At 39.7% G+C, this 60,948-nt stretch overlaps 1 protein-coding gene across 2 annotated transcripts; it reads right to left on the reverse strand.

The window, feature by feature from the left end:
* Positions 1–15,772: 15,772 nt before the first annotated feature.
* Positions 15,773–60,472, reverse strand: LOC117403606 (PHD finger protein 24). 2 transcript variants are annotated; one of them, XM_059028959.1, is made up of 9 exons: positions 60,050–60,472; positions 48,303–48,691; positions 40,926–41,111; positions 29,760–29,838; positions 27,963–28,165; positions 27,356–27,522; positions 19,372–19,407; positions 16,868–16,948; positions 15,773–16,533 (listed from the first exon to the last, which is right to left on the reverse strand). In XM_059028959.1, the coding sequence occupies exons 2-9, from the start codon at positions 48,687–48,689 to the stop codon at positions 16,437–16,439; spliced, it is 1,236 nt and encodes a 411-aa protein (XP_058884942.1). In that variant the 5' UTR covers positions 48,690–48,691; positions 60,050–60,472; the 3' UTR covers positions 15,773–16,436. The 2 variants fall into 2 exon arrangements, with proteins under 2 accessions (XP_058884942.1, XP_058884994.1); XM_059029011.1 differs by lacking the exon at positions 19,372–19,407 and having other exon boundaries at positions 60,050–60,471.
* Between the last annotated feature and the right edge of the window lie 476 nt (positions 60,473–60,948).

Raw genomic sequence — 60,948 nt, forward strand, 5'->3', positions numbered from 1 at the left:
TTTCAGAGCCAGCTTCCACTGGAGAGGCTCTTGTTTAACAGGGCACCCAGTGCTTTATTGAGGGTTCAGAGGGAAGGAAGAAATGCATGCCTCTCTTCAGCTATGCATATGTTTATGCAATGTGGGCACCCTCCCAGATGCTGTCTTTATCCCCCTGTCATGGGGTTTAACAGAGCTGCACCATTGCCCTAGTGACAGTCTGCAGAGGGAGTCTGGGGCTGGCTGACACAGAAACACTTACAAGATTACAAACACTACCACAGTGCCACTGTGCCAAAAAACATGTTTCTACAGTAATATTTTACTTGGCTTTTACTGGGCGAGATTTAATAAGTGATGATATCCCTATAAAAGTTTCCCACAGTAAATTTTCATGCTAATTTTGCAGTATTCCCTGCTTTTCACAGTTATACTATGCAATGCCATACCACAGCCTGCTGGATTCTCACAGCTATTTACTCCAGATTGTCATTAGCGTTATTTTTGTCTGAAAGGAAAAATCTGAATAAGAAAATAATCAGTGCATTCAATAATAATGATAATGATAATGATAATGATAATACTAATAATACATCAGCTTACGTGTGCTTCTCCCGAGTGATCAAGCTGATAATGACACAATCGAATTGGTGTGTGTTATGCTGAGCTTTATGTGGACTGTACACCGTTTGTTTACATGTTATTCTTTTTTTATTGTTACTGTGTCAAAGCTACCATAGATGATTTGTGTGTTATTTATTAAAAAATGAATTAAAAAAAGAAAAGAAGGGAAATGATACTGTTACTAATGCTCATGGAATTCACCTTTAAGCATCAAGACAAGTCTTAAAAAAAAAAAACTATATTAAAAAGACCAAGAATTGATTTTTTTCTTCAGTTGATGTAATGACAGCTAAAAAAAGAAAAAGAAAACAATTTCATTTGTTTTTCAAACATTTGCGGAGCACAGTGAAATAAATAAATAAATAAATAAACTTAATACTGCTGCTCAGAGTCCTGTTTATTTTTAAACTGGAGAGGCATCAGGTGAAAAGAGGCTTGTCGTCTTTCATCAGACTCACATCGTGCTTTTCTCCAGCCTTTTCGCAGAAGGGGGTGACTCCTGTACAGGCTTCACCAGGCACAGATTTTCCACTGTCACTGGCAATTTCACTTGGCAGAACCTTCCCTTGAATTTGCAGATGCACTTGTATTGTTTGAGCTGTACAAATTGTTGCAATGGCAGAGTGATCTTGTCTTTGTTGTTGGGAAGAAATCGTTTCCAGGGCACAACTTATTCAAGATGATCTCATGATTGCCTGTCCAAAAAACATGTTGTATTGCAGCAAATATTGGCACATAACAGAGTTAACCTATTGTCAGGAATTCTATTACAACAGCTCCCAGCTGATAGATCATTCCCTGAGATTATTATGTCAATGGCAGTAAAAACAGCAATCCCTGATCACCTGTCTGAGAGTCATCACTAGCAGACACGAGCAGAATACAAACCTAAAATGCATGATAAATAAAACAAAAGCTGAATTTGCATTCCGTGGGCTCTTTTCACAAAACCTTAAGGACCGTTTAGAAGTGGCTGCTGCTTGCAAAACGATTGCTAGCTGCACTCTTCTATTTGCTACATACTGTAGGTCTGGGATGTGCAGTTTTGAAAGAAACACAGGTTGTAGCAAACACGTATTTTCATTTCAATTCCTAATGTCTGGTACTACACTAGGCTAGAGAAAGTCCCCATGTTTCCATGCTTCTCTTCCGTACATGTAACCTTTATAGTTAAAGAGTTAGAGCCACAAACCTGTCTTTAAGAAGCTGATGAAAGGGTGAGGACAATGTCACTCTTCAGGTGAAATTACCATGGAAGTGCAACACTGGCTTTCAGAGTTCTTGAACCTAGTGTAGAAGTACCAGACGTGGTGGTTTAAAATGAAAACACATGTGTACTACATTTCTTCAGAAATTCATATTTGAGGTCAAGCTAGCTAACAACATGCAAGATTGACTATTTCTTTAATAAAGTATGTTTGGAAGTCTGTTTAGAAACATTCTCCTAACTTAAATAGCTGAAAAGGTTTTGTTCACTTTTCAGTGTTTGCCAGGCTCACATTGCTTCTTCTCATTAATCTAATCTGCTTTGAATTTCCATGCTGTTCGATGACGCCGTCTCTGATTCATTATCAATGTGTTTGCTGCACACGTCTTCTGAATGTTATTGATTCCATCATCTACAGTACTGCTGGATGTTTACACTGGAATCCAGGTAGGGCTGTTACGTTGCAATCAGGTCAGATAGCGGATTGATTTGAGTGCCTGTTGGTAATTACTGTAGTTATGTTATAAAATCATCATGTTTCCCGTACAGCTATGGCCAAACGTTTTGCATCACCTAGAATTTTAAGACTGATTAAAAAAAACAAAAAAAAAACGATATCAACATAATCGAGAGAGGCTGAGGGAACTGAATGGATTTGGCCTTGAGTAAAGAAGGCTTAGAGGAGGCTTGATTGAAGTTCTTAGATTCCTAAAATGAGTTGACAAAGTTAGCCCGAGTGAAAGCCAGTGTTGAGACCAGCACAAGAGGACAGGTTCTTGATAGCAACGTGGTAGAGCAAGTGCATGGAATGGATTATCATGCCACGGTGTAGCTCAGGGGTGGCTAAAGTTGGCCCCATCACTCCAGGTCTTTGTTCCAACCCTGTTCCAAATTGTTTATTTGAACCAATTAAACCTCCATCCAGACCCTGAAGTAGTTCATTATATCAGTTTACCTGATAAACCTGGAGTGGAATGGCCCTCCTGTGACTGCTGAGTCATTGGGATCCCTTAGATCGACTAGATGAAACTCTGGGATCAATCAGCTGCTAGGTCCGGCTGAGGACTGAAGGCCGACTGTACTGCTCTCGTTCACACATGCTTGTTTATGGAATTGCAAATCTTTTTCTTGGTTTGTGTTGAAAATAGTAAATGATAGTGGAATTTGTGTGGTGGACCCCATTATTGTGGCTGACCATTTTTTTAAACCCCTATCTCCTCTTGGAGCTGCAACTTATTAAAAAGTTATTACAAAGTTTTTTCAAAACATATCCCTTAGGAACTGCAACACAAAAGATGTTAACTATAATAACAAAATAAATAAATAAAAGTCCAGTTTTTCTGTCCTTGCTTTCTTTGTCCTTCCCCTCTCCCTCTTGGTGTCATTATGTTTTGTACTCAAAAGTGCAGGCTTTTAATATAATTACTCCTTTAGGTGACAGACATCTTTATCTCTGATCCATTTGCTTTGAGAGCACCCTTGAATAGCTCTTTGCAGTGTTTCTCTCCCTCTACTCTATCTCGTTGCAACTGTAACTGTCCAAAGTGCATTAAATTGAAGTGAGCTCCTGTAATGCTGTTGATCTGTGCTGTGATCAAGACACTGTACTGTACTCCTGGCTCGGAGCCCTGCCCTGGAAGAGTACAGCGTTGATCTGTGCTGTGATCAAGAGACTGTACTGTACTCCCGGCTTGGAGCCCTGCCCTGGAAGAGTACAGCGTTGATCTGTGCTGTGATCAAGAGACTGTACTTTACTCCCGGCTTGGAGCCCTGCCCTGGAAGAGTACAGCGTTGATCTGTGCTGTGATCAAGACACTGTACTGTATTCCCGGCTCGGAGCCCTGCCCTGGAAGAGTGTAGCGTTGATCTGTGCTGTGATCAAGACACTGTACTGTACTCCCGGCTCGGAGCCCTGCCCTGGAAGAGTGTAGCGTTGATCTGTGCTGTGATCAAGACACTGTACTGTACTCCCGGCTCAGAGCCCTGCCCTGGAAGAGTACAATGCAGGGGTGCATCCTGCCATCAATATCAATTGCTATATTGATGCAAAAGCCTTCTGACACCCCAAGTGCCCTCGGCAAGAGGTATTTGATTTCCAGCTGTGTGGTTTAGAATACTATCGGCCAAGCTCCTTGTTTTTTGCAAATATGAAATACAGTGAGATTTACTCCAGCTAGCCGGAGAGGTTTAGGGAAACCATCACAGCAGTTTAGGTTGGTGAGCATTTATTTTTTAATAAGTATAATTATTTTACATAATGCATGAAATACGCCGTCAAAAGGCACCACCACAAGGTGCTTCAGTACAGTGTTTTATTCAAGCTTATTCACATATCCTGTTTGTTTGTAAATGTCCCTCAGTAAAGGTTAACTCCATACAAAAGCAGCAGTCAGGCAAGCATTATTTATTTGCTGACATTTCATACAAATACAGTTGTCAGCAGAAGAAGCATTTGGAAGCAGTATAACAGTCGAGGAAATGTCAGAAACATGTGGCACTAAGCGTCCCTAACTACTCTGTAATAACACAGTAAGCACTCATATGGTTGGGCAGATACAAAGCAACAGCATGTTTAATTACAAAAAGAACAATGTTGGCAGGTGCTATCATCTTTTTAAATAACACTGCATGGAGTTGTGTGTTTACTATGAATTACAGAATCATTACAGTGTAGGTATAGGCACCGACAGTCTTCTTTTCTTTTTAGCCTCTGGAAGAAGGTAATCGAGTTAGAGCCTGGAAGATACCTTACATCCAAAGTCTGGTTAATATGTGTCCCAGGGTACAATGATAGTATATACAATACATATTTAATCAACCCAGAGCAGCTCATGAACAGATTCCCCAAGAGATTCAGTCGGGTGCTAACAAGCACAGCAATGATCAACACAGATCAGAGCGAGATTCTGGATTTGAACACTTGAGTGGGATCAGATTCCTCTATTATTCCAGCTGTTTTATAGAAAGGCAAACCTGATAATAAAATACTGGACTCTGTGTGTACAGGCTCTGCTGACCCCTGGAGGTTCAAATCTCTAACCCCTCCTGCAGAGGAACATTGAAGTGGTTAAGATGCTCGCTCGTTTTTCTTTCTCATGGGACCCATTTGAAAGCAAAGGCCTAGGACAAGTGACACGAATATACATTTTCTTAACAGTATGAAGCTAGCAAAAAAAACGTGTCCTGTAACTCGGTTGTTTCATGCTAGTTTCATACAATTGCGATTATTTTATCTGTTGCCTTTGCACTGTTTGTTTCTGTGCCTCCAGATCTCTTTCTTGCTTGCTCTATCCATCTATTCCAGGATTTTGAAATATTTCAATCCAATCTTGCCGAAGAGAAAAGTTTAGTATAATTTTAGTATAGTAACTGGTCCATATATAGGGGTCTGTGGGAGAATCTATATGACATGGTTGAAAATCTATGCAAGCCTTTAGCAATATTCCTGGTACAGTACATAACCTCTGTACATTTGCTTCATTGAAATCAATAAAGCTTAAAGGAATGATCTTTGAAGACAGACTGAAGGAACTGAATATATTTACCATACAGCAAAGAAGAATCAACTACATGTTTTCAAAAAGAGGACAAACACAAGAATTGTTCCAAAGCTCTCTGCAGTTGTCTTGTGACAGCAGGACCAGTGTTTTCTTAGTGAACAGGTTTGATTGTTTTTTTTCCATTCAATTACTGAAGCAGAACCAGCTGCCTTGTTTTCTCCTAATCAAGGTGACGAGCAAAGGCTTCTGAGTGCTGAGCCTTGTTCGTTGATTCCAGGCCACACATCACTCACCTTCATTCTCTGTATCCTGGTGTCGCTGTCCTTCCTGACAGCAGCAGCAACGTGAGCTTGTGTAATGCCTTGTCATGCTGAGACATCTCAAGGTGCTTTACAGATAAGCACAGAGGGCTCAACAGAGACAGACTCATGACAACAATGATACAAATATCTGGAATAGGTAGGCTATGGAGAGAAAGCACGCTCCCTGCTCTGTGTAAAGAAGTGTCCTACCTTTTCCACTTAACTTCCACTTGGTCCTGGTCTCTGTCCTGTGCTTAGGGTATTGGTTAGGGGTAACCTTGTCAACTCCTTTAGAGTTTTTAAGGACTTCAATTCTTCTTTGCATTGGGCTAAACCTTAGGATCATTAGAGCTTGTTTGACTGTATGACAGCAATACATTTATTAGACCATAAGAAATTAAGGAAAGTCTCGAAGAAGAAGAGGCCAGTCAGCCACTTCTTCCTTATCTGTTTTCTAGTAGCTGTTTGAACCTAGAACTTTGTACAGTGCCAAGGTGCTTTCTGGAATAAGGGTCATTGTTTTAGTTACCTGTTAAAAAACTAGCTTACTAACATGTTAATAGCTGTTACGTGTTTGTTAAGAGTATGTTAATATATTTGAATCTTTTATTAAACTAATAAAAACTGGTTACCAAGGGAATATTTACGCCAGTTAATACTGGTCAGGTGTAATTATTTCCTGAGGTTACCAGGTGATCCTGCTTGATTTTTAATTGTATGTGAATATTATCAGGTCAAGGAGAAGCTGATGCTTTTACGTCGGCCTATCCCAAACCCTTTCTCTGGACTCACAAAGGACTGCAGCTGCAGTGAAGTCAGCCAGCCAGGCATCTTTTCTGTGCTTTGCTTTGTTCTGAACACACTGAAGGTTTTCTGTGCTGTGTGTGAGTGTGGCAAGTGGAGGTAGAGGCAAAGCCTGGTGAATGTTAACAGCATGTTCTCACATCCTATTCTTCTCTTTCCATGCCCTTCAGAGGTGAGAGCACATGCCAAACAATAGCAGACAGACACTATTCATCTCAGCACTCTGTACTGAAGAAATATTATATTTACTGCTGTCTGAAACATTGATCAAGGGAATCAATACTGTCTAGAGCAGTGGTTTTCAGTTTCCACCGTTTATATCATTTATAATTTAGGTCACAACAATTTGGGCTGACAAACTACTGGTTTAGGAAAGAATACCAAACAGCAATTCTTAAAAGTTTTAATTACAAATCTTTTGATGCACAGAATAAAAAGACAGTATTTGGGAATCTCTTCAGAAACACACGTATTCGCTTTCTATTTGGCACAGTTATTATAAATAATCCAAAATAGTCTGTACTGTAAATGTTACCATTGTGTTACCATTTACTTCCCATCTCAGCATAATTCTGTGTGCCATTTAAAATGTTTACAACATCAAAAACATTAACCTCAAGAAAAAAACTATAATAACTAACAATGATAAACTTTTTTTATTTAAGCCAACATAACAATGATCCAAAGGGTCATTTTTAGTGGCTTTTGTGAATAACGGTTTTGCTCATGGAACAAAGCTTTAGGAAGGTTTTCATCCCACGAAAAGTCATCTGTGCACCGTGCTGCTGCTCAGAGTGTATTCACACCTGAAAAGGGAGAACATGTATGTAGTCTTCTGTCAGCAAGCAAGGAACGTGATATTCAGCATGCAAGGATTTGATTGCTGAAGATGATACTGCACAGGGAATGCCTTTTCGAGGACACACAGATGAAAATTCAGTGCTACGTATGCATGCTGAAGATATACCTGAGCTTAAAAATGGCTGCAGCAAACATCTTACAAATGGACGTGTCATGAAATTGACGTCTACTTGTCCGGATGAGCCGCCTAAAATAGTTATTTCAAAAAGGAAAGAAAAAAAGCTTTTACAGTGCTCGTATGCTCCAGTGAATAGTATTCAAAATGCTCATTTTCTTCCAGTAAAATAGCAGCAATTTCCACAATTCATTACGAATATAAGTCAAGTAAAACATTCTCTGAGGGCATTCTGTTTCCGTGGACACCGTGAAATCGTGACGGACCAATCAGTTTCTTACAAGTGATGTTGGTGCTGAAGGCCGAACGATGAAGCGGTTATCAAATCAATCACTGATTTACACTTTTTACCAAAGAAAACAGAGGACAGTGGAGGCGAGTAATGCACATCTTACTGTGACTGATCATTTTTATTGAAAACAGAGGGCAGTGGAGGCGAGTAATTCCACAACTCATTGCTATTCATCATTTTTATTGCAAACTTTCAGTAGCTGTAAGCTTATATGTTGACTCTTTTTTTTTTTTTTTGGAGTGCACAGGCTCTCATTGCCATCAAAACTAGGGTTACCAGATTTCCATAGTTGAAAAACTGGAACCTTTTTTTTCCCCAGTTCTGCTATTTTTTGTTGAGAACCAGTTTGTCGACCATCGTTTTGTTGAAAAGACTTAGATTCTTTACTGATTAACTGTGCATATTTTTATATTTTACAACATAATGTATGTCCTAACCCATTAATGCATATCAGTTGCTAAAGCTACCAAAGCACACAATAAAATTAGCTAACATAATTAAAATAAAGACCTTATTATAGCACTAGATGTAAATTAGATTGCTGACTGTTTCATCCAGACAGCTATAGTGAGACGTAATGTCTTTAAGCTGCGACATCAGTGAAAACACTGTTTGTAGGTGAGTGCATTTATTATAATTTAATGCATTATAATATAATTAGACTTTAATTAATAATAATGTAATAGAACCCCCCCCCCCCCCCCCCCACACACACACACACTCCCACTCCCACACTCTACACAGCTATGGCCAAAAGTTTAGCATCACCTAGAATTTTAGATCTTTTATTTAACATTATGTAATCAAAAAAATTACAAAAGTTATCACAAATGTCTACCGGAAGCCGTACTTGTAGTACAGTATTTCATGTTAGATTTTGAAATGTCACATTTTGCAATTCTTGTCATTTTTTTCTACAAAGCGGTATGTAATTCAGTATGTTAACGTAACATTATTCAGCTGGTTTAATTCGACTTTATGAAGCAAAATTAATTAATTCTATAGGATGATGCAAAACTCAAATTAACAGAGATTTGAAATCATGACATCTAGAGCTTCCGTTATACACGATTTCAGCGAGGTAGGAAAGACTAATTATTAAACACACAGGACTACATAAACTCCACATCAGTGACTTCTTGCGCATCATCAGGGGTCAACGTGTATTACAACTATTTACTAATACATGATGTAACACAGGTTTTGCAAAACTAATAATGTGTATGACTGTGGAAAGTCTAAAGCAGGGCTATGGATCCTGGTGAACTACCTTTCTCAGCTCAACAAATCATTCTTCATTACAGCTGCTGCAAGATACAGGAAAGCAGTGAACTGCAAAACAGTCCAGCAAACATTGTGTCTTGGAAATCAGAATATTCAGTCAATAATTGCTAGAAGTTGGAAGGACAAATCTTTAGATTAGAAGCTCACAAAATGCAAAAGAGAAAACAGACATTAGTCTATAGCAGTGGTCTGTTTTTTAATGGGGTGGGGGGGGGGGCACTTTAAAAAAAAAAAAATCAAGCAAGGGCTGCACCAAATATTAAAAACAATGCTCACCTGCTTAACAGGAGGAAGAGCGGAAGTGTGCCAGTTGCTCCTTGACCTTCTGCCTGCAGTGTTTGTATTCAGTTACTGCATTCCTTGTAAGACTGTCCAAATGTTCTTGTGTCAGTTTATTCCTGTGTTTGTTTTTTACAGTGTTCATTGTGGGGAAAGTAGATTCACAGGTGTATGTACTAACAAAAAAAGACAGCACCTTTTGAGCACTTTGCCTCAGAATTGGATAGACCAAATCAGAGACAAAAATGATAAACTCCGTGCCTCAGCTCTGCTTTCAAAATGTCATCTGACTGGAGCTCCACTATTTCATTTTCCACTGCTGCTTGGTCTGCTCCTAGGTCTGTGAGAGCAGGTAGTTTGTCCAAAAGTACAAAGGAATCAGCTTTATAATGATTCAGTAGGCCTGTATTGTCTGATGTGAGTGGCTTCAATTCTGGAAAATGCGGAAAGGTAGCACTTTGTAAGTCAGGAACAATGTTCTTATTTTGCTCTGAAATGCCGTTATAACACACAGCATGTCACTTGGCATTTTTTGCTTGCCTCGTAATTGTAGGTTGAGAACACTGAGTGAGCTTGTAATGTCAGTAAGAAAGCCAGCTTTATTAGCCAGTCTGGATCATCAAGGTCCTTTTCTTCTTTTCCCTTACTTTCAAGGAAGTTGCAAATTACAGGGAGCAGGCTGAGAAATCGTTCAAGCTCGAGCTTGCAGTTTTTCGCACTTTCTGTTGTTTTTTTTCAATGAGCTGACGAGCTAGTTGAGTTTGAGTTCCCCATGCACAATCAAATAATGTCGCTCCAGATTGCTGGTTTTTAATCCCGAGACGGTTTTCTGGCTCACCAAGCAAACTGGTTTTTCAGATTACTCATTAAAAATAAAGAAAACGTCATTTGTCCATCTCTGCTGAAACTTACGGTGCTCATCCAGACCTGCCCGAACTTTTCTCCTTTTTACAGTAGTTCCAGCTTCAGTTTTGTTCACAGACCCCTCATTTTCAGCAGCTAGTGCACTCGTATTGGGTTCATTATGCAGGTCATGGTCGTTTTCACAGTTTTTATCCTTTTTTTTTTCGTCAATGGGACAAGATACCGATCCATTCAACTGAATTAGTTAATCGCCTCATAGCAGCTTCAACTCACTACATTAGAACCTGCTGGAGTAAAAACCTGGACTGGATTGTACCTCGAGGGCTAGAGTTGAGTACCACTGGTCAGTAGTTTAGTGTGGGGTTCTGGGGTCTAAAGAGCCCCGCAGTAACAATTTAAACTCCACCATGAATTTGGTCAAATGTGATGCTCAAATAAATAATATTACTTTTTAACATAATAAGGCTTTGAACCCCGTTTTGTTTCCTGCTTATTTGCATTTATAATCAGGTGCACTTTTTCTTACTCTGAATATCTTTGTTAATTTATTTTAATGCAGACATGCACACTATTATTATTTTTTTAATTGCCACAATGTAACTGATTAAACAGTTGTAGTTGCTCACTGTTGCTTACTGTTACATAATAACATACTGTGTTTTGGGTGATTTACTCTGATCAGCTAAATGCAATCCGCCCATGTGGCTAACAGCACAGGAAGTCATTAGGTGTGAGGACTCCACATCACTGCCTGTCCTTTAAAAAGCAAGAGAACAACCTTCAACTGGACAGTGGGTGGGGGTGGGGGTGGGGGTGGGATTGCCGATTCATTCTAAAGCCTAAGTTATCATTTTAAATATATAGTTACAGCATTTCAAATCATTTGGGTAGCACTTCAGTTTACAATGCATACATAACAATGTAATAGCATGGTTATAGCATAGCAATGCTGGAAAGAGTTTATGAAAATGGCCTATGCCATAGGGTTACCATGTAATTCACCCACGGCCATTACCCGTAAGAGAAACCATTGGTTGTAATTACCCAGTTATTGCAATGTAATTAGAACATAAGAACATAAGAAAGTTTACAAACGAGAGGAGGCCATTCAGCCCATCTTGCTCGTTTGGTTGTTAGTAGCTTATTGATCCCAGAATCTCATCAAGCAGCTTCTTGAAGGATCCCAGGGTGTCAGCTTCAACAACATTACTGGGGAGTTGGTTCCAGACTCCTATAATTCTCTGTATAAAAAAGTGCCTCCTATTTTCTGTTCTGAATGCCCCTTTATCTAATCTCCATTTATGACCCCTGGTTCTTGTTTCTTTTTTCAGGTAAAAAAAGTCCCCTGGTTCGACATTGTCAATACCTTTTAGGATTTTGAATGTTTGAATCAGATCGCTGTGTAGTCTTCTTTGTTCAAGACTGAATAGATTCAATTCTTTTAGCCTGTCTGTATACGACATGCCTTTTAAACCCGGGATAATTCTGGTTGCTCTTCTTTGCACTCTTTCTATAGCAGCAATATCCTTTTTGTAACGAGGTGACCAGAACTGAACACAATATTCTAGATGAGGTCTTACTAATGCACTGTAAAGTTTTGACATCTTGTTGGTCTTTTTTCATAGCTTCCCCACATTGTCTAGATGAAGACATTTCTGAGTCAACATAACTTCTAGATCTTTTTCATCGATTCCTTCTTCAATTTCAGCATCTCCCATCTGATATTTATAATGGACATTTTTATTGCCTGCGTGCAGTACCTTACACTTTTCTGTATTAAATGTCATTTGCCATGTGTCTGCCCAGTTCTGAATACTGTCTAGATCATTTTGAATGACCTTTGCTGCTGCAACATTGTTTGCCAGTCCTCCTATTTTTGTGTCGTCTGCAAATTTAACGAGTTTGCTTACTATACCAGAATCTAAATCATTAATGTAGATTAGGAATAGCAGAGGACCTAATACTGATCCCTGTGGTACACCACTGGTTACCTCACTCCATTTTGAGGTTTCTCCTCTAATCAGTACTTTCTGTTTTCTACATGTTAACCACTCCCTAATCCATGTGCATACATTTCCTTGAATCCCTACTGTGTTCAGTTTGAGAATTAATCTTTTATGCGGGACTTTGTCAAAAGCTTTCTGAAAATCTAAATATACCATGTCGTATGCTTTGCAATTATCCATTTTCAATGTTGCATCCTCAAAAAAGTCAAGCAGGTTAGTTAGACACGATCTCTCTTTCCTAAAACCATGCTGACTGTCTCCCAGGATATTGTTACCATATTGGTAATTTTTCATTTTGGATCTTATTATAGTTTCCATAAGTTTACATATAATAGAAGTCAGGCTTATTGGTCTGTAGTTACCTGGTTCGGTTTTGTCTCCCTTTTTGTGGAACGGTATTACGTTTGCTATTTTCCAGTCTGTTGGTACAACCCCTGTGTCAAGAGACTGTTGCATGATCTTGGTTAGCGGTTTGTAAATAACTTCTTTCATTTTTTTGAGTACTATTTTGAGGATCTCATCCGGCCCAGGGGATTTGTTTATTTTAAGAGCTCCTAGTCCCTTTAACACTTCTGCCTCTGTTATGCTAAAGTTATTTAAAATTGGGTAGGAACAGGTCGACATGTCGGGCACGTTGTCCGTGTCCTCCTTTGTAAAAACCTGCTATACACTGCTATACATGCATTACATTGCTACAGATGACATGTTTGCCACCAGCATTTGTCACTACAATTTTCCCATATCATTTATTTAAGATTTAAATATTCTATACAACATCTTTAAAGCGTAAAGTTAGTATTTTATTATTACTACAATTGGACAACAGTTAGAGGATGACTTTCTGTCAAATGATGCAAATTTAAAGCAGTAGATTGCACTGCTACAGGGGTGAGCTTTACAGTCATAAGATTTGAAATGAATTAGCATATTTTCAGCACGTTGGCAGCAGCAGCAGCAGCATCAGGCACCTCGTTAAGTCAGGAAGTTAGTAGGAGATGGACGTCACTGAACAAGGCATTGGCTCTAAATGATGCAGATGCTGTTTTTGCAACTCAGAAACACAATTTTAAAGATGCCTGGCACCATGTATACTGACAGATTAGCAGTGATTGAGAACATTATCTGAAAGAGCAGGATGCAGATCAGTAACAGTGTGAGACGCATCAACCCGCAGGGGACCTACACAGCAGAAACCATTTTAACCCTTCCTCTCGTCCTCTATTTCCATAACAACTACGGTTAAAGCAAGCACTACACTTTGGGTTTTTCCAAAAAGAAACACCAGCATGTCTGTTTGCCCAACCCTGCAGAACTGTCCTTTTCATGCTTGTTTGCCCGGCTGCACCTGGTTGTACTCATACTGTTCCATCAAGCCAGTAGAAGGTAGGTTATATAATAATATAATAACACCATTGCTTATCACTGATTTGCATTGTTGCAGACAATCTACTGTGTGCAATTGTTTTTATAATCATTAAAACTGGGCTCTTTGTGCAGTTTTGTACAGTATTTTTGCAGTTTCCCAGTGCTTTTCCTATGGTTATACCATGGATTACCATACCTCTCTGGGCTTACCAACATTTTACTGTGCCTTTACTGTCCTTTATTACACTTTGCTGTGCTTTTACTATGGGTATCTTTAATAAGGGTATTTTGACCCTCAATCTAAAACCCAAAGGCAAGCTGTAGACAGTTTGCAGTTATGTAATTCACATCGTCTTTATTGGCTTTGTAAATGCTTTCTTTACATACAGAGTTATTTTGCAGCAACATGAATATTTTTATACATGGTGTCACAGGGCTGCTTCTTGTTGCTTTAAGGGTTCGGTGGAGTGCAGCAGTCAAAGCGTTTAGGAGCGTGGGAAAGGGGTTGATTGAAGAATCAGCTGTGATCTTGAGACGTAGAGTGTAGATTGGACATGTTCTGTTCTGCAGAATGTGTTCCTTTAGCAGAGGTTAAACATTTATAATCTGCTGTACATGTAACTTATTGATTCAGCAATCATACATGTATGTATCATCACATCAATGTATTATTATATTCTTCACTTCAAGGACTGATCTGTATGCCTGGGTCTAAAAACAACAAATGGCATAATTTACAGTTACATAACTTTGCAGTTACATAACTCTTGTTTATAGATGGATCTTTGTGACCTGGGCTTTGAATCCATCAACTTTGATGATCATCAAACTCATAAAAAAAACCCATCTAGTTAAACTACAGCTGGGTCCCTCTAAGAAAACCATCACATAATAAAAAGGGTTGCCCTTTAAAACACAGTCACTCCCAGCACTTTTAAGCCCTGTTACCACTGCCCAATGTATCTGTTCTCAGGTGTCTGCTACAATGCATTCTTTGTGAGCACCATGTAATTCAACCTGCCGATAAAGGGGGTTCGATTATAATCCAGAATAGTGATGATTATATTGCTGAAACTCTAAGACAGCTAAATAACGTTGAGTTTTATAGAGCACTCAGCAATGATCCACTAATTGAATTCAGAGAAAATAGAGATTGTCTGTTAAATATAGTGATAGAAAGTAATGTGATTACTCAGACCCAATGGGAATTTTTAAATTGGAATACCCTATCACTCCAGTGTTTTATACTCTACCAAAAATTCACTGAAATGTGAGAGTGCCCTAGTCTATGTTGGACAAACTAAAAGACAATTACAAATACGTATAAGGCAGCTATACATAACTCCAACATGGACTATGCGATTGCGAGACATTATATTAAATGTAATCATGGCTCTGTTTCTAGCCTTAGATTGATTGGAATTGAAAAAGTATGCCTTTCGGAGAGAGGTGGCAATATCGTTAATAAATTGTTACAAAGAGAAGCTTATTAGATTTATACACTTAAATCCATGGAACCTTATGGTCTAAACGAGACACTTAATTATTTTCTGTAAATCACAATATACTATTTGAAAAAATGAGAGTTTCTAAAGCATGTATAACCAATGCATTATTACTGTAACAATCTATGCTAATCCACTGTAATTGATGTTTCATATGTATTGAATTTGAGATATAGACTATATGTAATACAGGTTTAAATGTAGATATATATTCTGAGTCACCTTTGAGTATGTATTGATGATCTGTCACGAATGTATGTGTTCCTTCACCTTTATGTAGTTGCACTCCTATTGAATGAATCTTGATATTTACATCTATCATATTCATTGAAGTATATGTCAGAACCAATTAACTTGAATTGTGTGCTTTTCATTAATGATTCAATTACCTATTCAATCTGAATGGCTTCATTTACTGACTTATATATTGGATTCACCTCATGTTATTCTTAATTCTCAACACCTGATGAAGACATGTATTGTCGAAACGCGTTGTGTGTTTCGTGCTTTTCAACAATAAGGAATAGTTTTTTAGATGGCCATTTTTTTGCCGCTTGCTTTTTACTTTTTCAACATCAAGTCTAAAATGATTTTAAGGATATAATTGAGCTACCCTGAGTGTGCTACCCACCCAGTGTCTGTGAACAACAAATAAGTGGACTATGATTGGTCTTAGACTCAACATTGTTGATGACTAAACAGAGACTACGTTGTCACATATATATATATATATATATAAATATATATATATATATATATATATATATATATATATATATATATATATATATATTCTACAGGGGTCTGTTTTAAATTGGGTTTCATAAGCAGTCACATTTCATTTTTTCACAAACAGCGAGGTTCTGAGAAAGATATACATGTATATATAAATATGTATATATGACACAAGCAGTGTGAAGGTTAATGTTATTTTATATGTGTCTTCACTCACGTCTACAGTAAACCCCCTTTATCTGAATCACTACAGCAATCGTTTTCTCCCAACCTTCAACAGTATCAAATCAAACAGGCATTTACATGACAATTTACCAGTTTTTCATATAAAATGGGTTCTAATGGATGTTCTGTTTCTCTTGGATTTAGCGTCTGTGCTAATGAGATACAACTGTGCTAGACTTGGGTGGCACAGACAAATCGACCCATGTCAGAATAAATAAATGAACACATAAATAAAAGATACATACAGTAATGTTTCCGTTAGCTTTTGTACCTGTGCTGGCCCCGGCCAGCACACTCATTAAAGCAATCAGTCAATATTTAACTTGAATCTCAAATTAATATGCAGGTTGCAGCCTCCTTGCAGTGAACAGAAATGCCTGTGTAAGTTGTGCCTTTTTTCTTCGCTTGTTTGTTTGTGTTCCTTGCATTTTCCTGTGCTGGAGCATGTGGAGTTATCTCTTCCTCAGGTCTTGAGCAGCCTCCTCTGGGTTACAGTGGCGGCCGCAGGTGCACAGCCCCGCTGTTTGGACGAGCTGCCAAGATGTAGATGGCATTTTCCTTCAGAAACTCCAGCCAGTCCACTTGTCTGTGGAGCACAACAAACATATTAACTTCCCTGACAGAAACAGGCAACAGCTTCCCCATGTGACAAATCAATACAAATTATGTTGCATATTATCTCTCAAATGCACACATGTCATATTTCTGTAAGTGCAGTCAGAACGGCAGAAATGGGGTAAAATATGGAATACATGGTTCTAAAAGTTCCAATCCGTGCTGGTATGATTAGCCAATGAAATTGCTCCCTCCACATAGTGCATTCTATAGCATTGCACTGCAGTTTTGTGTAATACTGTACTGAATTAATACTGCAGTATAGTTTTGCAAGGCCTCCTTTCCATCCCACAAACAGCACCTACCTGTTTTCATCCTGATCTCGGCTCTTCCCGCTGCCAGAGCTTGCCGGGCTGCTCTCAGATATCGGACCCACATGGCTGATGCTGTGAATGAGAGATGAAGGGTTTCACAAGACTGAGCTCCACTCACATCACAACACATTGGCATGGATGACACCTGCTTGTAAGCACTTTCATTTTTTTGTTACTCAGTTTGATCATTTGTATCAAAAGTAACCATCTGTAAAGCAACATTATCGAATAATGGGAGTGATCTGCTATTGAAGACCAAAAGGTGTTGCTCCCAGTGCACTGCCTGTGTCTTGTCCAGTGTTCTGGGGTCACTGTAGCACTGTTAATGACACTATGTTGCCACTGTACAGTTTCTTTGAGTAGTTCTAAATTGTGCAAACATAGCCATTTCAGAAACATGTGGGAGGCATACGCTCTTGATGGGCATGTACAGTAGTTCAGATGCAGCCACTGTGTTGAGGAATCAGTCATTGGCATTGGTACCCACGATGCCCACTCGTAAAGCCTTCTACTTTCCTGTGATTGTTTCTGAATAGTTGCACACAACTCTTCACATGATACATTTGTAGACTAGGAGATTTTCTCTCTGTAGTGTAGGAAACTGAAACAAACAACTTCAGACTTGGTTATTATTATTATTATTATTATTATTATTATTATTATTTATTTCTTAGCAGACGCCCTTATCCAGGGCGACTTACAATTGTTACAAGATATCACATTATTTTTTTACACATTAATTTTACATACAATTACCCATTTATACAGTTGGGTTTTTACTGGAGCAATCTAGGCAAAATACCTTGCTCAAGGGTACAGCAGCAGTGTTCCCCACCTGGGATTGAACCCACGACCCTCTGGTCAAGAGTCCAGAGCCCTAACCACTACTCCACACTGCTGCCTATTTTAGCCTATACTTGGTTTATACTTGGTTTAAACTGCATTTCAGTGTGTTGGGTATTTCACATTGCACTCACAATGTTGTTTGTGAAACTGTAGTGGCAAGACATCACCAGTTAACTGCACGTTTTGGGGTGGTAAATTTGCTGTCACTGTTAATATACGGTAAGGCTGGGTACTGGTAGCTAAATGTGTACAGGGCTACATTCTTCAAAACAAAACACATTCATCATTTTCGGGAATTTATTCATATTAAGTGACCAGCTTTGTCTTTAGACATTTTTGTCTGAAAGATATATACCTGCAAAAGTAAAATGTAAGACCCAAACCAGCAACCAGGGAAATTTAGTTTAAATATGTGGTGCCGCTCTCTTATTTGGCCAATTCAACCAGCAGTTTATATTGCAACCCAACCTGTTATTCTGTGCATGTTTATGTATACTGAAATGCATACTGTAGCTAGGGCCCAGATAGTGTAATAAATACTGAAACCCCAGACAGAAAGAGATGATACAATGGTTTTATGATGAAATCATGACAGCAATGCTTCTTGCTTCCTACTACACAGCAATGAAACGGCTGGGGATTTGTACAGATTGTTGATAACACTTAATTGGAGCTAAACATTTGCACTGTAACTTGAAATAATTATAATTTAGAGGCATTAGCAAAGGACAATGGGTTAAGAATGTCTGCTAATTTCCCAGCAGTCCCTTTACTTGGGGGGGGGGGGGGGGGGGGGACACGGGACATGCCAACTCTCATTAATTTCCTATGATGCACATGCATTTAAAAGTACCTTCTTGCAAAGACATTTAAAATGTTCAATCTTTTTGTTCTAGCACGCAGCTGGATGTTTAAGAAAGCTTCAGTTGAAGAAACAAGACCTATAATAACCTCAGAACCTGTCAGTCAGTAAGGACCAGCTTATTCAAATACAACCAGGGCTGGGTAAATCCTCCTCCCTTTACCTGGTCCAGGTGTTCATTGATTCTTTCTGAAGCCAGGATTCACAAGGAAACATGTTTCTTTAATTTATTTTTTCAGGAAACATTTTCAAGAAACACAGAACTCGCTATGAAAATGGAGGAAAGAGTTAATGCTGCATTGAGCTGTGCCGCTGTCATATTATATTACTGAACTCATTTTAACTCTGACCTGTCACACTGACAGAGCTTCTCAAAGACACTGTCATTTCAGGGGATACAAGACACATACAGTAGGAGAGCAGCTGCCCTCACTGGTGTAGATGTGTACCTTATTGTTCAGGAGACGATAACTGGACTGCTAAGTCTGGTGGGTAGCCTATTCAACAATGTGGATAACATAGAAAGAATAAGTACTCAAATCAAATTTAAAACTTGTACAGCCACTGATATTCAAAGCAATAAAGCAGGTAAAAGGGGACTTCAAAATAAAGTGCATTCTAGTTTCAGGCAACAAGGCTTATGAAGAATACATCCAGGGTGAAGTTTGAAAACAAGGACAGCTGTGCCTGTCAGCTTTGCAAGGAATCTTCCCAGGGAGTCACCAGGGGGAAATTGAACCTCAAACCAGCGTAACTGCATGCGATTTTCAGCAGATAAATGGCTTACCTGAAATTCAACACAGGTGAACACAGTCCAACAAGTCTGTTGAGAAATGGCAAATGTGTGGTACAGGTGAGCTGTTCTGAGTGAATGATAATGGTCCTAATTTTAAAATAGCACACCTTCTGTATAAAATTCAGTCACCCGCAGCACTGCATGGAGTTAACTGGCACTCCATATAAACATATACTGCAGTATACAGTACCATGGGAAAAGCATAGCAAAGTGAAACTTCAATTTATATCTTGGTCAGGCATAGGAAGTCTCGGTAAAGCACGTAGAAGTATGATCAAGCACAATAAAGCAAAGATTGATGATGCTCTACAATTATTATCAATGCCAATCACCCCTGTGCCATGTGTCTTTGTAGCTTTGACTGCTTCATTTATAAACAAAACACACTCTACATGGTGAACACGATGACTGCCTTCAGCCTTCACCAAACTTTTATCAAACACTCCTTCCCTCCTATAGACAGCTTGTTTCCAAAATAGTACAGCATAGCCAGCCCCTGCAGAAACAAGCAGGACTGCAATCTGTTCCTCAGAGAAGAAATCAAAAGAACACCTCATATTGCAAAATGTTTCTAACAATATATATTTATTTATTAGTATTTATTCTTTGTGCTGGAGTTTCTCAGATTGGAACTTCAAAGAGAAGTTGTCAGCAGTTTTCAAACAGATAGATTCCAACAACATGTACACTTGCCAAGAGCATGTTAAAAAAAAACAATAAAAAAAACCCTGGACAAAAGATTCTGTGAGATAGAAAAAGCTTCTGTAAGGACGAGGTAAGCACATACCGTAGACTCTATATACCAGTGGAGGCTCCTCAGAGGAAGCAAGGGAGGTAACATTTGAAAAATAATAATATCTATCTATCTATCTATCTATCTATCTATCTATCTATCTATCTTTTGTATCAAGTCAGGGTGAGGGTTAAAATACTTCCTGCCAAACACACATGCAAATGCGTGTGTTAATTGTTTAATTTCATTGGTAATTGTTAAATGATCACCTGCACCTGGCAGTTATTGTTAATCAAAGCCAGGTGCCGCGTTTGGAAGAGAGACAGCCAGTCTGTTCTGCACCGCTGAGTAGAAGGAAGCAGGAAGGTAAACCTTGCTGCCGAGCAGTCAAGCGAAAGGTTTACCGTGCTACAGTGTGTGAAACAGCGGGTTTGCTTGTTAACAGGTAAACAGCTTAGCTGGCCTGTTTATAGTCTGTGTGGTCCTGTATGTTTAGTTAGTGCTAGGTGTTTATTTAATTATTGCTTATTTTTTGTATTATTAAAAGTGTGTGTAAAAGCGCTAAATCCTCAAGTTTGTGTTGGGTCTACGTTTTTATAGGGGCAAACGGACGTGAGGGAGAGCGGCCATGTTACTATATATATATATATATATATATATATATATATATATATATATATATATATATATTTATATATATATATATATTTATATATATAGTTGTGTATCGTTATAATATAATAATGTTCAATAAAAAACACAAATATTGTCTAGAATGCAAGAAGAAATGACATTTTAACCAAAACCCTGGATTCAACATTCCTATATTAACAGCAGTACTGTCTCCTCAGAGGAGGCAAGACTCCGTTATGAATTCCTATCTGCTATTATCCACAGAACTAGCAGTAGCAGATCACATGACCTGAGCACAGGTTTTAATTGGAGGAGCCCAGAGAGTTTTCTCATTCAGAGACCAGCCTCCTTTATAAACTCCTATCTCTATAACCACAGTACTAGTAATGGCAGGTGATGTAGTCTGAGCCCTGGTTTTAATTGGAGGAGCAACTCATACCCTCCCGCCCCCTGCTGATGCACTGCTACTGTGTGCTCGATTATGAGTGACATGATGGATAATGGAAATTCCATCGTTCGATTTCGTATTCGATTATCTGAAGGAGATTTTTAAAAGTGACCAAAAAAATAAAAGAAATCCATCATAACGGTAAGACAAATTAAAAAACTTGACAGAAAGTTAAATATGAAGCCAGCATGTTGTTGACATGCGTGGATGATGGGAGTTGTAGTTTTCATCTGCATTTCTACTAATTGGAAACACCTTTCAGCGTGTACCAGATAGACTACAATTATATACAAAAGATATTGCGCACCCATATGCCTATTGTATTGTTACACCGGGAGTGTCTGTAAAGTGAGATATATTTTGAAAAAGTTTCATATTATGATACCACTTCCTTTCTCTGTGAACAAATGTAGTTGTTAGGGTTGTTTTTTTCGGTGTTAGTGTTTGTTGGAAGCTGAATTTATATTATTTCAGCCCTGTTTGTTTATTTTCCCCAGCACTGGTAAACTCTTTCACTTTCTTTTTGCCTGTACGGTATATCATTATTTTGTTGGTCATTTATTTAAGTTTAGTGAATTAAGTCTATATAGGACGTGCTTGATTTGTGTCGGCTTTTCTCCTGCCGTAAGAACTTTGTTTAGAAAATATTGTATGCAAAGTATGTTTGTGATGTTGTCTTGAAATCGAAATGCTATATCAATGTTGTGTACAGTGTATTTTTAGACATACGCTGGCAGTGTGTAAAAGTGAAGTATATTAGAATAAACTATGATGGACTGCTGTTTTCTTTTCTCTGTTGGCTAGTGGAGAAAATGCATTTAACAGCTGAGCGAGGACCTTTTCCAAATCTCTCCCAGTGGCTACTAGAGGCCTCATTCTAACTCTTAACATTAGCTGTATTTAAGTAACATTATAAAGGTGGTGTTTTAATTAGGTGATCTACTGTTTGTGATTAGTACCAGGTGAGTGGTTAACTTGAATAGAGGTTGATTTGCAATTTGACTGGTTTCCAGACAGCGTTTTGTAATTGTGTGATTCCATTGAAGTGCATTGAAACTATTGTATTGCTTAAGTATTGTCTTAAATGTTTAGTATAATATAGCCTATTTGTGCGCCAGCACGAAGTGAACCGAGGAGCCTCTCTACCAAAGAGCCGGGAGTCTAGCTGTGGGAGTCCTGCGAGGAGAGGCTGTTGGAAAAAATCCAAAATAAGCAGCGCTCTGCAAGACGCCAACTACTAGACAGGTCTGTACCCTCCCCCCACCGCTCCTGCTCCCACTACAACTGTACCTATCTGTCCCACCTGTCCTGCTATGACTGTCTCTCACATCCCTGTTATTCTATCCTCTCACTCCTGTCCTCTGTCCTCTCTCTGCCGCTGCTCCCCTAACCCCTCTAAACTCATCCCTCTGCCTCTCCCCCCTCTCACTCTCTCCCTTCCCACACTCTCTCTGGTGCCATCTGGAACTGTCACTTTTCTGCTAACAAAGCTGATTTCATCTCTGCCTTTGCCTCCCACCTCTCTCTTGATTTCCTTGCTCTCACTGAAACCTGGATCTCTCCTGATAACACTAACTCCTGCTGCCCTGTCCTCTCTTACGTCTCACTGGATGGGGAGGTGGGACTGGTCTTCTCCTCTCTCCCTCCTTACTCTTTTCTGACCTCTTCTCACTCTCTGTTAACACCTCTGAATTTCACGCTGTCCAACTAACCTCTCCCTGTCAACTCCTGCTAATTGTACTGTACCATCCCCCTGGACCTCTCATACACTTTCTCGATGAACTCGACTATCTCCTCTCCTCTCTCCCCTCTCTGTCTACCCCAACTGTCCTGTTAGGTGATATCAATATCCATCTCTCCAACGCCACCCACTCTGCTGGATTCCTTCCTCTCCTTCACTCCTTCAACTTCTCTCTCTCTCCATCCCCCTCCTACCCACAAAGCTGGTCGTCAACTGGACCTCTCCTTCTCCAGGGCCTGCTGCCCCTACACCCTCTCTGTCACTCCTATGGACCTCTCTGATCACTATTTCATCTCTCCCCTCTCTCCCTACTCCACCTACCCCCACTGTCACCTCCCGCCATAACCTCCACTCTCTCTCCCCCTCTGTCCTTGCCTCCACTGCTCTCTCTCACCTCCCTCCTATTGACTCCTTCTCCCAACTCTCTGTAGACTCTGCTACCTCCACCCTCTTCTCTTCTCTCGACTCCCTCTGTCCCCTCACCTCCCAACCTGCTCGCCCCTCCCCTCCCCAACCCTGGCTCTCCTCTATGCTCCACTCGGCAAGAACCAAACTGCGCTCTGCTGAAAAGAAATGGAAGAGAACCAAACTCCCTGCTGCCCTAGACCTCTACCGCTCTCTCCTCTCCTCCTTCTCCTCTAGTCTCTCCTCTGCTAAATGTTCTTAATTCCAATCTATAATCCAAGCCTCCACTAACAACCCACGTAAACTATTCTCTACTTTCTCCTCCCTCCTAAACCCTCCCCCTCTTCCTCCCTCCTCCATCTCCTCTGATGACTTTGCCTCTTTCTTCTCTTCTAAAATCTCAGATATCTGCACTTTTTGACAGTAAAAATTATTGCAGCAACTTCTGCTTTGCCAACTTGAAGCAGGTTTGGTTGCTAATGACGTGTGATCAATTTTCAGATCAATCGGTTCATCGCTTCCCAAGAAGAAGATTTTGAAAGGTTTTTCCAAAAAATGCATCAGGCCGCCATCTTGGTTGACACAGGAATGCAATTCTTTTTGCATCTGAACTGTAATCTACACGGGATGATACCTGCCGAGTTTCATGTTGATTGGTTACACCGCGTGCGAACAGGAGCAGTTTAAAGTTTTGGGCGGAAAAACGACAATAATAAATAAATAAATAAATAAATAAATAAATAAATAAATCTTTGCAATAACAATAGGCTTCCCAAGCCAGCTTGAAAGCATAATTATGCTGCTGCTGGGAGTTTAAGGGGACACCTTTTTCCTGCCTCCCCATTTTGGGTTTTATATCTTTATGTATGTACTGTATGTGTTAATTTGACAACAGCAACAAATACATTAAATACAGAAACGTGTAAATAGAACCTGGGCAGTCTGAAATGTAATGCTAGTTACTCCAAATCGTCAGTAGCACATTATTTTCATAAACACACCTAAAAAACTTACCAGTCCAGAAAAAAAACAACCCAAGATGTTTCATTCAGGTGCTTGTACTGTAATTAGTCTTAAGCTTTTTCTAAGGGCTATTAGGAGTAAATAGCGCTGAGGCAAATTGTTGAAAGAACTCTGAGGTCTCCCTTTTTTTTCCTGGTGGATTATTTAAGAGAGTCATGTATTCAATTAAAATACTCAAGGGGGGAAGCTTACTGCAGTCAGTAAGTGTGTTGTCTAAGCTTTCAACTAGTGAAATGCATCCTAAGCTGCAGGCTACATTATGTTTGTCTCTTTCTGCTCTGAATTGGGCCCTGTGTTTTTAAAGCCCATTAACCCATTAGGGTCAGAGCTATTTTCACATGTTTTTTTTTTTAACTGTTGTTAGATTTGTGGTTTTAACTCATTAACCATAAAGGTTACAGGTACATGTCATACATGAATTTAATGTGCACACACTAGGCTTCCATAAAAAAGTGAAACAGTCTGAAACTCACCTCGTTCGATACAGATAAAAAAAACAAACATTATTTATTGTTTGTAAAATGTGTTTTAGCATGGTCGTGCACAATGAAACTTCAACATGTAGGGAACATACGAAAAAAATTGAAATTGGATAAAAAATAAAGGAATTATGGCCATTTGTACAAAAGGGACCAAAAGCAACCAAAAAAAGAAAAGAAAAAATTCAAATTATTCGTCCCAGGCACCCTGATCATGTGGCACAAGATGAGGTTGTTCACTGTGGCTTGAATGGCCAGCAAGGTGGTGACCAGGGCAACATAACCCTAAACAGCTTTTGTCTTGTGCATCTGATCCTCAAACATGAAAAAAAAAAAAATTATTTATCTGAAAATAGGTCCTTGTGCCTTCAATGTCATCATTTCTCTTATTTTTCTAATGATGTTGTGTGAAAATGTTTGTTTACTGAACCGAGGTAGGTCTGTCTTCAGCCCAGCAGTAACATTCCAAAACACTCGCGTTCAAGGCTATCTCCTAATATGGTTATCTACCAGAAATACACAAGTAGGACCTTGTTTTGAAGGTCTGAATCTCCTATTTCCAATGATGCAGGGCTCTCTCACAGTGCCTGAGTAAAACGAGTTAAAGGGCAATACAACAGAACTGGGGGACGGGGGATGGAGCGCACTGAAGGTCAGCAAAAATGTTGGCAGCAAGCATTCAAGACTCGCAGTTTATAACTCAACTGAAAACAGAAGATTGTTCTGCTGGAATAGTTAGAGGGCATGCAAAACAATACAGCTAACAGAAACCAGATACTATGAAAATGTACATGATTACTATTAATATCATAGCAATTGAAACTGAAGGTTACTCCTACAAGACAATAAAGCCACTCAGTCCAGTGTTAGACTGGATAGAGGAGCACAGCAGACCAACATGGCTTCTCAGATTTCCAGACCTCAATTCACTTACAGAACTGTGCACAGTACGTCTCTTATAAAAGCATAGCAAAGTGAAATAAAGCACAGTGAAAGCATGGCAAAGCATAGGTAACACCGTGTAACAAATTTTTTTTTTTTTTTTTGTTCCTGGGTAGTAAGTGTTATTTCCTAATTGCTTATGCCTCAAAAGTATAGAAAATGGCTATTATTCACCACAAACTTTGCTTTTGTGACCAGGACAGTGATATTTTGAAATTTACCTATTTTCCAGAACATTCCAGATAGATTCAGTGCTGAGTAAACTTGGAGTAACTTCTAGAACTTTCTAGAACTTTCCAGTAATATAAATAGTAGTATAAATACAGGGGCCTTAAGCCCACCAGTTCAGTTTAGTTCCAGCTGCCTAAGTGGATACATATCTGCATTTTTCTGAGATGGCATCAAGAGGCTGCAAGCATCCGGCAGACGCATTTTGCTATGTCTGCGGCCAATATATCAAGACAAGAGCGAAAAAGTACTCCGTGGAAGCATCTGCTAAGATGTGTGAGGCCTACAAGGCATATTTTGGCATGCCTGTCAGGGATCAAGACAAACCCTGGGCACCTCATTTCACCTGCGAGCACTGCAAAAAAACTCTGGAAGGTAAGATGGACAATTGTTGCTCGGAATTTTATGTTATAAAATTTGTTAATTTTTAAAATTGTAAAAGTTTTTAATTTTAAAATGTTTTACAATTGTTGCGAGAATCTCTTACACATTAGTCATGGGTGTAATAAATGTATTTTTGTAGGATGGTACAGAGGGGAAAAGAGAGCCATGAAGTTCGCTATCCCAAGAATTTGGCGGGAACCCACTGACCACTCAAGCAACTGCTACTTCTGCATGGTGGACCCTTCCAAACGTCAGACTGGCAAGAATGCACCTGCTATCACGTATCCGGACCTTCCTTCATCCATCGCCCCGGTGCCACACTGCCATGAGCTCCTCGTACCCACTCCTCCGGAGAGAGAGCAGCCGTCTTTAGAAGAGAGCAGCAAGTCAGAGAGCGAGGAAGACGTTGTAGATCCAGATGACAATTTCAGAGGTGGAGCTGAGGAGAGAAACCCATACTACCCCAACCAAAAAGACTACTCACTTCTAAATCTTTTGTAGTCATTTTTGTATTACTTTAGTATAAATACATGTTAATTTGGATTCATATGTTGTTTTTTTCTGACTTTATGTGAACGAAAAGACACAAATTCGACTGTTTTCTCATTGGAAATAGGTAAATTTCAAAATATCACTGTCCTGGTCACAAAAGCAAAGTTTGTGGTGAATAATAGCCATTTTCTATACTTTTGAGGCATAAGCAATTAGGAAATAACACTTACTACCCAGGAACAAAAATTGTGTTACATAGTGTTTAAAGTCCAGAGAGGTACAGTAAAGCATATTACATAGCAGACCCTGATAAACAGTGGGGAAAGCATGGGAAAACTGTAAAAATACAATACAAATTTACCAGGGTAAACTTTTCTAAGGGGTGCTTGGCTGGCTTCACCCTGAAAAGCTGGACTCCAAGTCGTTTGTATGATGACAGTGACATTCAGTTGAAGCTGCTCAGTTACCTCACATTGCAGGACTGGGACTCCTTGGTGTGCTTGCGGAACCAGGTGTGCTGTGCTTTCTTTGACTCGCCCCCTGTGATGAGGCCGTCCTTGTCCTGGTCGAGGGCAGTGAAGGAGGCCCTCGCTCGCTCCCTCTCCTTCGCAGTCAGCAAACGCACCAGAGAGTTCTGCGCAAGAACAAGAGATGGAGCCGTTCACAAACTGGATCTCTTTATCAACCACTGCACCACTGGCTTTAAATGTGTTTACTCCAGCCTTTCATTTCATGAAAGAAGAAAATACCTCTTTAACGTTACACAACGAAAAACAGACAACTTGAGACAAACAACTTCAGACCTTGAATTATATTATTTAATTGTTTGATTCAAAACATTAAAAACTGTAATAAATTACTTGAAAATATCACCCTTGTGTCTTGATGATGTGCAATTTAACTTAGCAAACAGTGTGATTTATGGTTAAACTGCGTAACTGTGGCAAAACCCTGAAAAGGGAAGTGAAATCGAAAGGTTCATGGTGATAATTGGCGCGCACTGTTTAAAAGCAGTGCTGCTCAGTTGTAGATCTATTGGTGGATGCAAACAGAGAGCACCTGACTGTGGTTTACCTGGCTGCGGAACTTCTCCAGCACCCTGATGGACTCATGGTACAGGAAGTCCGCCCACTCGATCTGCCCCCTCTTCTCAGAGTCCAGGGCAGAGAACTGCCCCAGTTCCAGCTCCTCCATCTCTTCAGTCATCTGCTCGTCGAACAGCTGCCTCGACACAAAGTGCTTGTAGCTGAGGAAGTCATCAGACCCCAGGCTGGACTCTGGAACATCACAGACACACACCGTTACTGACATGGCACGATCTTGGCTTCCCGGACGTTCAGAAGCTTTCGTCATGCAGACTGACAGACAGCTTTCACTGCTCGTAGCACCCATCTGTTATGCAGTCCGAGAAGATCCCTTTCTCCTTCATGACTACATATTCCAGTGGGGAGGCAACTTTAGAAATGGGTGTTTCAAATCGGGTAGCAAAAATGGCAGTCAGATAACTGATAAAGACAAGTGACGGTATCAAGGCATTTCTGACATAATTCTGCAAACTTACTTAACCATTCTCTACTTATATTTCAACAGACGACTTCAATAGGACAACATGCTAGAGTGGGTGTCATTTGGATGAAAATGTAGGCTGCTGCAACACAAGGAACAGGGATATATATATATATATATATATATATATATATATATATATATATATATATATATATATATATATATATATATATATATTTTAGCTCAAAGAGCCAGCTGCCCAACGTTTCGATATGTTGTACATATCTTTCTCAAGGGAGCCTGTGTTTGAATCAAAACATTGGAGGTTGTGGCAATGTGCCCCGCCCCTGTGTGCATATTATATGTTGTATGTTGCATGCGTGTGTTAATGTTGGTGTATAGTCATTGGTACATGGGATATAAACGGGTCTGTGTTTCACGTGTATTTAAAATGTGTAGATTTGTATTTAGGCACGAGGAGGGCACAAATCACTTCACGTGCTGGTTAAATGTAATATGTGAGCACGGGGTTGCACAGAATTAATTCACGTGCTGGGATTCAAGTGAATAATGAATTAGTAATTGAATCCCAGCACAACAGTTTATATAGAGACACGTAGCATTCACTCAGGGTTGGGTGTTCGGTGAGTGGAGAACGGGATTGGAGACGGAGGTAAAGATAATAATAATAATAATAATAATAATAATAATAATAATAATAATAATAATAGGTAAATCTGCTCACCGTGTTTTGTCTGTGTAGTCCGTTTTGTTTGTCTTTTTATTTTGGCATGTAGTGCCATGTCCCGTGTTTCTGTGTTTAAAACCTTTTATTTTCTGTTCTGTTTATTAAATGCTGGCGCCAGTTCATGTTCGGGCTTTGCAAGGAGGCCGAACTTTGGTGGGGACTCCGAAGGGGGCATCACATTGACTCTGACACTCCCGGGGTGAGGGATGAGAAACCGGCAAGGACTCATTCTCATCATCGCGCAACAGCGAACCCTACTGGCCAGGCACAGAGCACATTCAGAGTGGATAAGAGGCAGGGCTGATCTCTGTTCTCCGGGATCGGTAGCCTGCACACCTCTGCTCTGGATTGCTTGGCTTAAAAGTGATTCTGACTTTAGGCTTGTGAGATCGGAGGATGTTCACACACCCTCAGAACATCTGTGCTGTGTGGGGACTCGCTGCGGTGTGGAGAAAAAACATAACTGGACAATTCAAATTGGGGAAAAAAATAAATAAAAATAATAATTGGTCACTCTAAATAAAAAAAAATAATAATAAAAAACTACTACTACATACTTATTTTTTTACATACATGACCATACTCAGTATCTCTTGCCAATTCACAAAGCATACCTGGGATTATTTTGCACTGCTTGAAGGTCTCCATGAGGCTGTACACCTCCTCTTCTGTCAGCAGCAGGTTGATGTTGTCCTGCAGGATTAAACTCAGTCATTTGAGGAATTGGATAGGAGCACACAACCTACTGAGCTTGGAAATGATTCCACTTCAGCAAAACGAGTGAAACTGCTTGTGGCAAGACGTTGCTGATATGTTTTTATCAATTAAAGATATACATTTCTGGAGCGCAACTGAGTGTGCGCTTCTCTCCTTTTCTATATGGAAATGTCAATACTGCCAGGAAGTACCTGATAATTATAACAAAAACTTAGAAGTGGAAATGTTCTGAATAACAAAGACATTCTACCTTAGCAAAATAATTACAGAATGCTCAGATCACCAAACCAATCTGTGGAGCCTGTTCCACTTATCACCATAACAACAGCAGCACTGCGTTTATTCTGAAATTGAAACTCATTTTAGGATTTTAATTTGGAGACCATTAACATTGAGGGCTGGTTTCACAGACTCTGATTAGCACAAGTCTTGGGCTACCTAATGTTACTTTAAGTATGGTCGTCCAAGACTGGTGTTAACCAGGGTTTGTGAAACCAGCCGTGTCTCTAACTACACTGTCAATACACAGTGAGTGCATGTGTGGTTACACTGTATAGTCAGCAGTGTGGCGTAGTGGTTAGGGCTCTGGACTCTTGACCGGAGGGTCGTGTGTTCAATCCCAGGTGGAGGACACTGCTGTTGTACCCTTGAGCAACGCACTTTACCTAGATTGCTCGAGTAAAAACCCAACTGTATAAATGGGTAATTGTATGTGAAAATAATGTGATATCTTGTAACAATTGTAAGTCGCCCTCGGATAAGGGCATCTGCTAAGAAATAAATAATAATAGTCATAACATTGTAACTGCACAAAAATGTGTAAATAAAGTGCAATTACTCATGACATTAATGACAACAATCACTGGTGAGTTATCATTTTGTAAAATGAGGAATTACTAACGATGGTCAACTCTGTTGTGCAGCATCATTTTCAGCTTTTCAGCTTCTGTTCAGATTTAGCATGGATTTTCCATACACAGTTATTCACTAATAGCTTTTGAGATGAATTTCTTTTAAGCTTCACGTGTAGCGGAACTGCAAGATTAACCTTCTTTAAGGTAACTCAGGAACACTTCAATCTGCATTTCCCCTCAGCCATTAATGTTATTTTTTAGCAGAAAGCCAGGGAGATTTGGGCTGATACAAGAACTGAAACAGATAACAATCCTCTTGTCGTAGTGTTCATATTTAGTAAAATATAACTGTGGACATTTTACTTTACATAAATGATAAAATGCCTCTATTTTTTACTTTCACTTTGGATGGTGTCTGTAATCATTCCAAGCGGTTCTGGGTTCTGTTCCAGCAATGCTGAGTTGTTGTCATGTTTCTCTAAGTCTGCCTTTACCTGGCTTTGAACTCGCTTTGAGCTTGTGTGGAGAATCTCTTCTTCTTTCTAAATGTAGAGCAGGTCACGCTGTCACAGGATCTGAGTGGAACGGGGAAGGCTGTTCAGTTCCAGTTCCTACTCAGATTTAGTAGGAATTATAATAACTCAATATTGGAGGAGCAACAGAACCCAGAACCACAAACATTGTAAAACAGTAAATGTAAAAAATATATATATATTAAATGAAAGTCATTTGAAGCTACTTATTCTGTGATGAGTAACCATTAACACACAAGACAATGAAAGGAAGGCTTCCTATTACCTCACAGCACTGGTATAGCATTATACAGAACAATCCATTTCTAAAGAGCCATTCAAAATGACAATAATAAGCCACATTATTTTGACAAACCCCCCCCCCCCCCCCCCAAAAAAAAAAAAAAAAAAAAAACATAATAAAACCAGCATTTGTACACGGCTTCACAGCTCCATTTAGTTGTCTGAACCCATCTTTGGGAGCATCTTTGTCATACCATCGGATGACATGAAGTTTAAGTGCCTAGTCAGTATCTAAAGTGGCAGTCATCTTCAGCTAAGAGCACATTATCAGTAATAATGTGCCTGGGAAAGGGGAACCATTTCACAGTGTTTAGTTCCTGAGTCACGGTACAAACGGCTCAGGCCTCAGGGACCTGCAATCATACTCCGGCTCTTTCATGCTGCAGCTTGCATACCAAAGCTCCACACAGACTCATTAAAGTCTTGCAAGCAGAATACACCTTTAAACATTAGAAGAGTTGGTGGTTTTATGCCCAGTTATTGCAAGTGTAACAGGCTGCCATTGAAACTGAACATGGTATCAGAAATGTTTGCACCTCTTTCCATCTAGTTAAGTTTAAAGTGCTCTGCATAGAGTGAAGGGCTCTGTATTATTAAAGTCTTGAACACAAACGTGTCTTTTAGGTTAAAAAACTTTCAGAATTTTTTTTTTTTTTAAACGTGCATTTAATAAATTAAAAGAAGAGCACCAGGATTGTGAGTCGTTGTGTAAATTCACTGTGTGATTGCTGGATATGAGCAAAGCCTCACTGTTATCAGTAAGCTTTGTGCTCCCCTTCCTCAACGCTTCAAGCATTACAAATCCAGAATATCAATCTCCTATTTTATTGAAAGAAAGCCTTTAAGATTGGAGCCTTTCTGACACGAGTTTATATGTCTATAGGTTATCATACTTCTCGGTTGTCTGATTACACACAATCAGATTAGATCATCAGAAAACACCACATTTTGGAATTCATGATCCAGCTATCTGTTTACTTATAATTATCATATTATACAAGTATAATGAAGAGAGCTTCTAAAATAGCTATTTTTAATATTCCCCTGGATTATCATTTGATTCATGAATAAAACAAATAAAATGCCTTGTAGGGTATGAAAATGTTGTTATTTTAACATAGACCTGTGGGGAATCTACCCAGGCATGCAGTAGAATGGAAATTGATCTTAACTGTCTACCGTTTGATAAATAGTTGACTAATCAGTTTTAAGACAAATTTGAAAACTCCCTATGACATTGTAACAAGCAGTGTCTGTGAGCGTCATCACTCACTGCTGCTCAGCGACCACTGGTGGGGAATGGAGGTGACACCAACGCACCTCTGCAAAACGAGCCACACCCTTCTGTGCAATGCTTAGTATGTCAGTCACATATCTCAAAGGTGCTCCATTCAAATCCAGCCTCAGACACAGCTGCAACTTTCAAAACATTCCTATGGTACTTTAACTAAGTGTAAGTAAAAATGAGTACATTGTGTGTGTCATGTGATCCACTAGACCTATGCACTGTAAGTTTTGTGAAACTATTCAGCAACAACCACGGGCTCAACAACCTGAAAGAGCTCAGTGACTTCACAAGTTGGTGTCCGTACAACAAGCTCACCTCTCAAAGCAGTGGCTGCATAGAGCAACATATCCATGAGGACTGTCTCCAGGGAAACACAACTCCAGATCAAACCTGGAGATGTTTGCAACCCACTGTGAGAAGCAACAGACCAGTGCTACGATGGCCAAAATCTAAGAAACCAGAAAAGACACACCTGTTTCCACACAGAACAATGCAATGAAAAGCAATAAAGGGACTTTAAATTGCCTGTTTTTTTCTTCTTAAATTAACACAACCAGCTCTTCAGCCAGAGAGTCTCTTGAACCAACACAACCAGTTGACAAATCAACATATCTAGCTGCTCTGACATGGTAAAAACTGTTCTTGATTTTTCAACATCTCTTCCTAAGTTGATCAGCCTCTAGTCTGTCCAGCTCTTGAGCAATGAAAACCGTGTGTTCGAGTCTCATGGGGAAGTTAACGTGAGTGCTTGCTTCTTAGCTTCCCCTTCCAATCTTCGCTAACCGGATCTGGTCCCATTACTTGTCTTTACTGTTTGTCTCTAGTTGGTCCTAATGTGAAATTATTTTATTAAATAGATGTCTTAAATGTATTTCTCCATGCCTTTGTTTCTAATTAAACAATTACTTGGTGTGATTAGTTATTTTAAGTCTGGATGATGTTGCAATGTCGCTCCCAAACAGTTCTTGCACCGCTGTAATTTTGCCTAGCCATGTAATTACATTGTATTAAATGGATAATTACCAATAGTCTTTCATAGCGTCTACTGTATAACACCCCAATGAACAACATCTTGTTACCTGATGCAATTACTTAGGGACACCATGGCACGGGATATTTACATGGCAATTTTTTCATCAGTAGTAGTTATGTAAGAGCAGGAACCATTGGTGGTTACCATGTTGTAACAATGTTATTACACAGTTATGCATGCCCTGTAGTCTAAACTGCTATAAATAAACTGCGATTATGTTTCCCGTTTATATTTTTTTCTTTTTGTGCGTCTATCTTCCAGGGATGGTTGGTAAATGAACCAGATGCACACATTCTGCTGTAGGGCCATTTTTGCAAGGAAGTTGAGAAAACAAAGGCTGGCTGTTCAGGCATACACATGGATGCTCTCTGCTTTACCACAGGTCTATATTCCATGATGGAACACACACACACGCACAGGTACGGTCTATTTCAATCTCTCTCTTTTGTAAGGTCCTTGAATGACCAATTATTTTACTTCAGTCAGGAAACCCAATGCGATAGGAAGAACAATATTTATTAAAGCTTAGACAACAAATACTACATTATACATATTTTCATTACATCTTTGACCTTTGGCCTTGCCCTTCGAGGTACCCCTGCCCATAATTTAGTTTGCTGATAATGGAGAGCCTGACTGTAGGGAAGCCATGGGCAGGATAGCTGCCTTCCCCCTTAGACGAAGCCAAAAAACAGGTGGAGGCTGGGAAGGAGGAGGTGAACTCTGATGTACAACAGGGAGGAATGGACTGAGGTAAGATATAAAGCCCTTTTTAGCTGATTATTGGACTGTTGTTTATCGAATGACAAATGAGATACTCACCATTTGACTGGTAATGAGGGTGCCTAATATGCGTGATGTTTATCATTTTAATCTAGCTTAAAAGTGAGTTCACTGCCTGAACCACCACATTGCAGAATGTTTTTAACTTCAAAGAAAATAAAAATATTTTTTATGCCAATTAAACATGTCCAGGTGTTCAGAACTCATTGACCCAAATAATTAGCCAATTTAAAACATATTCACATATTCAAATGTTCAAATACAGATCTACAATATCCTGAATGTCCCAACAGGCTAGTTAGAAGCACTATGGTTACATGTTCAGTAATACTGCATTGTATCCAGAACACACATTCCCCTAGGGTGAAAAGACATACTGTTATAAGGTGATTAACCCCAGTTTAAATAATTGCTAAGCATACTTATACTTAATACTTCCCTCTAGGATATTCAGATACTTCAGAGCTATAACTGAAATGTTGCTGTTACTTCCTGGTTCATAATCACTTTCTGTGCTGTTGTTTCTGTGCTGAATCCAATGATACAGCTGCAATCAGACCAGCTTATTTATAGCGTTGCATTTGAAAATGTGCAATTGTAAAACACATAATGTCAGAAAATAGATTGTAAGCGGGTGCTGTTGTTGCACTTTTTTACTCATGCTATGCTGTTAATACGTCTCCAGGTATTAATACAGTGAAGTGCAGTACAGGAGCTGAAGGTTATGGGATTCGTGAGGTTCCTGGTGACAGTAACGTCGAGTGGAATAATAATTCTGTTTTCAGTGGTTTATCTACATCACACATTCCGTTACCCGCTTTCACAAGCCTCAGATAGTCAGATACAGAAACTCGCTTTATAGTGCCGTGCATTTACAGAGCTTATAGTGCCGGCTCTGAAATCCATTCCTATTGTATATTTACATTCTATAAGGTATTACTGCATAAGCGAGTAACTGCAGTGTGCTTTACTAATTGTGTGTCTAACTCCCATCACTGTAATCTTGAATTCATAATGCATTTCTTCCATTAGGCGGGCGGGGTTAAATATCAGCCTCCAAAAAAGCATAACCCTTACAGATGCAAGCTTGTAAACAGATCCCACATCACGTATGATCCAGTGTGCTTGATACTGTGCCTCCCAAGAAACACAGCATCACTTTCCAGGTAGTTGTTTTTTTTCCTGTTAGTACATTATTCGCTTGACTGCTACCAATGCAGCTGCAGAGCATCCATGCAACACATATTGAGGTTTTATCAGTACCCGAGGGCTTCTTCTTCCCTTGAGCTGAGAGCAAAGTCTGGAGCTCACTGAACAGCTAATACTCACAAAGAGAAACCTCTGCAGCCCTGGATAAAAGCAAGGCCACTCTGCAGCACATTCCGCGGCGCATAAATGAATGTGTCGGACTCAGTACCTGAAACTTGTAGATGCAGGGTTAAAGCAAGAAATCATTGCACACACACTGAGCGTTAATTATGGATTTATATATATATATATATATATATATATATATATATATATATATATATATATATATATCTTCTAAATAAATAAGATGGATTCCTAACATTACTAGCCAACAGCATTAAACATTTGCAATGTTGACATTGGCAGAAAACTGATCTTGAAGGACATACATTCTTAAAATAGAATTTCACTGGGGGGAAAAAGACCCATTCGCTACGTACAGCTGGGTTACTAAAATGCATGAAAAAAAAAGTTTTAGGAAAGTAATATCACTCTTTCTGGATATAGCTCGAGTGAAACATTTTTAACTGTATTTCCCTCTCCCTTGCAATTCCTACATTGGGACCCCTCTGAAAATGTGGAGGATCGTCTCCGATACTAATTACAGTTTGCACACACACGGGAAGGCAGTTTATGCATATTCATGACCAAAAGGCTTGGATTCAAAATATCAATATAATTGTAATAAATATGGTAGAATTTATTTTTCCTTGCTATATTTTACTGCAGAATAGCAGTGTGTAAAATAATCTCTGTTTTACTGATTTAGTTTCATCTTTATTGTTTATTTTGTATGTGAAAACAAATCTGATTAGCTTGGAAATGCTGTCAGATTCCCTGGCGTTACAAACACAATTTCTATGTATCTGGAAAATTAAACACATTGGCTGTGAGTCACATCTTTTCTGTGTGGGTCACGCATGCCCAGCGGATACAATTACCTACATTCATTCTAGATTATGGTCTTTTGCACCTTCATTTATTTTGCAATTTAAAAACTGCCAGAACAATTGTAAATATATATGCCATATGCTATGAGAATGCTGTTTTAAAGTGTTTCTGTTTCACAAAACAATGTTCACTTTTTGTTTTGCAAGTTCCTCTTCACTCTGGTGCATTTGTTGCAGTTTCAACATTAAAATGATTATAAGTAACTTTCCACCAGTGAATGAAAACACACTTACAATGTACTGCAGCTCGTGTCTCGTGTAATTCCTTGGTGACAGAAATGCAGAGCTGTAGTGGTGATGGGTAATGTAATGAATTGGCATAGAAAATGAATAGAAATGTCTTCCCATGGCTCTGTGGTTGTGGTGTACAGGAAGTTTGTCTCTTATGCTGGTGTCACTATAATTAACTACTCAGCCTCTAGGGGGAGATCCCTTACAGCGAGTCATGACATCTCGCCTTAGCAATTACTGCTAGCTTGTTCACACACATCAGAAATGGACAAAGAAGGACTGTTAGGACACTGGCACAGTGAATAATATATTCTAGACCTTTTATAATCACGTAAAAGATTAGTTAAGCAAATCAGATTGTCAAAAAATGGTGAAGACAGGTAAGTACTGCGCACAAATGAAATGTTTAATGTTGACTGCTGAATGATGTCAGAATAATCTGACTATTTACCGACAGGGAGTGTCTTTTGACCGCTTTTGTGGGCACTAGTCTTTTCTTCATATGACACTGCATTAATCAAACATGTTCAGCTGTGTGGTGTTGTTAGTTCAGTATCTGCCTCCTTCAATAACCTTGCCAGCACTGTTTTCACACACTGTTGTCTTGCAGGTTTGTTGTACAGTATACTGTGCATCTGACTGGATATGGATTTCCAGTGAACTTTGAGACTTTGATTGCTCTGTATCACAGGCTTCAGTGAGACTTGCTGCCTGTCTGCAGTGACATGATTGGTTCTGCCGGTGGTTTTAGTGCTTTTAACCTGATCTCACAGACAGCGGTCAGAATCCGTAACGACAGCTCATCACACAACACTGCCCAGTACACCTCCGCCTTTAACAAATCCATTTCTAATCCTGTTAGTTTGCAGCAGTAGATGATTGCAGTTACTTTCCACAAACACAATTCTTGCTGCAGTGGTATTTATGAGGAGAGGAAGTTTAATTCATTGGGTCCCACCAAAAGCAAGCCAGCACTGTTCACACACTAAATGAAACATACGCTAGCATTTAAGAACTGGATGGGAGTGTCCTTGAAGTTACTGGCCTATGCAGGTCTTCCTGATTTCTGAATCATTTATTAATGCATATGTGATACACGCAGCACATTCCATTGGGTGAGAGAGGAGAGAGGAGAGGAGAGAGAGAGAGAGAGAGAGAGAGAGAGAGAGAGAGAGAGAGAGAGAGAGAGAGAGAGAGAGAGAGAGAGAGATTGATTGATTGATTGATTGATTGATATAGGTACATTTTCTGCACAAAAGGCTTTGGTTCATTTGAAAACACATATTGACAAACCTCACAATGTTGTATTTTGTGTTCAGTGGGAGAAACAAGAGAATTTCACCAGCTAGCTGAAAAAGACCTGGACATACACCTTTCAAATTTCATCTTGTTAGTAAAAAAAATAATACAAAAAGGGAGGACTCTGAACAACCAAACAAAAACAGCTTAAGAAAGAAGGCAAGAAACATAGAATATATCAAATAATATAGGTAAGAATATATTACCACACAAAATTATGTCTCTCGTTGGGTTTAATCTTGTCAGTAAAAAAAAAAAAAATATGGTGATGACTTTAAACCAAGGTCTCTCCAAAGCATAGCAGCGTAATCTGCACAGACATAAATGCAGCATTTTCTACAGCAGCTCGTCACAGTTTACACAAACAAAATTAAACTAGGAGGTAAGAAAATACTAATATGGGTCAGAATATAGTACCACACAAACATATATCTCATGCATTATGGCTCAAAACTAACTCGAGACATATTATTGTGAGGTAATACTGTATATCCTGACCCATATATTATTCTCTATATATTCTATTCTATTCTATTCTATTTAAGTAATAATTAGTTGTTAAGTGTGCGATAAACATTCTGAATTCTAATAAACAACAAATCTTGTTAAGTTGTTTATTGAATAATTTAGGCTGTTACCCTACAAGTGTACTATTCTACACCCTAACTTTCTAGACATTTGCCTGTTCTTTCTTACCTGTTCTTTGTGAGGGTGTATAATATATTATATGAATATTATTTAAATAACAGCACCTCCTACAATACAGTGTCTTGCTTCTTGTCAATTATCCTGACCTGTGGCCTGTGGTCTATTGGTAAAGAGGGCAATGTACTCTCTCTCCAACACCTTGCTGTATCACACAAATGCTCTTTACAGTCTGCATACTGCCAAAATGAATACTTAATAATAATAATAATAATAATAATAATAATAATAATAATAATAATAATAGAAAAGCTGGTTTTTAAAAGCTGCTGTGGCACTTTCTGTTCTGGTGCTGGAGCAGAGCCAAGCTCCATAAACTCCCCTCCCATTGTTCAGAGGTCTCTTCTGATGTCTGATATAAGGTTACTGCTATTTCCATTTCTATTCAAAGGCTCGCTGATAAGGACATATAAATCATTACTTGAAAAAAGAATAAGCCTCTGGGCTTTAACATAGTCTGTTAAAAGTGTTTCTATCCAATGCAATGAGCAAACATGTCAGGAAAAATGAATTCATCTGGTATCTGGAGGCCCAGGGAGAATAACATGTTCTGCATTTGATTGCACTATAAAAAAACGTCAATTGCATTAAATAAAACAGAACTAGAGAACACTGGGAGCAAATGCACTGTGTTCATAATGAGTTAAAATTGCTCTGCTGTGTTGATGGATACACGGAAATGCAGTAGTAAATATATGTATTTATAGCTATCGGACCACTGGATGAGTAAAGTGTAAGAAACGTGCCTTTTAGGAGACACAGAAAATGAAACTGACCTTTGTGAAACATCTTCTACAAGAGGTTACTGTAATGTATTTCAAACAGCTTTTACCAGGACAGTCAATCACTCAGACTGAGTGCTTTTATTTTAAGTAGGGAGCACCTATTTATTTATAGGCAGCTATACAACACCAGTGAACAGAAGGTCACAGCTTCAAATCATTACTGAGTAAAGCACGGCTACATTTCGATTTTCCACACCGCTACGGCAACTGAGAAAACATATCCATTCAATACAGTCAACACGAATCAAATGACAGATCATCCTTGCGCAGTTAACAATATCACCCCCCCTCCCCCCCGACACACACACACACCTTTCGTATTTTTTCATACCCCAACCCCACTCATGATCATCCAGCATTAACAGACTGGTCAAAATGATGGGTGCTGTTCATACACAACTCGCACAGACATATATTAACTAACATAAAAAAAACAATATACAGTACGGTTCCTAATTAGTACATGGAAGAAGGCACCAGCTGAAACGTTTGTCTATGGATTTAGATTCTTATAGTTTTATCACAGATGTGAATCCACTGCACATGGTGTCAAATCAAGGTCATTTCTATTTTAAATGTGTTGGTTGAAGAAAGTACAGGAGAATATAATCTATAACAGAGGGACTAATGTATTACATAATAGGCTAATCACAGATTGGTATTAAAATAGAGCATTGCATTCACATGTTTGTTCAATGTGTATAACACGTTACATCATGTAGCATACAAATATTGACAAAAAGCTTATAGTGGAATATTGTTACGTCTAGGATTGAAAAAGTGACAGAGTTGGGCAACTAAAAATGGAGTATTGAAAGCTGCAGTTAATATCTGTTTTCATTATTGTGGCGGGGGAGTTGGAGGCACTATTGCCCGCTTGACTATAGACAACAGCACAAGCTAACTTTGGTAATGTGATCCTGCAATTGCCTGTAGGATGCAAGTTTCAATCTAATAATACCTGTTGTGTAATTATTTACACCTAAAATGAACCCTAAACATCACAACTCTATCCAGCCATCAGTGTGTGAATCGCCTTGGGAGGGAGCGGAATGCAGGGCACACTCACACAGTAGTAGCAGCTCCAGCCCATGGAGGTGTGTGCCGTCTCGGTGATCTCCTGCACACTGTCATTGCGCAGGTAGCCCATTTCCCGCAGGCAGCCGTCGTGGAACACCCGGGTACAGACACGACAGGGATAGAGGTCCTCCGCGGTCCACACCTCGCAAATCTCACACATCTCATCATTCACAGGCTGTGGAGAGACAAGGGACCAAGGCGTCACTCGGAGGCAATGCCTTTTATTATTATTATTATTATTATTATTATTAGTGGTATTATTATTATTATTATTATTATTATTATTATTATTATTATTATTATTATTATTATTATTATTATTATTATTGGTGGCAAAGACCACTTTATGATAGTCTTATGGTTGGTTGAACAGTCCCCGACAGTACATTAGGTAAAGTACTCCAAGATTAGGGATAATCAGGGTCTGTGTAACCAGCTGTTAAAGCACAAAACAATACTGGCTCAAGCATTGCAATTATAGTACACTTGTATAGCACATATCTTACATTCAAATGTATGCAATCTTATTATGTGTAGAAAGACTAACTCATAGAAAGTCACGATATACTCTACAAGTAAGCCCTCTGTACAATTTTAGAGTGATTAACCTTGTCACCGCTGCAGGGATCAGAATCTGTAACAGCTGTGCGATGCACACACACTGTCGGGAACTGTTACAAAAGGTCACGACTGTTACCAAAAGGTAAGCCACTGTTTTTTTTTCTGTTTTTTTTTTCTGTCATTTCTAATTACTGAAAGCTGTAAATAAATAAATACATAAATAAATAAGTCAGTAAACAGCCTTGCCCAGTGGAACCATAATGACACGTGAGGTCCTGCAGTTCAGACACATCTGTGAACACCATGCCAGAAAGGCACTGTCAGTCTTTTCCTTCTTGAAAATGCACATCTAAGTCGTTAGAAAATGAAGTGTCATACCACCTGAAGGGTTCTCCTGGTCCTCGTTACAGCCTGTGGAATTGTTGTGACTTCATAACATACAAATTCAAGAAGAACTTTTCAGTTCATAAACATTCAACACCGCAGGCCTGCCAGTGCATGTGGAATTTGAATTACTCCCTGCAGTGTTTACAAGAAACACATTTATTTACCATTACTCTATCCTGTGTTATCCATACTGAGGCAAAGCATGTGTCGACATAATCCAGATTGTTTTGATGTTTGTTATTCACATACTCGTTTTTCCATTCACACAACCATTCATTATTAGAGTATGGAAGAAGTATGATCTGGATACACTGTGGTGATTGTTAAACTATTCATCTTACAGGCGAATGCTTCCGAATGAAAGTAGAGGTATATATATATATATATATATATATATATATATATATATATATATATATATATATTCACTCATAATTTAAATATTTGTTTGTATATTCGCTCGTTTTCAAAAAGTAATAAAAGCCATTACATTGGTCAGAACACAGACAGAGACAGCATAGCAGCAGGGGCAGGGGGCGTGGCCCCTGTGTGTGTGCCTTTATTTTACAGCAAGACGTTACAATATGTAACACGTTCAAGTGGAAAAATATCCCAGGAGTAAAGAATATGTATGCCTTTACTTTACCCCAGTAAATTAACTACAAAACAAAGGATGCCAAACAGCATCATACTAAACAGCAAGAGCTGGTTAGTATGACGCAGAGCTCTTGTCCTATCCACGTAACACATCAATGCCTGCACCGGGCAGAGGAAATTCAATCTCCTATCCTCCTCTGAAGCAAATGGAGGTGGATGGAAAGACGCCAATTCCACACACTGATTCATGTGGAAGGCTGTGATCACCTTGGGGAGGAAAGCAGGGTTTGTACGCAGTGACACCCTGCTGCCGTCGTCCCATATACGCATACAGGAGCAGTGCAGAGACAGCGGCTGCAGCTCACTGACCCGCTTAGCGGAGGTGATGGCCAAGAGGAAGGCTGTCTTCATAGACAGATGCTTCAACTCTAGTTGACTCCAGTACAACATCAAGGAGAACGACCCTCCTGGGAAGGTGTAGCCATTGAGAAACCGGGTAGCCAAAAAATGAGGAGGCAGCCAGATTTCAGCCTGAACAGCAAGGGAACTGTAGTAGACTCAAGCTCTTTTTTTGCTGTTGATCTCTCCTGGATTTAAATGTAAAGGAAATTAAAAAGAAAAAACTCCAGACAAGTTTTATAAAAAATAAACTTTACTGAAAAAATTGTTTACTTGCCATGGTTACTTTTAGTTTATCTGCAAGTCTGTCAATGAATTTAAACGAGTCAGGAAGCTTGTACAATAAGCAGTCTATGGATTCTGTGCTGCTTGTTGTTGGACCATAGAGCTAGGAGCACAGCTTTTAGAACAGACCACCACAAATCAGGGTTTACCTAAGCTGATCAGCAATACAAGAAAGTCCACTTGCCACTGGTAAATTTACAAAGCTAAAAAGTGTCACAGCTGATGTGCTGACATCACAGGGGGATTCTACCATCTGATAGAAGCCTGGTAGAGCTCGAAACTGATTGGCTGATGGCAACGGAATCGTTATCTGATACCTATTACCCAGGAAATAAACACTTTTCTGGCAGGGACATTTATCACAGGGTGAAAGAGAACATGAAGTTAGGAATAGGTAAGAGAGGAATGAAAATGTTAAAAGTTTGTTTTTCATACTTTCATACTAAAGCATTGTAATGAAAAAGGTGAAGTAGTCACTTAGGACAGATTAGTGAGTGAAATAAATGTCTCATTAGCATTCCTATATGATAATGGGTGCTCTCCCCTGACCTCTCCACAAGTCCAGAGCGGCTTCTCCTACACTCTGTGAGGTAAAGCCTGCAAGCTGCCCGCAATATTTTGTAACACAAGAAAAAAACATATAAAAGTATTTCATCATTGTTTGTTTAGAGTGTGTTCCCACCTTTCTCCCCCTCATTTACATAGACCGCAATGGTTTGGTAGTTTGTAATGTGCTTAGAATGGTAGCTACTGTTCTCATTTTGATCAGGGAGCACGAGAGACCAGAATAAGAAAAAAAGGACATGTGTTCCAAATGCTTATCGGCTGCACTAGGGAGTTGACTCGTAATGTGAAACATCACTTGGATAACAGAGGTGGCTCCTGGGGTTTGCGAGTGTGACAGACTGGTAGTGCCTGACAGAAGTGGTTCAAGGTTGAGGATACCAGCCAGGAATTGCTTGAGTATCTCTACTGCTATTAAACTGGTAGGGCTGGCTTTGAGCCAACTCTGAAATATGAAAGGGTCATGCAGTGATATAATATCTATGGCCTTCAGTTCTTGTATTATATCAATTTAGAAGCATCTGTCTCCAGCCTGCCTGTGCGGGCTGCAGCTCAGCAGCTATCCCCTTATAAAAACAACAGCCTGATGACCTTAATTAAATCAATGCTACTGAACTACACAAAGCAGGAGAATCAGCTTTCTATTTGAATTGCTTTAAGGATCTGGAAATCACTTAGGCTTGGCACTCTTTCATCAAGTGCTGCCCGCTGAGGACAGCTACTGCAAGCCTTGTTATGTGAAGAGGGGTGATTTCCATTACAAAGATAAACTTTAGTGTTTGCTGTTACTGCACATAAACACTTCGCATGGTGGGAGAGAGTGTCTTAGTGTTTCTGTACGGCATCTAGTGCTGGTGATTGGTGACAGTGTCAACAATCAGGTCCCAAGAGATACTGTAGTGCACTGCATTTGTCTATAGCAGATATCTGAAATACAGCCCCATTAAGCACAGTTATAGACAATAGGATTGTAGGACGGCGAACGTTGGTGTATGAGGGAATATCGTCAATAGAAGAAGTGAACGGACGGAGGTTGAAAGCTGTGTGTCACTGTGACAGAGATCGAATGAGTCTTAGTGTTAGATCTCCCTCTCGACCTGTGAGAGCACGGTATACGAGGAACAGAGTACCCTTAATGAAATGGCACGACAATTTATTCCGTAGGGTAGATGGAAGTCGGTCAGTTCGGAAGGGGGCGGAGCCATGGCACCCGAGCTCAGTGACCCAGACGGTAAGCGGCGTGGCATCCGAGGACTGGAGGAGCGGATGCGCTCGTTAACCTCGGGGTCATGGGCGAGGGTATAAATAGGGGGCATGGCTTGAGTGATCTGTTCCTTTGCATATGGTTAAGTTTAATAACCGAGAAGGAGCCCGTACTGTGAGGAAACCGTGAGTGTTCTGTGTCTGTGTATTAACACTGTGTGTCTTGTGTGTTATTTGTCACAGAGGATTACTGAGCACGATCCGGAGCTGCAGCCGCAGGCCAGCGAAAAACCCGGACTTCACCACTCACCTTTCACTACCAACTGTCTTTGTGTTTGCACCTTTTAGCACTTGAATCACGCACTGTCTTTTGTGTTCGTGTTTAGTGTGGGTGTCGGAACGGGACTTTGGGGTTGCGGGTCAAACCCGCGGGATTATAAATTAGAAGTGATACACGCCGCTGTATCACTTCCAGCACTATTATCATTTACAGGTTTTGCCTTGAGGCTCTGGACATGTACAAAAATAAATAAACACCCTTGCACCTGTACCAACGTCTGTCTGTGTGATTCTTCTGCACTGCACTCACCTGCACGTCATTACCACTTTGCCACAGTCACCTATACACAGAGTCAGATGCTGCTTCATTGAGGCTGTGTGGTCCAGTGGTTAAAGAAAAGGGCTTGTAACCAGAAGGTCCCCGGTTCAAATCCCGGCTCAGCCACTGACTCATTGTGTGACCCTGAGCAAGTCACTTAACCTCCTTGTGCTCCGTCTTTCGGGTGAGACGTAATTGTAAGTGACTCTGCAGCTGATGCATAGTTCACACACCCGAGTCTCTGTAAGTCGCCTTGGATAAAGGCGTCTGCTAAATAAACAAATAATAATAATATACAAGTCTAAAACCCCATCTATATTTTGTTCTATTCATGGCCAACCTTGAATTAGTCCATTGTGATTTTCATTGAAAAGGGGGAAAGGTTGATGAAGAGAATAGCTGATCTCTGTTCCACTGAGCTCATATTTAACACAAGAGCTTGCAGCACTTGTTGTATAAGATGCTATATTTGTAAAACTGTTGGATAAAGAAAATGTAAACTGCTATTGTATAGAATATATATATATATATATATATATATATATATATATATAGTCTTCATGTAGGGTTAAAAAAAAAGGAACCAACATTTAATTTGAATATGTTGACGCTCTTAAATTATGTCATAAAAAATCCCAATTGTTACAATTATCTTGAGGTTTAAAAGTTTTAAATTGAGATGAGGCAAACATACATGATGATAATTGGCCAGTTAAAAGCTGACAATTCCCTTTGAAGTGAAAGCACTATGCAGAACCTCATGACATAATTTAAGAGCGTCACCATGTTCAAATTAAATGTCGGTTCTGTTTTTTTAAACCCTACATGACGACGTTGCACACTATTGTTATGCTTATGTGTTTATAATGTGCACCTGCATCGGCCACTCGAAGCTCACCTGTCCAGAGATTAAAAGGCGACAATTTGTTTTTAATTGAAAGCACTTTGGAAATTATACACACAGCACAACCTAATTGTGTGATTTAAAAGTTTAACCGGCTTTCAATTGAAATGTGTCGGTTTAGCTGAAGTACCCGGCATTGCCCGGGGAAATTCAATATTTCAATATTTCATGCATGACACATTGGGGAACGGTATCCTTACGGTTTCCTATAAGTTACCGATCTTGGGTGTCACACCATGCGTTCGGACTCCTTTCCCTTTTCATAACTTAATTTTTTGGGGGGGTTTTGCCATTTTTTATTATTTTTTAAATTTTTGTTCTTTTTTATTTATTTATTTGGTTTTGTGGGTTTCTTTAATTTGAGATACATGGCTACCGTAGTGATCCAGCAATGGGGTTACTAAATAAAGTACCCCGGGGGTCCAAATTCTGGATCCAAACATAGCCCTCGACCTTCCCCTGGATGAAAGAGGAAGCCATGCAAAGTTTGGTTGCACTGGCTCCTGCGGGGTCCGAATGCATAAAGGAACAGACGTATTATATATTTTAAGAAAATGAATTCTATACTGTATTATACAAGTGTTCAGATATGTACCCTCGAATTGCTTTTTCATATTCAGTGGTCCTGAATGAATATTTTTCTTACAGGATCTAATTTTGGAATCTGTCTTTTTTCCCCACTGTGTAAAGAAACTGTTGTGAGATGTTCCTAGAATACAGCTGTGGACCAAATATTAAGACAATAACCCAAAGTGTACTGCCTCTATGCAGCAGGAGCTTTAAAAAGGCAGGTTAACTCAATATGGCATCAATATCAGATCAGGGGTCAGTGTCATGGACACCAACGCATTTAACATGTAGGAATATGATTGCATTCATTCAGATCTAAAGGCACAATGGCAGGGTGAATCACACTGTTACAAATCAAGCTGTGTTTCTAAGCAGGCACGTAGCTTGATCTCAGAATACAGCTGTTTAATTGAGTTTATAATGTGCTTTCTTTACAATAACACTCCTTGTCCAACACAAAGAATAACTTTATGAACACTGATGGTGTATCCGATATGCTGTGTGTACAGCACCTTGATTCATTAAACATCCCAGCAAACCCAGGTTATAATACACTGAAGAAACATTGCTCTACAGATTGAACAGCGGCTCATACAGGTGGCTTCTGGCCTCGTCCAGCAATGTGTGAATACTTTTCCTGAACGTATTTTTTTTCATTGATAGTCACAGACAGGTAATGAAGCAGCCCTCAGTACCCCTCTTAGCATTACTGTTAAGAGCCATATAAATCACTAAAAGATGATGTTAACGATGTTACATAAATTGAAATCTGGTGCGTGGGCGTTGAATTGGTTTAAATATTATATGCCTCATCAGTCAATCTCTTACTTGATCAAGGGCAGACATATCAGGAATGTATTATATAACGCTTTTAGATAATACTTGGTCCAGTAGAGTAACATTTATCTTATAAATATAAATGACTTTCAAGTATCCTGCTAAGAGGGGACCATTTCCTATCTACTAAGTCATCTACTAATACCTTATTAGTTAACTGTGCTACCATTAGGTTTCACTTGTCAAACTGCACCTTTATAGTGTATTACAAGGTACATTCTGATATCATAGAAGTAAGTACCTCTCTACCTATAATTGTCCCAAAGTAATCAATCAATCAATAAAAAAAACCAATATGCACATTTTACTGGTGTCAGCTCCCACTTGTCCTGCTGGCTCAAATCCTACAGTAGGGGCTCCCACACCAAGTACATTCTCAGAGTCATCTGTTTATTTACAAGAGGCAAAGGTGACCCTTAAAGGGCTAACAGCAATAAATCATTATTTACACCCTACAGTACCTGCTCCCACTGCTCCAGTCTGATGTCTATGGCTTTATCGTCGTTGACGTCTCGTTTTGGCCTGACGAAGGCCGGAGGGGTGAGCTGATTGGCTCTTTCCAACTCCTCTGGCTCCACCCCCCGTCCGTCCCGCAGTCTGGACCAGGCAGCCTCATTGTCTTTGCCCTCTTCCCTGGGAAGAGACTGGGTGGTGGAGGGCCCCTGCTTCACCTGCACCTCCTCCTGCACGGCTGCACTCTCGACGGGCTTCTCCTCAACGGCCTCTGCAGCCTCAGGTCTGCGGGCTGGTGGGGGTCTGTCCTTCAGACCTTCCTTGAAGGCAGACACCACCACGCTGACCTTCTGAACCTTCTCCACACTCTGCTTCTTAGACATCAGCACCCCCATGGCTGCGACAAGGAGAATAAGGCAAACAGAGAGAGGTCAACGGGCTGCCCTGAAGAGTGTTCTGACAATTACTCAGAAATATTAATGACTTGACTTTTTTTAAATACATGCTATATATATATATATATATATATATATATATATATATATATACAGACGTGCTCAAATTTGTTGGTACCCCTCCACAAAAAACGAAGAATGCACAATTTTCTCTGAAATAACTTGAAACTGACAAAAGTAATTGGCATCCACCATTGTTTATTCCATATTTAATAGAAATCAGACTTTGCTTTTGATTTTTTATTCAACATAATATTGTAAATAAGAAAACAAATGAAAATGGCATGGACAAAAATGATGGGACCGCTAACCTAATATTTTGTTGCACAACCTTTAGAGGCAATCACTGCAATCAAACTTTTTCTGTAGCTCTCAATGAGACTTCTGCACCTGTTAACAGGTAGTTTGGCCCACTCTTCCTGAGCAAACTGCTCCAGCTGTCTCAGGTTTGATGGGTGCCTTCTCCAGACTGCAAGTTTCAGCTCTTTCCATAGATGTTCGATAGGATTCAGATCAGGACTCATAGAAGGCCACTTCAGAATAGTCCAATGTTTTGTTCTTATCCATTCTTGGGTGCTTTTAGCTGTGTGTTTTGGGTCATTATCCTGGTGGAGGACCCATGACCTGCGACTGAGACAGAGCTTTCTGACACTGGGCAGTATGTTTCGCTCCAGAATGCCTTGATAGTCTTGAGATTTCATTGTGCCCTGCACAGATTCAAGGCACCCTATGCCAGGCGCAGCAAAGCAGCCCCAAAACATAACCAAGCCTCCTCCATGTTTCACTGTGTTCTTTTCTTTGAAAGCTTCATTTTTTCATCTGTGAACATAGAGCTGATGTGACTTGCCAAAAAGCTCCAGTTTTGACTCATCTGTCCAAAGGACATTCTCCCAGAAGGATTGTGGCTTGTCAATATGCATTTTAGCAAATTCCAGTCTGGCTTTTTTATGTTTTTCTTTCAAAAGTGTAGTCCTCCTGGGTCTTCTTCCATGGAGCCCACTTTCACTCAAAAAGCGACGGATGGTGCGATCAGAAACTGACGTACCTTCACCTTGGAGTTCAGCTTGTATCTCTTTGGCAGTTATCCTTGGTTCTTTTTCTACCATTCGCACTATCCTTCTGTTCAATCTGGGGTCGATTTTTCTCTTGCGGCCGCGCCCAGGAAGGTTGGCTACAGTTTCATGGACCTTAAACTTCTTAATAATATTTGCAACTGTTGTCACAGGAACATCAAGCTGCTTGGAGATGGTCTTGTAGCCTTTACCTTTACCATGCTTGTCTATTATTTTCTTTCTGATCTCCTCAGACAACTCTCTCCTTTGCTTTCTCTGGTCCATGTTCAGTGTGGTGCACACAATGATACCAAACAGCACAGTGACTACTTTTCTCCATTTAAATAGGCTGAATGACTGATTACAAGATTGGAGACATGTGTGATACTAATTAAAGAAACTAATTAGTTTGAAATATCACTATAATCCAATTATTTATTATCATTTCTAAGGGGTACCAACAAATGTGTCCAGGCCATTTTAGAATATCTTTGTAGAATAAGCAATAATACATCTCTTTTCACAGCTTCTTTGCTTTATTCTATGACATACCAAAGGCATGCAAGTATACATGATAAAATAGCTTTTAATTTCATCACTTTTCAGGAGGAATGAAGCATTATTTCAATGAGCTGTAAGGGTACCAACAAATTTGAGCACGTCTGTATATATATATATATATATATATGTATGTATACTGCCCCTCCGTAATGCTGGACTGAATGACACGTATGATGTATTGTTTTAAATTGAACCCCAACTCTTGTGTTTCTGTGTTTTTTTGGCTCCTGGTCCTTTTTCAGGTAAAAGTTAATTGTCAGTCCTTCCAAAATCACGCCGGCAATTCGAACCATCTGAGATACAGAATCTGCACAAAAGATTCTGGTGCCTGACTGCAGATCTAAACTAATTAAAATGCAATCACTCTGCCTTTTCCATGTTCGTTAATTAAAACTGATTAAACACATCTGTCAAATTGAAATATATATAGCCCATAGGCCAAAGGCGGTTCATTAAAATTAATAAAAATGTTGAGATCACCCAGTACTATATAACTGATCATATAAAAACATCTATATTTGTAGTTATTAAGAGATGATTTATACTGTAATAAGGTATGGAATATGCAATGCATTTTATTGTTTCTTATCATTTGGAGATATGAAATGAACACATCGGAAGTGACCCCTGTGGTCTCAAGAGCCAAAAACTAACATCCGCACAACTCAAGCTGCCTTACTTCATTTCTGAGCTCATGCCTCATTCTGAGGGAGAAGCAAAACAGCAATACAGTGCTACCCTGTTACATTGCAACCTGTTACAGTGAGGAATCGGTCATAACACGGTAAGGTCGTAGCTCCCATTTCACCCATAATGCAATTTGACATGCAAACATAGAGTGAACATTCACTCTATATACAGTATGAAGCATGGCAGACAGCAAAAAAATGAAAATCTTTACATTACGTACGATTGACTCGAAAGAGGGCTGCTCTAGGAAAAGAAATGCACTGCACTAAAGTCTATGAATTAGACTGCTTTATTTGCCTGGTTTCGGCAGGAACGTCAAGAGGGAGGTGGGGACGTGAAAGCATATAGGGGGTGCCCACATCAGCGAGACAAGCTGCTGTGTCAGAGTGCAAGACATTGTAGTTTTTGAACAGGGGCCCGGAATAATCTCCTATCTCCTAATTATGGACCCCGACGACTGCATTATAATGGGGTAGCACTGTACTGTATATGTGTTCCATTTTCTTAAGTGCAATTCTTCACGCTGGGCAGCATCCTTTATTACAGGACCTGAGGGGAGTTTTTCATGAAGGGCGCTATCCATCATTCTAGCTGTTCAGTGGTTAACAGGCAGAGTGCAGACATGTGCAATCCCCTACCTTTCCATGTGCCACACTTACTGTGCACTGTAACACCACAAGCAGAGAAGAACCAAGAATGTTTAAAACAACTATGACACCTTGGAGCAGTGTGATGCTTACCAGAGGGACAGAATATGATTGTGCGTGTTTTTCCCTTGTTTGAAAGACATCCAAAATCCCTACTGATGCAGGCTATGCTGTGCCACTATTGTCTCCGCCCCTGTTGGATACGATGAGCTAAGACATCTCCAGTCTCTGTCGATTAATATATACCCAACTTCTAAAGTTGAGTGATTCACTGAGATCCATTCACTGGGGATTGTCCCTTTCGGTCTTAACTGGCGCTGTGCTGTGTATTTATTTTCTCAGCGTGTTATTTTGAGTCCAATATTTGAGAGCAATAATTTTTATGAACTCTCATGGGGGGTGGAGGGTATTGATTAAATGCCATTGCTGTGAATGAAGGACTCTAATTAGAAAGCTCAGGAAATGTATATTTCATTAGTAAAGTAGGAAACCCTCCATTAGATCACTAATTACTTTATGCAACTGACATTATAAATCACATATAAGAAATCAAAGTGACAGATTTGTCACAGTTTGAGAATACAGAACCGCCCCGCTCCTCTTCACCTTTTCAAACCCTACACACGATGCCTGGCCAGTAGGGTTCGTTGTTGCACGATGAGGAGAAGCAATCCCTGCCGCTTTCCCACCCCCCACCCCAGGAGCATCAGAGCCAATGTGACGCCCCCCCCTCGGGGTCCCCAGCAAACTTGGGCGTCTTTGCACAGCGATGAAGTGAACTGGCACCGTCCAAGCTGTGTGACTCATCCTGCTCTCCCAGTGGCAGCACTTTAACTGGGTGAGCCACTTGGGGACCCCACCTTTACAGGTGGTTCTGTATGCGTGGGCATGGCTTTGATCGAAAGAACAGTTCCTTTACTACAGTCCTGAAGCTACTGCACTGCATGTGGACAAGAAGTGTATATTTACTCACTAGACCACAGACAATTTTATCTTCCATCAGGAGAACTTGTGATTGTGTAGCGCAGTCAACAAAAAGGATTACGTTTTATCATTCATCAATCTAAATCTGAAGCTTCCTGTTGAGCTAGTCTCTACCTCTCTCTGAAGTTTACAGTGGCTAAAACAGGGTCAGAACTCTTTACAAAATGTCTTTGTTTCCACACCACCTGATTTGACCAGGGCGGCCTATTTTCTTTCTTTTTTTTGGCAACGCTGTGATTTCAGCTTGCTTGCCTTTATGGAGTAATCTATAAGGTAGCCAAGGTTATGTGTAATTATAACAAGCGCTTGAACTAAAAATCAAAGGAATGAAAAAATATTTCAGTTACTCCCAAGATTATTTTACTTCATTCATCTTTATTAAATGATTATTTTTTTTGTATTAGTATTGAAGAAGCAATTAAGGGAGAATAGATTTGTCAGACAAGCTGATTTGCAGTATGATAAGTTCTCATACAGATTGGGACAGGAATCCACTGTCTGGCTGTTAAAAGGCATTCTTAAAATTAATTCCAGTGAGAGAAGGCACTCACATAGAGCTTCAGATTACATTTTTTAAAATACACAAATATTGCATTGCATTGATTAGTCTGTATCAAGGTTCCTTTGCCAGGAGTCCAGGCACTGCTGTGCAGTTCGTGTTGCCTGCCATGGTCTTTATCGAAGAGAGAGCCACCACCATCTAGTGATCAGTTACTTTCCATCAAGGTTCTTTTGTATTGCTGGCAATACAGTGCAGTGCATGTCACTAGATTTTGCTGGCAATACAGTGCAGTGCATGTCACTAGATTTTGCTGGCACGTTCTAATAAAAAGACCCTTTGAACGATCTAGCCTACATTACATTACATTACACTACACTACATTGACCTGCATTGTCACCCTGTGCTGCTAGAGGTGGTGTCTGTGGCTCAGTGCGGGGCACTCTTCTTTCTGGGCCAGTTTGGTGTTTGAGGGGCACTGTGTTATTGAGAGCTGCGTCTTTCAAACCAGATGTCAACTTTAAGGTGCTCTGACTACATTCCAACTCAGGTCTTAGAGCCATATTCAGAACTTCACTCAAGTGTGCTTTCTCAATTATAAAATCCATCAGCTTGGCACATTTAAGTGAGCATGACCACTCAAGTGCTGTTTCTGAATATGGTCTGGATCAACTCCATCTGACAAACATATTTTAACCCTTGACCTGCTTTGCTTGTGGAAATTGCATCTCTGTCTTTCCTCCAGCTTCAGCAGCTGTCTTTGAACGCTGCTCTGCTTTGAAGCCTGCATGTAGCCCGAAGCTCAGGGCTGGCTATGGGCGCATCAGTAGCATCTGTCTTTGTATTTTCTAATGGTCTTATAAAGAAGTCAGAAAACGAGGGTAACCTTTACAATGTTTGTTCTGGAAATGCCCCAGAATCAATCTAGACATTATACAAGGCACTAATATGTATAGCGGTACACCAGCCTTGTTATCAGCGCATTTTATAATTACAGCATGTGGACATTGTTGGATTAAGACTAACAATCAGTTCAGTTTATTGGACTCATGGTGGTGTGGACATTACATCATTATACACTTTAAATGATGATGCTACATTAACAACATGGAAACAAATGAAATAAAGAATATGTTATGTGGAGATCACAAGATAAATATCTCACTATCTCATTCCATGTCCTAAGCGAGAGTCAGTCATACAGCAAATAGAGCACATTTGCTTAGGAAATGTATAGAAACAATATCACCTCCCAGGGCCAGGTAATAGTCCCTTGGTTAGAGGGAAAGTTAAAAGGTAACATGCCTGTCAATTCAATACAGGCATTTTTCATTCATGTGAGCTGTCCTTACTTTGGCATGTTTTCAAAGGAGACACCCCTGTCATTGGCAGACTCAATTGTGGGAAGAGTATCAGGGGTATGATCATGCATCAGATAACTAACCCAGATGTATCAGCTAAACGTAGAACAATGATTAAGAATACATGTGTTTGAATGAGTCAGTTCCAGGAATGTTGGAAATGTAAATGTTTCTGATCCCAGATTGAATGTATGATGTTGTTTTTTAGAGTGACGTTGTTTTTTAATGATCTGTTTCTGGTCATCTTGCCAGGACCCCCTTGTACACAAGGCCTCGGTCTCAATGGGTTTATTCCTGGTTAAAGAATGAATGAATAAACACATCAATAAATAATATACTGTTGTGTGTTTAGAAGCAGATTATTTACTGTTACTAAACTTTTTTTTTTTTTTAACCAGGTGGTATTGGTACTCACAAAGCTTTTCACTGGTCTTGATTTCCCAACGGCGGGAGCTTGACTAGAATATGTTTAAATGGTTTTGAAAGAATCAAGTGCTTTCCTCTCAAGGATGAATCCCTGTCGGCATACTGCAGGCAGCAGCCTGTGTGGGTGAGGGGCATATCGGCCTCTTGCAAAGAGGCACTCTAGAATTAGCAATGGCATATTAGATGGGTCTTAATAAGCAATGGGCTATGTTTCCACAGCTGTTTCCTACAAATTGCCATTATCACCCTTTTGTTCTGAAAAAAGACATAAAAATTACAATTCTAACATTAATGTGACACCTTTATTTTTATAAGAACTGCAATTTTGAATAAATAGCTTTGAGAATGTAGCCCTACATACACTGCCTGTCCAAAATATTAGAATAGCTCCCAATGAGGGTTTTCTACAAACAATGCCATTCCTGAAACACTCAGGAGTCTGTCTCACCACGTTGATCAATGCAGCCCCTGCATGGGAACCCACTATCAGGTCCCGTGTGAAGTCACTGGAGCCTTCTGCTTTCCCATGGTTGTTGCTGAACATTTGCACCCAACTCTCAAAGCTTATGTAGGTCTAGTGGATCACAAGGTCACATCATTTGATCAAATAGGTTACAATACCCAATGATAAGTGTCTGTCCTTTACTCCTGAATTCATCATTTTCCACTGGGACCCAAATACTTCATAGTCAATATCTAATAAATGTAACCCTTTCAAAAACAAAGCACCCTACTGGAGGAATTACAGTAAGGAGTGGATTTCCCCCTTCCTCTTATTCAGCTATGTGTAAGATGCTCTGTCATTACACAAGCATGTAAAATCATTTCCATGTATTAACACTAACATTTTATCTCTGCTCCAACTTTTCTTCTGTTGAAGATATTTTGGTTCTTTACTTGTATTTTATACTTAAGTTGGATGTTGCAAAGTTTTCAAAGACAATGCTGCAGATGCAAACGTTGCTGCTGCTTCCTGGTACCTAGTCACTTCATATATTGTTATTTAAACTTACCCAATGGTCTAGCTGCAATCATCCCATGGCCATGTGACATGTAGCAAACATGCAACTGGTTATCTAGATTGCATTTGAAATGTTTGCAGATCCTGAATTAACATAAAAAAGATCAAACAGTAAAGGGCCCTGCAGTGAATCCCTGTGCATGATATTCTGAGTTGAATTGTGAATCATGGATTGCAAGTTGATTCACAGCCATTCAAATTCATTGATTTTTCTTTATCCAACAGTTATTGGGAAAGAAGATTGAACAGCTCATAAGTTCCCATTTTTACCACATTGAGTCCCTTTCCTTACTAAATATTGATCTGAATAGATCATCATCTCCTGCTTAAATACTGTATATACAAAAATATTGCAATAAACAGTCTGTCCCAAAACTGCGGTGCGATACCAGTACCCCAAATATTATACATTTATGACCATTACAGAATGATTGGGAGGGATCCCAAAATAATGTGTTTTCTAAAACTGCGACTCTGATCTCTCTATCTCTGTTCCTCTGGAATCTACCACACTCTCTCCCTCTTCCTCAGCTAAGAACCTTGGAGTCACCCTGGACCCCTGCCTCTCTTATTCCCAGCACATCTCCACTCTGGCACGCACTTGCCGATTCTTCCTGAGCAACATCCGAAGAATCCGACCCTTCCTCACCAACTATGCTACCCAGCTCCTGGTCCAGGCCCTGGTACTCTCCCGCCTAGACTACTGCAACTCCCTCCTGGCTGGCCTCCCTGCGTCCGCCACCCGTCCGCTCCAGCTCATCCAGAACTCTGCTGCCTGCCTGGTGTTCTCTCTGCCTCGCTTCGCCCACGCTACTCCACTACTCCGCTCGCTCCACTGGCTCCCGATCACCGCTCGCATCCAGTTCAAGACTCTTGTACTAGCCTACAGATGCCTTGACCAGTCTGCACCCAGCTACCTCCAGACCCTCATCTCTCCCTACACCCCCACTCGACCTCTCCACTCCGCCTGCACTAGAAGACTAGCTCTACCACCGCTACGCTCCCCTGCCTCCAAAGCCCGCTCCTTCTCCACCCTTGCTCCGCAGTGGTGGAATGACCTTCCTACAGATGTCAGGACTGCCCAGTCCCTGACCACATTCCGGTGCCTCCTTAAGACTCACCTCTTCAAAGAGCACCTGTAGAACTCCTCTGTTTGTATCCTGGGACACTATCACCCTTCATGTAATTGTGCTTTATTTTGCTCTTATCTGCCCCCTATTTTACTGCATTTAATCCTGTACTTCAGAATACTGTAATCTGCCAAGTTTTTAACCTGTAGTACTTTGTATTTAATCACATCCTGATGTAACTATCACTATTTAATCATATCCTGATGTAACTATCACTATTACCTGCTGTATTATTGAATTGTGGTTTGTCAAACTTGTACTTTACTTGATCAAAAGTTATTGTATTTCTTGCTCTTATTGTATTACTTGTATTGTAACACTTGAAATGTATTTGCTTACGATTGTAAGTCGCCCTGGATAAGGGCGTCTGCTAAGAAATAAATAATAATAATAATAACTGTTACAACATGCAATAGTGATTCAATGGTAACATTGTGGGGTACCATGGCACTTGCAAGATCTTTATGAAGTCTTGCATATATCTGAAGAACACAAACAGGAATACTTAATAAGAGCGATGTTCAAATTCTCTGCACAGCTTTAGGATTACTCAACTCATCCTCTTTTGAGCAATCAGTATATGTTTTCGGTTTTTATCTTTAAAACAGGGATAAAATCGGTAATAAACAGTTTTTAATTGAAACATCGGTAAAAATCTCAGTACACACATTTTACATAAATCTCAGTGTACACACTTTACATGTGGAATATGATGCGTAGCAGTTCTGGTTTGTGATTAGTAATGTCCCTGGCATGTATGATGAAGCAGAATCTGTGCAAGTCAAAGCCATGTTTTCCCATGTTAGCTGGTACTTTGCAAACACTGTGCTGACAGAAATAGTATCTACAGAAGGTATGAACATGACATCAGCACAAAACAAGACAGGTTTATTCGCCTTGAAATCATAAAAAGAAAAGAAAATTGACAGAACTCGGCGGTGCAAGCCATCGGGAGACGCGTCAAAAATCACACTGGACATTTCCGTCAATACGTTCCATGTGAGTTTACCAGCTAAAGCATCACCGTTTTCTGTGAAATATTTACGATTAAGATTGTCGGCGTTAGGAAGTGTTTTAGCTGATGGACAGACAGTAGTCACACGAAGTCACCAATACTTCTCTGCAATAAACAGTGGCTGTCCAGCAAAACACAGCGCTCTGACAAACTCATTAACACAGTCATTCTGTGCTTTATTTTTTATTAAACCGTGTGTAAAAGCCGCATAAATGGATTGCTTGACTTCTGCTATTGTTGCTTTTTGTATACTTCAAAACATTCATTTTCTTTTGAATATTCATAAACTGATTTATGTTTTCTCCCCATTCCTCATCCACTAAAATTATGATATTTTCGTGTAAGTATTTCAATTTAGTTTTTGATCAAGCTAATAGCTACTATGCCCAGCAATTGCCACAATAATCAGACTTTGATTGGCCAACGTAATCAGGTGATAATGTGTTTGTGAAGTGACAGAGAACCACGTTTGAATCTTATTTGATCCTCTGACATCTAAACGTCTGCTGTATCCTAGGATACAGTGTAGGTCTGCTTATTACAATGTCAGAGTCAAAATAAAACAGCATTTTAATCAAAATATTGTGCATTTCCTAGAAAATAGTACAGGGAAAATATTGAATTATAGACCAAAATCCGGTATAAATCAGTAAAAACCGACGTCCAGTTAACAAAAAAACACTGTAATTTTTCAGTAAAATTCGGAATAAACCGGAAACGCGGAACACTATGTATACTGTACACCCTATTTCTGTCTGACATTGTTTTCAAGCCAACAACAGCAGATTAAGCTGGACTTGCACTTTAAAACACTATCAGGTGTACTAGCGAACACAGGGCTCCTGTAAGGACTGGTCTGCAATACAGAACTGGTGTGTCACAAACAACACTGCTCCAAACTGGATATTGAACCCTGCTTCGCATTCTAACCAATAAATCCATACCTGAATTTGTTAAAAAGCCATGCTTCTTCATCCCTTGAGAATGAAACCACACACACACACACACACACACACACACACACACACACACACACACACACACACATTATGTGCTAATTAATAAGCAAACAGTGCACACATGGTAAGTCTCTTAAGCAACATTGACTAATCCGCAGTAAAAAGAGCAAATACAATTCAGGTTGAGAATTGAGGTTGAGTCCACACACTGATCAAGACAAATGATATAATTAAAAAAAACAAACCGATAATAATCGAGACACTGAGAGTTTGTCAGCAGTGTGGTTTGCTTTCCAGAGTGGATGGAGTAGACGTTAACAGAATATTAAACACCAGCTCGTTTCTTTGTGAATAGTTGAATTCGCTGGGCGTTGCTTTTTTTTCTTATATAACCATTGATTATGTATTGATACTATACAGGGACGGTGAGCGCCTAACGCGTTTTCACAACCAACTGGGACTTCTCGGACTGTCACTTTAATTGAGCTCAATATATGTAACCAGATTAATTATACCTCACCCAAAAAAGCATAGAAAGACGCACGACCGGAAAAAAACCTAACATTAAATTGAAATAGAACAACGCTAATCGAGTAGAGGTCCCTATATAGCACAACATCGTTTTTACTACCTAAATACTGTACCAAATTCTTTCTTAATAAGCTGGGTTATCTACGGACGTGTATTGATAACAGATACAATATCTCTACCCTTAACCTAACCCACAGTGGGTAAGTACTCTCAACAGCACTTTTTGCCGCGGTACCCGGGGTTGTGCAAGTTAATGCCAGCAGAGCGACTACAGCATGAGAAAAGCAACTTCTGTATCAATCAGCGTGTGTAAATACAGGTGGTCTATCAACTGTTAATTATATTACGGTATATGTCATTGTCTTTTAGGGAGATTTTTTTTTTTTTTTTTTACTGTTCTGTTAAAAAATGTAAAACAACTTACCTGACTTTTTTAAGTGTTGCTCTGGCTTGCTTTCTCTCGTTCAGATTTAGAAAAGTCAAAATAGCATTTCAATGTGCAGCTTGTCTTCTTGTAGAATAAATATAACCCATAAATCTGGAATCCAGTCTTCCACAAACAAGGACGTGTCGTGCCGTAGTGAAACTGATACGGTGTAATTTGTGCTGCAGACTGCACTTCACTGCTAGGAATGGACAGCTCCGGTGCTGAAATCCCGTGCTGCACCTCCTTGCTGCACGCTCAGCGGACTGCAGTTACCAAGGCCAAAGCAATAAGACAGATAACACGCCAAAGGGCTGCAGAGGGGCACTGAAGTGAATACCGCCAGCCCTCCTACCCTAGGTAGTAGCAAACGAGCCTCCAGAACCTCTCCAGCTTGCACTTCAGCTGGGATGAGAGCAAAGCCCCTTCATTGGCTGGGAAACGTTTTAAAAAATGAGAAAAAAAAAAAAAGTCGTGACGCAATTCCAGTGAAATACCAATAGCAATCCAGTGTAGTTCTTAGCCGCTGCGCCTGCCGATGTGCTGTTTGAGCATTCTGAGTTCTATCCGTTCATATAGTGCTTGCTGTACAGTTCCATGGGTTGGTTGGTAATATGGAACTACAGTACGTACAGGCACAAGCAGAATGTGTTTGTACAGGACACACTGTACACGATGCGCCAGTGGATTCAGAACATCACTTGAAGCAGGCTGAAGTATATTCTTGCGAATCACATTGTGTCTTAATGTTTCTCCATGATTAGCTCCATGATATTTTGTTTGTAATATGCAGTATTTAAAAAATAAAAGTAAACAGTGACAAGTACTTCAATCTAAAACAGGTAGTTCAATGCTAAATATTGGACTGTAAGACATCTCACAACAATGGTAACCTGCAA

Source organism: Acipenser ruthenus, chromosome 1, assembly GCF_902713425.1.
Source record: "Acipenser ruthenus chromosome 1, fAciRut3.2 maternal haplotype, whole genome shotgun sequence".
Taxonomy (NCBI): domain Eukaryota; kingdom Metazoa; phylum Chordata; class Actinopteri; order Acipenseriformes; family Acipenseridae; genus Acipenser; species Acipenser ruthenus.

Excerpts from the sequence above, each read along its gene's own strand:
- LOC117403606 (XM_059028959.1), bottom strand. The coding sequence starts at position 48,689 with ATGGGGGTGCTGATGTCTAAGAAGCAGAGTGTGGAGAAGGTTCAGAAG. Across the intron at positions 27,523-27,962 it reads TGGAGAAGTTCCGCAGCCAG|AACTCTCTGGTGCGTTTGCT; the intron begins GTAAACCACAGT and ends GTTCTTGCGCAG. Across the intron at positions 16,949-19,371 it reads TCACCTGTGTTGAATTTCAG|CATCAGCCATGTGGGTCCGA; the intron begins GTAAGCCATTTA and ends TCTCATTCACAG.